This window comes from Heterocephalus glaber, unplaced genomic scaffold (genome assembly GCF_053883595.1).
Source record: "Heterocephalus glaber isolate CG9 unplaced genomic scaffold, H.glaber_assembly_v1.0 deba00001442, whole genome shotgun sequence".
In the NCBI taxonomy this organism is placed as follows: domain Eukaryota; kingdom Metazoa; phylum Chordata; class Mammalia; order Rodentia; family Bathyergidae; genus Heterocephalus; species Heterocephalus glaber.
In genome coordinates, this window is record NW_028258296.1 from 45554728 (window position 1) to 45613665 (window position 58938).

Genomic DNA, 58938 nt, shown 5'->3' on the forward strand with positions numbered 1-58938 from the left:
AATATGGGTCTAGATTCATTCTTCAGTTTGTGGATAACCAATTTTCCCAACATCTGTTAAAGAAGTTGTTTTCTCCAGCATATTTTTGGCTCCTTTGTCAAAAATCAGATAGCTGAAGGTGCATAAGTTTGGATCTACATCTTCAGTTGTATTCCATTGGTCTACATGCCTGTTTTTCTGTCTGTACCACTGTTTTTATTACTGTTGCTTTGTAGTATAATTTGAAATCCAGGATTTTAATGCCTCCCATTTTTCTCCTTTTGCTCAGATTTTCTTTACCTGTTCTTTGTTGCTTCTAGTTTCATATAAATTTTAAATTCATATAAATTTTAGGACTGTGTTTTCTACTGTGGTGAAGAGCAGGGATGGTATTTTCATATATCTATAATATTTATAGATATAAATGTATAACATATAAACATATTTATAAATATATGTAAATATTTATTTCATATTTATTTCATATATAGTGGAATTTCACTTTTTGGGTTAATATCTAAGTATTTAATTTTTTGAATCTAACATGAAGGGGACTTTTTTCTTGATTTCTCAGTATGTTCATTGTTGGTGTATATAAACACAATGGCTATCATCAAGCACTCAAAAAACACATGCTAGTGAAGTTGTGGTGTGGGAATGAAAACTTCTAGATTGTTGGTGGGAATGTACATTAGCATACCATTATGGATATTAGTATGGAGATCTCCCCCCCAAAATTAAATTTGATTTAATGAAGCTATTCCTCTTCGGAGTATATTCCCAAAAGATATAAAGACATCATATTACAATGATACATGCATACTGATGTTTATAATAGCATAATTCATAATAGCTAAATTATGGAAGTAGTCTATATGCCTACCATCAGATTAGTAGATTAAAAAGCATGTAGTATATAGACACAATGGAGTACTTCTCAGCCATAGTGAAAGATAAATTTGTCATTTGTATGAAAATAAATGGATTTTGAGACCATAATGCTAAATGAAGTAAATCAGACACAGAAGGCTAAATACTGTATGGTTATGGTTTCTCTTGTATGAAAAATCCAAAGTACATAAAGCAAAATAAAAGATGACAGGAAAGAGGGAGGTAACTTTAGTGGGGATGGAAAAGGGATCTGGAGAATGGTGGAGAGGAAGGTGTATGTGGAGGGGAGTAAAAACGATCAAGACGTGTTTGCTTATATACGAATTCCTCAAAGTGAATGTAACTATTATGTATTGCAAACATATACTACTAATAAATTCAGAATAAAAGTAAAATATCCTTTCTGACTCATTCACCAAAAACTGATTCCACAAAGTGTACATGTACTGAAACGTGACAGTGTATCTCCATAAGATATGCAAGCACTGTCAATCAAAAATAAAAATTTATGATTTTGACATCAGGAAAGTATGAATTTACTAAATTTTATTAATACAAGTGAAAGAGACATGTTTTCATTGAGACTAAGTAATAAATAAGTTTTAGAAAGTGTATCTAATAATGAACCTCTTACATTAGAGCCACAATTCTTTTGAGAAATATTTTGCAGCTATGGCAGTCATCAAAAACACATATCAAAATCAAATGACCAGAGGCATTCAATTTTGGCAGCATAAAGCATTAAATCAAAACTTTGTCTAAATGTTGAAGGATATTCTATGGCATCAAAATGTTAAAATATTAATATTAGTGAATGAATATGACTTTTTTAGTAAATATAATTTAGATGTATATTCATAACTCATTTATTTTTTTGTACAGCATCTATTTTTGGTAAATGACCTGTATTGCATAGTACCTAGTACTGTTTTACATATACACACAAACTCATATTTGTATATATTTAGCTGTGTTCATACTTATCTAAAAATATGGGTGATAAAATAATGGACCATAGCTGTTTTTTCTTCTATCATCTCTTTATTCATTATTTATATTTTTAGATATCTCACATAAGAGAATTTGATATTTAACTGCCTGATTGTGGTATTTCACTTAGCTTGATGATCTCAACGTCCATCCATTTTTCTGTAAATGACATGATTTTATTCTTCTTTATGGCTGAACAATATTCCAATGTGAATATATACATTTTATTTATCCATTCATCTGTTGAAAGCTATCTAGACTGTTTCCAGAGTTTAGAAATTGAAAATTGTACTACTATAAGCATAAGTATGTATGTGTCACTACAGTATGATGTCCTTAATTGGGAGGAATAATATATCCAGAAGTAGAGCTGTATCATATAGAATTTTTATTTTTAGTTTGTGAGGAATCTCCATACTGATTTTCATTGTGATTGTACTAGTTCATATTCCCAATAAAAATGTAGGGGTGTTTCTTTTCCCCTGCATCCTCACCAATATTTATTGATTTTTGTGTTCTTGATAGCCATTCTGACTGGAGTAAGATAGAATCTCAATGATGTTTAGATTTTCATTTTCCTAATAACTAAAGATGGTGAATACTTTTTCATGCAATTTTGGACCATTTGTACTTCTATTGAAATGTGGCTATTAGGTTCATTTGCCCTTTATAGACTGGGTCACTTGTTTGGGGAGGTTAATTTTTTTTTAATTCTTAATATATTTTAGATATTAGTCCTCTATGAGAAAAGTAGATAAAATTTTTTCCCATAGTATTTTTACTCTGATGATTGTTAACTTTGCTGTATAGAGGCTTTAATTTAATGTAATCCCATTAATTAATTCTTTACATTTTCCTTGGGCTATTGGAATTCCATTAGGAAGTCTTTGCCTGTGGCCATGGCCTCAAGTAATTCCCTTATATTACCTTGCAGCAGGTTTTAGTGTTTTGTTTTTGGTATGGGAGATCGAACTCTCGGGACCCTGTGCTTGCAAGGCAGGCAGCAGTACCACTGGGCTAAATCCCTGGCCCTCCTTCCAGCAGTTTTGAAGTTTCTGCTTTTTTATCTAGGAGGTGTAATCAAAATACATGATAAATGTTTAAATTAAAAATAAAGTAAAAGACAGACTGCCATTAATCCTCCTCAAAATATTCACTTAAAACACATTCATATCTGCTCATATCAGCATTCTTCTTACTTTAAGAAGCAGTTTGGGAAGTTCTCTTTCATGCATGTCTTTATGAGTTGTGTTAAAAATAATACAGTGAATTCTGGTGCCAAATGCCATCTAATGGAAAATCAGGGTAATAAAAATATTACTGTCTTAATCTACTTTATTCATGGAATCTGGCACTGTGTGGCTTCTGGCACTTCCACAAAGTCAAAATGACCATAAAGGCAAATGTGAGTTGATTCAGGACATTGAGACAGCTGCAACAGCACAACTAAAGACACTTTTAAAAGACTGCAGAATTGCAGAAAGTAGCATGAACACTGGGACAAGTGTGTTCAAAGTGAGGGTATTTTAAGGGTGAGTAGTGGCAATGTGTCTTTCACTATAATATTTAAAAAATTAAACATTCACTGTATTTTTCATTAACACTTTGTAGGTCTTTGTTATATTTTGATTTGGTTTTAGTACAGAGTTGAGTTGGGGATCTACTTTCTTTTTTAACTTTTTTTTGGTGGGGGTTACTGGGGATCAAACTCAGGACCTTGTGCTTTCGAGGCAGGCAGCGGAACCACTGAGCTAAATCCCTGGCCCCCGGAATCTACTTTCAATGTTAGCACTCTTTGTTAGAGATTATCTTTTCTCCAACATCTATTTTTGGTTCCTCATCAAAAATCAAAAGGCTGTATCCAGACGTGGTGACACATGCCTGTAATCCTAGCACTTGAGAGGCTGAGGCAGGAGGGTAACTTAGAAGAATGTTGTTGATATTTTAATAGGGATTGCATTAAATCTATAATCACTTTTGATAATATTTTTAACAATATTAATTCTACCAATCCAGGAACAATAGACATTTCTCTATTTTCTCATGTCTCCTTCTAATTCTTTCTTCAGAGTTCTGTAATTTTCATTATCACAATCTTCTCCTTGGTTAGGTCGATTCTTAGGCTTTTACACTTCTTGAAACTATTGTGAATGGAACTGTGTTCTAATTTATTTCTTTGTTCATTCATTATTGATGAATAGGAACACTATTTTGTGATTATTTTTATCCTGCCACTGTTGAATTTAACAGATATAAAATTCTTCTTGTGGAGACATTTTTTGGAAGACTCATCTATGTAAAGAATCATATCTGCAGATAGGGATAACTTGAATTCTTCCTCTCCTTGTCATATCCCCTTTCTTTCTCTTGCCTGACTGCTCTGGCTAAAGTTTTGAGAACTATATTGAAGAGAATATGAGTGGACACCCTTGTCTAATTTCTGACTACAGAGAAAAATTCTTTCAGTTTTTCACTATTCAGTATGATGTAGCTATTGGGCTTTTCTCATACAGCTTTTTGACAGTTTAGTATAGGATCGTTCTACATCTATTTTCCTAGGGCTTTTACTAGTATCATGAATGGATGTTGAATTTTTCCAAAGGCTTTTTCTGAGTGTATTGAGATGATCATGTGATTTTTAGCTTTCATTCTACATATGTGGTATATTAAATTTTTGATTTACATATGTTGAACCATTCTTGCATATCTGGGATGAAATCAACTTGATCATGGTGAATAATCTTTAATGATTTCATGAATTGTTTGAAAGTATTTTATTGAGGACTTTTACATCTGTGTTTATCAAGGACATGGGTCTGTAGCTTTCTTTCTTGTTGACTTATCTCATTTTGATATCATGGTATGCTGGCTTACAATAATAAATTTGGAAGCATGCTTCCCCTTTCCATTACATAGGAAACTCTGAAAAGTATTGTAAACTATTTCTTCTCTTCAGGTCTAGTAAAACTTAATAGTAAATCCATTGAGTCCTGGGCTTTTCTTAGTTGGTAGTTTTCATTATTTCCTTGGTTTCATTACTTGGTACTGGTCTGTTTAGGGGTATCTTATTGGTTCAATTTCAGCATGTTACATGTGTCTCATCAATTGGAGGAAGGTAAAAATTTATTCATTTCTGCTGCATTTTCAAATTTATTGAAGTATGTGTTTTCAAAATGGTGTCTAATAGGCCTATTTCAATTGTGTCTATTGTAATTTCACCTTATTTATAATTTTATTAGTGTGGACATTCTCTCTCTCTCTCTCTCTCTCTCTCTCCTTCCTTCTCTTTTTATGGTAAACTTGATAAAGGGTTTATCAACCTTGTTGGTCTTTTCAAGAAACCAACTCTGACTTGGATTCTTTCTTTTTTTTTTTTTTTGCTTAAATTCTTTCATTGGTACATTTCAGGTATATGATACATTTACATTTATCACTGGGTGCTTATACCTGTAGATGATGTATCTTGGTCCTTATTTTTTCCCCCTTACCTGTGGTAACTCACCCCTTCACCCTTCCCTATTTACATAGACTTTGTTTCCATTTTTTTACTTTTCTCATAATTTTTCCTTTCCATTCTTTCCTTTCCCCATCTCCTCCCACCACCCCTACCCCTTTGGACCATTTCCTATTTCAAAGTATCAATTAATAGTTATTAATCCTTTTGATCCTTATTTACACTGTATGTTTCTCACACTAGAGAAACTATTTGGTATTTACACATGTAATTACACATTATTTCACTTAAGAGTATGGCCTCAATATGCATCCATTTAGCTATAAATGACTCTAGTTTCTCATTCTTTATGGCTGAGTAGTACTCCATTATACAAAAAACCCACATCTTCTTTATCCAGTTTCCAGTTGATGGGCACTTGGGCTGTTTCCAAGATTTAGTTATTACAAACTGTGCCACTATAAACATGGGTGCACATATATCTCTGTGGTATGATTCTTTTAATTTTGGGGGAAAATACCCAGCAGAGCAATAGCTGGGTCAAATAGGACTTCCAGCACTAGTTCTCTGAGGTATCTCCACACTTATTTCCATAGTGGTTGCACCAGTCTGCACTCCCACCAACAATGGAGAAGGGTTCCTTTCTCTCCACACCCCCACCAACATTTGTTATTGGTTGATTTCTTGATAGCAGCCACTCTTTCTGGGATGAGGTGGAATCTCAGTGTTGTTTTCATCTGCATCTCTCGAATGACCAGTGATGTTGAACATTTTTTCATATGTTTATTTGCTGCTTTTACTTGTTTGTCAGAAATATCTGTTCACTTCAGATGCCCATTTTTGAATTGGGTCTTGGAATTTGGGGGGATTGATTTTCTTTCAGTTCTTTATATATTCTAGATAGTAGTCCTTTGTCTGAGTTACACAGCTAAAATTTCTTTCTCACATTGTAGGTTGTCTGTTAGCTCTGTTGGTGGTTTCTCTTGCAGTGCAGAAGCATTTTAATAGGGTGAAATCCCAGTTGATTCTTTCTGTTAGTTCCCAAAACCCTATTGAGGTTTTGCTCATAAAGTCTTTTCCTTTGCCAATATCTTCAAGAGATCAACCTAACTTATCTTCCAGAAAGTTTAGTGTTTCTGTTTTAATATTTAGATCTTTAGTCCACTTCAATCTTAGTTTAGTGCGTGGTGATAGTTATGGGTCTAGTTTTAATCTCTGGCAGGTTGAAATCCAGTTTTTCCAACACTATTTATTAAATAGACTATCTTTCCTCCCATGAAGATGGTTGGCTCCTTTGTCAAAGATGAGGTGGCTGAGTATGTCTGAAGTTGTTTCTGCATCTTCTAATCTATTCCACTGATCCTCGGGTCTGTTTATTTGCCAGTACCATGCTTTTCTTATCACAGTAGCTTTGTAGTATAGCTTCCAGTTGGGTATTGTGCTACCCCCAGCCATGTCTCTGTTGCCCAGAATTGCTTTTGCTATTCTAGGTCTCATCTGTTTCCAAATGGATTTGTGGATTGTTTTCTCTAGTTCTGTGAAATATATTGTTGGAATTTCAATTGGCATTGCATTAAATCTATATAGTAGTTTTGGAAGTATGGCCATTTGCACTATATTGGTTCTTCCTACCCAGAAACAAGGGATGTCTTTCCATTTTCTTATATCCTCCTTGATCTCCTTTTTCAGGGTGCTGTAGTTTTCAGCATAGAGGTCTTCTGCTTCCTTTGTTAGACTGACTCCTAGATATTTCATTTGTTTGGATGCTATTGTAACAGGAATTGTTTCCCTAATTGCTCTCAGTTGGTCTGCTATTTGTGTATAAGAAGGCTATTGTTTTTTGAGTGTTGACCTTATATCCAGCTACTCTACTGACTCTGTCAATTAAGTCTAGAAGTCTTTTGGTAGAGTTTTTTTGGGTCCTCTATGTAAAGTATCATATCATCATCAAATAATGACAGTTTAACTTTTTTCTTTAATATCTTTATTCATTTTATTTCTTCCTCTTTTTTAATTGCTGTGGCTAATGTTTCCAGAACTATATTGAACTGGAGTGGTGATAGTGGGCATCCCTGTCTTGTTCCTGATTTTAGCGTGCAAGTTTTCAGGTTTTGACCATTTAGTATGATGTTGGCTGTTGTTTTCTTCATAGATAGCCTTAATCATGTTGAGATAAAGACCTTCTATTCCAATTTGCTGTAGCGTTTTTATCATGAATGGGTGTTGGATTTTGTCAAATGCCTTTCCTGCATCTATTGAGATGATCATGTGGTTTTTGACCTTGACTCTGTTAATATAGTGTATTACATTTATTGATTTACAGATGTTGAACCATCCTTGCATCCCTGGGATAAATCCGACTTGGTCAGGGTGTATGTTCTTCTTGATGACACTCTGTATTCTGTTTGCCAGTATCTTGTTGAGGATTTTTGCACCTATGTTCATTAGGGAGATTGGCCTGTAGTTCTCTTTTTGGGTTGGGTCTTTCCCTGGTTTTGGAATCAAAGTAACACTTGCTTCCATGAATGAATTTGGAACCCTTGCTTCCCTTTCAATTTGCTTGATGAGTTTAAAGAGTAATGGCAATAGTTCTTCTTTAAATGTCTTGTAGAATTCAGCAGTGAACCCATCAGGACCTGGGCTTTTTTTGTTGGTAAATATTTTATTACATTTTCAACTTCACTCATTGTAATTGGGGTGTTTAGAATTTCTATATCTTCTTCATTTAACTTTGGCAATTCATATGTATCTAGAAATCTGTCCATTTTGTCTGTGTTTTCCATTTTATTAGAGTACAGGTTCTCAAAGTAGGCATTGATGATCCTCTGGATTTCAGCTGGGTCTGTTGCAACTTCCCCTTTTTCATTCTTAATTGCATGGATTTGAGTCTTTTCTTTCCTTTTTTTGATAAGGTTGGCTAAAGGTTTATCAATTTTATTTATTCTTTCAAAAAACCAACTCTTTGATTCATTGATTTTTTTGTATCATTCTCTTAGTCTCCATTGTATTGATTCCTGCTCTGATCTTTATAATTTCCTCTCTTGTGTGAGCTTTGGATTTGTTATTCTCTTCTTTTTCTAGGAGTTTGAGGTTCTGCATTAGGTTACTTATCGGAGTTTTCTCTGTTTTCCTAATATGGACATTCACTGCTATGAATTTCCCAAGTAGAACTGCTTTCATTGTGCCCCTTAGATCCCTGTATGTTGTACTGGCATTATCATTTACTTGTAGAAAATGTCTAATTTCTTCTTTAAGTTCCTCTGTGACCCATTGGTCATTCAGGAGGGTGTTATTCAATTTCCAGGTGTTTGTAGGAGTTTTGCAGTTTCTCATGTTAATGATCTCCAATTTTATTGCACTATGGTCTGACAATATACAGGGGGTAATTTCATTTCTTTTACATTGACTTAGACATGTCCTATGAGCTAACATGTGGTCTATTTTGGAGAATGACCCATGTGCAGCTGAAACGAATGTGTATTCTGATTTTGTGGGGTGGAATATTCTGTAAATATCTATTAAGTCCATTTGTTCAATAGCTTGGCTCAGTTCTTGAATTTTGTTGTTAATTTTTTGTCTAGATGATCTATTTGTGATAGTCGGGTATTGAGGTCCCCCACTACAATTAGTGCTTAATTGGTTTTTCATGTCCATTAATATTTGTTTTGTATAGTTGGGGGCATTCGTATTTGGTGCATATATATTTAGGATTGTCATCTCTTCCTCTTGGATTGTTCCCTTCACAAGGATGTAGTGACCCTCTTTGTCTCTTAATTCATTTTGATTTGAAATCTACTTTGCAAATAAGATTGCTACCCCTGCTTTTTTCTGTGCTCCTGTCATGTGAAGAATTGTTTTCCATCCTTTTACTTTCAGTCTATGAATTTCTTTTTGAGTTGTGTTTCTTGTATACAGCATATTGCTGGATTTTGCTTCTTAATCCATTCTGTCAGTCTACTTCTTTTGATTGGTGAATTGAGGCCATTATCATTGATAGTTATAATTGATAGATATTGACTCATTCTTGTCATGATCTTTTACTGTTGGCTCTCCACCCCCTTTCCCTTTCTTAACTTATCTGGTGGCTTCCCTCTGTTGAGCCTCATGGAGTTGTGATCTTTGTTGCCTTTTTCTAGGATATTGCTTAGAATTGTTTGGAGTACTGGTTTGGTGTTCATGAAATTTCTCAGATGTTCTTTGTCATGGAAGTATCTAATTTTCCCATCAATTTTGAAAGATAATTTTGCAGGATACAACAGTCTTAAGTTGGAAGTTATTTTCTTTTAGGGCTCGAAATACTTGACTCCAGGCTCTCCTTGAGTTGAGTGTTTGTGTTGAGAAGTCTGCTGTGATTATGATGGGCTTTCCTTTATAGGTGATTTATTTTTCTCTAACAGCCTGTAGGATTTTGTTCTTCTGTTGGGCTTCTGGAATCTTGACTGTTATGTCTAAGTGTAGAATTTTTTTTGATCATGGCTAGGTGGAGTTCTATATGCCTCACTTATCTGTATGTCCAATTCTACACCTCTGTCTGGGAAGTTTTCTACTATTACTCTGTGAAGATTTTTTATGTCCATTGTACTTTCTCCTGTTTTTTCATGGACTCCTGTCTTATATTATTCTTCTTTGCATCATCTAGATGCTGCTAAATTGTTTTCTCATGATCCCTTACTATTTTTAAGAAATCTGTTTTCATGGTCCTTTTCTGCAATCCTGTCTTCTATATCTGATATTCTATCTTTAGATTCTCTTAATCTGCTCTGCATGCTTTCAGTGGAGTTTTTAAATTCCTGAATGTCTGTTTGAATCTGTTTCATGGATTCCATTTCTTTCTTATGCTGGGCATTCATGGCTTCTAGCATGATTCTGAGCTCATCTTTTTTTTATCAGTTTCTGTTCTAGAGCCTCTAATCATATCTTTCACTCTGCTCACCATCTCTGCAGTTATGTGGGAGATTATTTCTGCTTTGATTTTTTTCTAGAGGCTCATTCATCTGTTTTGTTACTTCCTGTACTATCAGTTCAGGGTGTCCAGGTGGTTGATTATCAGACTTTTCTACCTCATTTCCCCCAGAAATTCCCTTTTGTGAGGTGGAAATCTGGTTTTGTGATTTGCTTAAATGTCTTCTCATTTTTGTTTTTGGTACTGTCCTTGGTTTAGTTCCTGGGTTCATATTTTGAAGTTGCTTATTGTAAGTATCTTTGTTGATGTATTTAGAACCCTTATGGAATGACTGCTTCTCAGCAGTGTCTTCCAGATATAGCTGGTCTTTAGGTTTTGAATCTCTAATGGCTCTGAGGCTATCTCATTTTCATTATACCAGGAAGGAAAACTGATTAGATCAATCACAACACCTTAGCCCAAGTGATACAATCAGCAACACCATAGCATCAAATACATCTTAGAGAATGATAATTTGTGGTAGTTATTAATCTATCACCTTTAAAAATGAAGGGCCTCATTCAAGGTATGTCTCTGCTGTCACAAAAGACCATGTGGGCAGCAGAGTGCAGGTTTAAGTCAATGAGTCTCAGTAAGCTAGTCCCAGACCCGTGAGATTCAGGCAGATTTCTGGCTGCAAGTCCCAAGTTGAGCTCCTTGTCCTCCTGCAGGCTTGCACTCTGCAAGGTTCTATTGCAGGTTTCAGCTGCCTTTCTCCTGAAGAAAGTCCAGGTTGCAATGGGAGCTGACGATCCCTCCAACTTACGAAGCACAGTGGTCTGGTATGCCTTTATTGCAGAGATTCTCTTCACTTTTCCAGTGGGCTTGTTTTCATAAAGGAACCTGAGAGAGGCCCTCTCTCTGTTGTGCTCTTCTGCAGCTCGGGACAATGGCTTTATGTCCCCCTGTGCCTCTGCAGTGTGGAACCAAGTAGCTGCAGAGCCAGAAGGCCAGAGGTTGGGGGGGCTGTTATTGGAGAAGCCCATGTGCCAAGCTATGGCTGGTGGGCATTCCCAGGGGGCTCCTCCTCACCCTGTCTTGGCCGCAAGCCTGTCTTGGTTGCAAGCTGGTGGAACAAGCCAGAGGAAGCAGATTCCAGTCAGGCTTCAACTGCTCAGCCCCACTTGGCCCCACTCAGGCCCGCTGGGCTAACCTGGGCCTGGTGGGCATGCCTGGGGGAGTCCTCCTCACCCTGTCTTGGTCACAAGCCTGTCTTGGTCACAAGCTGGTGGAACATGCTGGAGGAAGCAGGCTCCAGTAAGGCTGCAATCGGTCGGCCCCACTTGGCTCCGCTGGGCTAAACTGGGGCTGGTGGGCATGCCTGGGGGGTCCTCCTCACCCTGTCTTGGTCACAAGCCTGTCTTGGTCGCCTGATTTCTTTTTTCTTAATATCATTAGCTTCTGCTCTGATCTTATTTTCTTTTTTTTCTACTTGGTTCAACATTGTTCTTCTTTTTCTAAGACTTTGAGATGCATATAAATTATTACTTTTTCTAATATAGGCACTCATATCAAACTTTGTGCTTCTAAATGCTTTCATTGTATACTACAGATTCTGATATGTTTGTTGCCATTTGAATCTAGGAATTTAAAAATTTCTCCCAGTATCTCCTTTGACCCACCAATCTTCCACAAGTATTACACAATCTTGATATGTGTAACTGCTTTTGCTGTTGATATCTAGCTTCATTCCATTACAATCTGATGAGATGCATTATATTATTTCTTTTGCATTTAGTGAGACTTGCCTTATGACCTAAAATATGTTCTATTTTGGAAAAAGTTTCATGGGCTGCTGAAAAGAATTTGTACTCTACTGTTAAGATAAAATATTACATATATATGTTAAATCCATTTGCTATATGGTATAGATTAACTCCCATGTATCTTTGTTGATTTTTTTCCCAGTTGACCTATTTGGGAGAGTTGGGTTATAGCCACTTACTATGACTGTATTTGTTATCTATCCTTTTTTATGTCAAGTAGTATTTATTCTATGAAACTAGGTGTGCTGACATTTACTGTATATATACATATAACGGTCAGCTCTTCTTTGTGGATTGTTCCCTTTATCAATTTGTAGTAATCTTTGTCTCTTCTGAACAGTTTTGAAGTCAACTTTGTCAGACGTTAAGTATAGCTACTCCTGTATGCTTTAAGGCTCCATCATTTCACTTTCAGTTTCATTCCAATTTCAGTCATATATGTCTTCTCAGACGAGGTGTCTCTTGCTGAGAACATAAACATAGGTCTTGTGTTTTGTCCATTCTGCCAGTCTGTGACTTTTGTTTGGAGAGTTAACACCATTTACAGTATTATTATTGAAAGTTGCACACTGTCACTTGTCATGCTTCTTACCACCGGTTGATTCATTTGCTTCTCATCTAACTACTCTTGCACTGAGGTTTATTCTTTCCTTTACCCTCCCAGATATAGTTGTCTACATTGTCTCTAATGTTCCCTTACACATTTTCCTCATTGCTGGCTTAGTGTTCATAAATTTCTTTAGTTTACCATTATCATGTAAGGTCTTATTTGTCCTTCAAATTTGGAAGACAGCTTTACATAAAATAGTAGTTTGGGTTAACAATTCTTTGAGGGCTTGAAAAATTTCACTCCAAATCTTGACCTTTCAGGTTTCTATTGAGAATTATGATGTTATTCTGATAGCTTTTCCTTTTTAAGTGATGTGGTGCTTCTTTTAACAGTTTTTATTATTCTTTGTTCTGAGCTCCTGTTATCTTATGATTTGTCATGAAGATTTATTTTCTGGTCGTGTCTATTTTAGGTTCTAAGAGCCTCCTTTACTTGTATATTAAATGTACACAGTGTTGGGGGAATTTTCTGCAGTAATTTCAGTGAATATTTTACCAGCCTCTATTCAGTGCCCTCACCAAATCCAGATGTCCTTATTTTCTTTTTTAAGAGTCTTCTAGGGTCTCCTGAATAAATCTTTTGACTGCTCTCAATTTTGCATTATGATTGACTGAATGTCCTAGTTCATCTATCTTTTCAAGTCATGATATACTTTCTTCTGAATGATCTTGTCTACTGCCAAGACTATTGTTTATAGCAGTGCAATTCACAACAGCTAAGCTCTGGAAACAACCTAGAAGTCCATCAACAGATGAATGGATAAAGAAAATGCAGTAGATATACATAATGAAATATTACTCGACCATAAAAAAGAACACTCATGTCATTTTCAGGAAAACAGAATTTGAGACCATAATGTTAAGTGAAGTCAGACACAGAAAGTTAAATGTTGCATAGTTTCTCTTATATGAGAATTCCCAAATATAAATAAATAAAGAGAAGGTAGAAAATAAGGAGGCAGAATTTTGGAGATGAAGAAAGGCCTAAGGGGGAGGAGGAGGTAAGAAAGAGAGGTGTAAAGGGATCAAAAATGATCAAGATATGTTGTACACATGTTACTAATTCCCCCACATCAATGTCACCATTCTGTATTACAAACATACACCAATAAAAGAGGTGGGGAGGGTGGAGTGAGGGAGGGAGATATGGAAGGAGACAGACTTTCAGTTGAGTTTTTTGACTTGCTGGTTTTCTTTCTTGAGATTTAGTCATAACTTCTATCTCTTTGCTGAAGTGGCCTTTCATACCCTACATTGTCTTGCTTAATTTATTCAGCTGCTTATTTGTATCTTCTTTAAGATCACTGGTCATTTTAGTAATTGACTCATTCAACACTAACTAGTCTCTTCTTTGATTTCCTTGATCATTTAAATTCTCAGCTTTCAAAATTCTTGTCTGGGATTTTACTTACTTCAGGATTTGTGGAATCATCTTGTGGGGAGATATTTTTGGAAGGATGTATTTGCTTTGTTTTTTCATGATTCTTGTGTTTTTGTTTTGGAGTCTATAAATCAGTTGAGATAGAAAGCTCTGTCACTATTTTGGAGATCTGTTTAGCAAGTGACTTCTTGTGATATGCCCTCAGCTTTGTGATTCAATGGGAAGGCTCCAACTCAACATATTCAAAATACTAGATATAATTCCTGTATGTCATTGTAAGGAGAGAACAACTACTAGTGATATCATGATTCAAAGAACCAATCATATATTAACATACAATTTAAAGCTTGCTTGAAAAATTTCACTATTTTTTGAATAACCAAAGAAAACAAAAGAATAGTAATAAAGGTTAAGGTAGTAAACAGGGGAAAACAAAAGAAAAATTACATAGAAAGGAAAGATTAAAAAGATAAAAATATGATTTGATAATATTTTTATACCAAGAAGACTTGAGAGGTGATGTGAGGAACAGAAAGAAGAAAATATAAATGGAAAGTGAGTGAAGATATAAGGAGATTGGATTCAATTAATAATCTAGCAGAAACAAAGTTAGAAGATTCGAGACACAACTCTTGATGGGGAACCTGACAAAGTAAGACAGTATAGAAGCAAAATCAAAAATTAACATTTAAAGTTGCTTATGCACACAAGCCTCATATATACACTCTAAAAGAGAAAGGGGAAGGTTATGATATCTATTTACAAAGAGGGGAGGGAGGAGATATTTCTTTTTCTTTCTTTTTTTTTTTTTTTGTGCCAGGGATCGAACTCAGGACCTTGCACTTGCGAGGCTGGCACCAGAACCAGGGAGGAGATATTTCAGTAGGTGTGTGAGGGAAAGAAAAGAAGATAGGGAAAATATAAATGTAAAGCAAGAAGAGACACACGGAGATTGAATTTAATTAAAGAAGTAACAAAGTCTAACTTAGAAAATCCTATGAAATAGCCCTTCTTGTGAGAGAACATGTGTCTTGGTATTATAGAAGCAGAAGCAGTAACTAGCACTCATAAATTATAAATATACAAACATCCCTCCAGTGTTTACAAAAAGGAACACCTTAAAAACTGAAAAAGAAAAAAAATTGGTCCAATAATCCTTCTTGTGTTGGTATTAACAATGGCATCTAAGTCCAGAATTCTCTTCCTTCTCAGTCCAAATTAAAGAGGTTTTACAGGGCTTACATGGGGCTAATCTTCACCTCCCTAGGGTTGTGGATGGAAAGTCTAGTAGGTTGGGAAGTGGCTGAATTACATTCCACTTACTGACTTTTTTAAATACTTCTCTACCTAGGAGTGAGGGCATTAGAACAATCCAGACTTTCTTCCAATTCTGTCACTTGTGTAATCCATAGGCAGGTCTGGACCATTGGCTAGTGTTGCATTAAATTTCCAAGATGTACTTCTGGAGGTATTGCTGGCCAGTGTCTGTACAATTCTGTCTTCAGTCTGAATGAATCCAAACAGACCAGATAGGGGATGTATGCACAAGGACTGTTTCCAGGACCCATTGGTATTCTGCCTTTCACTAGTTCCTGCAGTATTGCACTCAAATCAACTCTCCCACTACAAAATGTCATTTGGTTGAATTCACTGCTGGCCACTACATTCAAACCACTTGTTTCACAATGTGTACCACCAGAATTCTAGAGCTGGCCTACTTGTCTCCCACAAACTGGTGGGTGGTGTCTCTCTTCTGATCTCATGATTTTAGTTTTACCATGTCAGTTACCTTTTGCCTGGGCCTATTCTAATTATTAGGGAAGGTAGTCATTTTTCTCCCTGTAACACAGTCATACTTTCATCTTGGAGTTCTGAAAAATGTCACAACTTTCTGCACCTATTCAGAGTTGTTCAAGATGGCTTCCTGCCCCGTGTCAAACTAAGACCATTTCCTATTTGTTGTACTGAGGCAAGGGGTAGGGAACTACTAAGATGACTTTCCAATCCAACCTTGTCTAAATGTTGAGAGAAAAGATGGAAAGTTTTATACCCATCTCTATTCAATTGGCTGTAGTCATGCCTCCTGTCTGCTTGGATTGTAACAAAGCTAGTTCTCATAACATAATGTTGTTATTCCTTTTACCACTACATGGAAGGGAAACATCCCCCCTCCCCCCAACTCTGAGCTGCCACTTGTTAAGTGTCAGAATGTGTTACTTCAGAGACTTACCTAATTACTAGTATTTTAGGATTTCCTCCAATTGCTAGCTCTCTTACAATGTAGTTCTACAATTTCCTGTGTACCCCTAGCTTCTCACAGAGCCACATACCTATTGCTTTGGATTAATATTCTGGAGCAACTTGTGAGTACATGCTTCCTACAGCTCACAATTTTACACCTATGATCCAATTTTTAAAGTCCAGACAGAGGTGGATATTTTGATCCTTAAGAATCAAATGAAATCATCACCTTAGAGATGTAAAACAATAAGATCAAGCCAATAGGTAAATCCATTAAGAGACTATGGAGAAGGGGAGAAATTAGCCAGAGATTTAGAAAAAGTAGTAAATGAGGTATTAGGGAAATAATGAGTAATAATGTATCCCAGAAGAAGAGTAAAAAATACATTTCAATAATGACAGATGGAACAAAAGTATCAAATGCTACTAAGAGGTAAAGATGAAGGCTTAGCTGTTAGATTTAGCAATATAATGGACACAGGAGAACTTGACTAGATGGAGAACTTGACTAGACCAACTTTAGTCTTTTCCTCGTTTTGCTTCCTGGTCATGAGGTGAGCAGTTTGCTCTGCCATGTGCTCCCTACTGTAATGGGCTACCTCCCCTCAGGTCCAAGAACAACAGAACCAATCAACCTTGGGCCAACACCTCTAAAACTGTGAGCCAAAATAAACCTTTGCTAAGTCAATTATCTCAGGTACACATTATAGCAAGGACAGCTCACATATGCGGTATCTTAATCTTTTAGGGTGATTAGATAAGCTTGAGTGTACATGAACTACTAATTTAGTTTACATCTTCAACATTAAATTATGCTTTATTTCAGATCTTTGTAAATCCAGTGTTTTGGAAATTGCTGTGATAAAATGTACTGTATTTCAATTAGTGTGGAACAGTAATTGAGGTGGCAGTGTGTAATTTAATTTCAAAGCTTGAGTTGAGCAGGATCCCAATTGTCACACCATTTTAAAGGCTTAAAAAAAAAAAGATGAAATAGAAACGTTTTTCTTCAATTTCTAGATCATGAAGAAGGTAGAATTCAAATAACCTTCACCCATGACCTTTACTTTTTCTTTGACTGGGGAAAAGACCTGGAATAGAATATATTACTGTGCTTGTACTAAATTATATGGCAAAACACAGCTCATTTGGGCAGGCCTAATCCAATCACATGAACACTTTAAAAGCAGAATTTTCTACAGCTGGAGGCAAAAGTCAAAGAATTTCATGTACCAGTGCTGACTTTGAAGGTATAGTAACCCACAAGGGATAGAACTAAGTATTCCACTGACATTACCTGGAAGAAAAGAGCATCATCAGTCCTACAACCATCAGGAACTAGATTCTGTCAACAACCTGAATGACCTTAAAAGATTCTTCCCCAGTGCTTCCAGACAGAGAGTCAGCCAGGGTAAGACCTTCATTTCAGCTATGTAAGAGCCTAGAAAAAAAACAAATAAGCCTATTTGGATCTAGAGAACCACAAAATAACAGGCATTGTTTTAAACTGGTAAGTTGTTAATGTGTTATGCAGCAAATAGAAAAATGAGTTGTCTAAACCTAACTAGTTAGTAAAGAGAACTGTTAGGTATTCCTTTTGTCTAGGGGTCCAAAGAATAAACATGTAAAATACTAAAAGTGCCCGGAACCAAGAAAATCTGGGAGCCTCTGATTTAGACAAATCAGGACTTATCCTTGGAGCAGAGTAGGGTCAAAAGCCACAAGTGTACATCTGAAAAAAATCATAAAAGGAGACAATACACATTAGCAGAAACTAAATGAAAAAAAGTAAAAATAGAATGGTGCTCTAAAAATAGTGAAGTGAAACAATTTCAACAGTAAGAAATAAAAATGAGATGAGGCTCATTTGTCTCCCTGAATGAGAGTCCATAACATATGGGTCTACCTAACAGAAAGAAACTTCTGAGCTGAAAGAAGCCCTGTGTAGGCAGGTGAAAGAACTTATGGTGTTAAGGAAGGGATCCAAGTGAGTGCTGAACTCTATGAAGATAAATATTCTATAAATATCAGAAGCAGAAAAATTAGAACCTAACATGTTTTAATTAAAGTATAAGGACAAAGCACTATTCGTGTCCACATAGTAAAATCACATTATGCTCCAAAAAAATAAAGACCAACTTGCCTCAACAATCTCTACAGCAATTAAACCTATCCTTCTAGCCTGTATTACCATACTCACTCAGCAGTTAAACAGGACTTTATATATATATATATATATCCTGCCTTAGAACCTTTAGATTTATCTCCTCTGTTGGGAAAGTTCTTTCACTTATCTCATTTAATTACTGCTTTTCCTTCAGATCTTAACTTTTTGAGGTAAGAATGTTGACCTCCCTAGCTATATAAAAACAATAGCTTAAACAACTGTAATAGTACATAAAGGAAGTTAAAAGAGCTGCACCTAATTCAAATTGGTCACTTTGGATCTCTGGCCCTCCTGCTGTAAGATAACTAGAGGTTGTAGGGGCACAACAGTGGAAGAAAGGAGACCATTTATGAGGCTACTAATAATCTATTCCAGTGATAATCATTGCATTGAGGATAGAAATTGGTCACATTTGGAGTATTGTGAAAGCAGAACCAACCCAACAAGTATGACAATTTTTTTGACCAGAGTAACTGGTGCAATGAAGTTGTCATTAGCTAAAATGGGGATAATGATAGGTAAAGGGGGCTTGGAAAAAGAGCATTATTTCAGTCTGGGTATTTATTTATTGAGATATTTATTGAGACACTTAATAGAGATTTAAATAGGCAGTTTGCTAAACAAATTTGGAATATAAGAGAAATCTGAAAATAAAAAGCTGTAACTTGTCAACATGTAGCATTTAAAGCCATGAAACTGGATGAAGTCACCAAAAAAGTGAATAGAAGCAGAAAGGCAAATTAAAAAACTGAGAATGAGCTGTATAATGAAGTATATATAAGTATACTCTTCTGGAGGCAAAAGTACATCAAAGAAGAGAATAACTGGCTGGTCTTTGTAAAAACAAACAAAAAAATCAATGCATTTTATAAAATGTATTAAATTGAAAAAACTATAGAGTGTAACAACCAGTTAAAATGGATAGGCCTAAATCTGACAGTGTTGTGGAGACAGCTATACATCGTATTCTGGAATCAAGCTGGTGAATTTGGCATCAATCTTAGAAAAGATGAAACCTTAATCAGAGGAAGAGCTGAAGACTGTTGACTTTAAAAGTGGGACACAAAACAGTATAAGAACCTTATTCTGGTAGTGCACACACACACAAACACACACACACACATATGCACACAAATATATATAGATGGAGGGAGCACATTTAAAGATCAGAAAATACATTAAAGTCTTGTGATAAATTTTCAATGATGGAAGTGATATTTTAATTTGAGTATTTTAATTTTTAATATTTTAGCTTGCTATATTTTCTAGTTTTCTATAATATACATACTTTACTTCTGCGATACTTTATACATTTATGAAAGGAAGTAATGATTTGTGAAATCATGTTCTACTGATGAACTATGAAGCTTGATAACTAACCTAGGGACAGAGTAACATGGAAATTACTGGTGACTTTGACAAGATGTGTTTTAGTGAAGTTGTGGGAGCAAAACCTGACTAGAATAATTTAGCAGTGCCTCAAAATGTTAAACATAAGATTTACTGTGTGATTCAACAATTAAATGCCTAAGTATATACCCAAGAGAACTGAAAACATGTTCACACTAAAACTTGTAGATTAACATTCATAGAAATATTTTAAGTAGCCCAAAGCAGAAACAACCCAAATGCCTATAAGAGATGAACAATTAAGTGTGGTACAAACAGCTCACTTTATCTGTAACACAAACAACACTGCATCAAAAATTTCAGAAAAAAATTACATCAGCACGGAATATATCCACTCTTTCCTTGTCATTATTCTCTATACAAGACAGTGTAATTATATGTATAGAATTTACATTGTATTAGGTATTATAAGTAATCTATGTATTATTTAAATTATACAGGAGAATGTAACATATGCAAATATTATGCCATTTTATATAAGGGACTTGAACATCCATAGATTTTGATATCCTGGAGTTTCTTTCTGTAACCAATCCTCCACAGATACTGAGGAATCACTGTATCAGTGCAATGGAATATTATTTGGCAATAAATAGTGAAGTACCTATACATGCTACAATGTGAAAAAATCTTGAAAATATTAAGTTAAAAAAAGTTACAAAAGTAAATATATAATTTCATGTATACAAAATGTCCACAATAAGTAATTCTTCTGAAACAGTGTGTTGCTTAGATGGGGGAATGGGGAATGAAGTGATTGTTAATGGGCATGATTTTGAGGATGCTAAAAGTGTTCTAAAGTATTAATAGCTGCACATCTTTGAATAAAACCACTTTACAAGGGTGAATTTTATAGTATGTGAATTATATCTCAATAAAGCTGCTACTAAAAGGAATCCAGTTGATTGATGTGTTTCACTCCTGTTCAGTGTTTTCTACTATTTCTTTTATCACCATTGTACAGTTTTTCTTAAATGTCTTATTTCTGACTTGTTAATCATTTTTAAAATTCTCCCCTTCTTGATCTCTATGCCCACACTACTCTCACAACCTCTCCCAAATCAAAGATTAGCCAGACAGAAAACTGTATGGCTCTATTAAGAAAAGTATACAGGTTAAAAATTATTAAACATGTTCAGATCTACTTTGCATGCTATTTAACATATCCACATATATAAAAAAAGGAAATGGAGAAAGATAATGAATTGCTGCCTAATAATACATCACTTCAAGCCAACAATAAACACCCAAATAGCCTGAATTCTAAATACTGTTTTAGATTTACAAAATAACTTTGTAGAGTTATAAAATAAGTATCCTTCACACTTGAGAAATATCTCGACATTTAAATAATGCTGCTGTAATATATTTCATGAAATTAAAACAACAATGGTGAATATAAAGTATCATCATTTTATGGGTAAGATGATCAAGAGTACATATACAAACTCAATGATAAAGTTATGTTTACAACTCACTTCCTCTCTTGAATTGCAGAATTTCAACAGTATATGTGTGTATATATATATGTATATATAGATATGTGTGTGTATATATATATATGTATATATATATGTGCATATATATACATATATATATATATAAAACAACTGTTAGTGTAACACATGAGAAATTTAGCTAAAGATACAATAACAAAAACCCTGTGCAAGTACCCAAACTTCAGTTAGGACAATAGAAAAATAAAGCATTTTTCCTTCCAAAAAAGGTATCTAAAGACAATGGTTCACGTACCCCATGTATATTAGTCATATGTCATGTGAATCAAGCTTTTCTGTGTTCCTTAAATAAAATTTTATAATCAATTGATGAAAAATCAAGTTTTATATTCAAAAACACTTTCAGAATGCATCTATAAGTAACTTACAGTAGTCCTTCTTTAGTTTTTATTTCAGTGGTGTCCAAAATACTAAATGGAAAACTCTAGGAAGAAATAATTCCTAGGTTTAAGTTGAATGTCATTCTGAGTAGTGCAATGAAATCTTATACTGTTCTGCTCAAAACATAAATCACACCTTTGTCCATGGTATCCACATTGGTATTTAAGTAGCTGTCTCAGTTATTGGAGTGGCTGTCAAGGAACTGCAGGGTTCAGTACTATCTTCGGTTTCAGATATCCACTGTGGGTCATGGACTATATCCCTGGTAGATATGGGGCAACTACTTTATTAATTTTAAAAAGGCCTATTTTAAAAAGTTATTTCATTGAAGTCTTTAAGTATAGGACATTTTGTTATTTTTGTTGCATCTTCTTACGCATTTCTTCAAGAGCTGCTTCTTTCTCTCTCAACACCTGTTTAAGTCTTCTTATTTTTTCATCTCGGATGGTTTCTTCCAGTTCTGGTGGTGTCACTGGGAAAATATCTTCAGTATAACTTTTATTAAAGGAATGACTTTGGTCAAAAATTACATTTGAGTTCAGTGCACCTTTCTGCTGCTTCTCTTGGGAACAGTGTTTTATATCAGTTCTCTTTTCTTCTCTGGTTTTGCTGTGGCTTGGGAGAATGTTATGTTGTGGTATATCTGAAGTTGGCAAAATACTAAGGGGTTCAGAAGTGGTGACATTTGTTTCCCCATTAGTGACTCTGTTGAAAGCACTCTCAGTTTTTCTCTTCTTTGTATGATCCATCTTCTTAATGGTTTTTGCTTTTCTTTTCTTACCAAAATTCTATTGCAATGTGGAATAAGATTTAAAAAAGTTATTGCCATATGCTTATATATAATATACTGTACTCTCAAATTTAACAAAGTTTGTAGATACACATATTTAGCTATTAAACTGAACTCAATGAAATTTCCTGGGGATAACTACAGCACAAAAGAAATGGGTCTCACTGTGTGGTATCTAATCACAGTCTCTGCTTAATTCAACTGCTCAAGTCATATATTAAAAGCCATACTGATCTACCACTAAAATATAATAGCACGTGAAGTACTTGAGAAATAAAACTGATTTTTTTCTTTTTCTTTGCAGAGTAGGCACATGTGGAAATTTTCATTTGAAAAGGTTGAAGTTTGGAATACTAAATCATGATACATTCATTTTATAGTAATAAAAGGCAAACTTATAGAGATATTTCTTTCCATTATTAATGGCTACATAGGTTGCTTAAAATGTATTCGATTAATACTTCAATTTGCCAGGTTACATTTATATAAAGTCTCCAAAGTAGGATAATTAGTTAAAATACTATAGCCATTTTTGTTACAATGGAAAGAAAAAACAGTAGTTGAACAATAACTTAAAATCTTAAAAGGGGATGCATTTTTGTCTGTGCATATATTGCTCTTTTAAACACTGTTTTGGTATATGTATTTGTAAACTTGCTAACAATCATCATTCATACTAACTGCACAAGACTCAAAAGCAAATCAAAAAACTAATACATCCGTTTATCTTTGTAGTACCTACAAAAGACACTTTAAAATCTGTTATTACCTGTTTGTTTTCCTCTTCCTTCACCACAAACACTGTCTCTTTACATGTACCACTCTTCACCAAACTGCTAAAGTAATCAAATCCTTTTCCAGAGCGCAAATGGTCAGGAATCCGAGTAAGGCAAATTCTCAACTCTTTAGTGAGACCAAATATCTTTTTAAATTCAGCATCACTCTTCAAATGTGATGCCTTATTAATGCTTTCTTGAGAGTCTTTCTCCTCCTTGCTTCCTTGAGTACAGTTTTCTAATGTTGATGCCATCTCATTCTGAATCTGGAATTAAGAAAAGAAAACACAAAGAATGCTGGTAATTACTCAAGTTATTTTATCAGACTGGCAACTAAGTGACTATTCAATCTCCCATGAGAATACATCATGCTTTAAAGGTTTGCATTACTTTTATCTTACCACCTACATTCAAAAATTGAATTTAAATGAATGCAAATTAAAACATTCCTCTACAATTTCCCATTTAATTTGCTGTACTAAAGAGTAACAGGTGGTCCATTTTCAATCAACTGAAATGAGAACAGACACTAATGGCAAGTTAATAATAATCTACGTAGCAATATTTATAAACTAGTTTCCTGGAAAACTCAGATGTCTTTAATCAATCCTGTACTTATCAGAATTTACTTCTTTACATCTCTGGAGCTCAATAAATTCTGTACTGAAGGGGAAAATACTGACATTACGAAGTAGCATTACCTAATACTGACATTACCTCTACATAAGCAATGAAAAGGTGAGTACAAATATTTAGTAAGCATACACACACACTAACTTCAGAACAGAAAGGTACTGTGTATGTTGCTTGTGAGTATGTTGAGTAGATGGATGAATTAGATTTTAAAAAGGAAAAAATTGCCTACAAAAAAAGCATAACAAAAGCAACAAAATCCTACCAAAGATGCCAATAGAATCTATTTCTACAAATGACGAAAAGGTTACTAGCCCTCTTCCACTTTTCATCATGCCTAAAAAAGCTGTCGAATGTCTCCCCACCAATATCACACAAAAACAGAAAACAAAATCCCAGCCCTCTTATATGCATACTTATCTCCTCCCATACTAAAAGTAGGCCACTATATATATATATATATATATGTATGTGTACATATATGTGCATGTATGTATATATACACAATTTTACTAATTTTTTGAAGTCATATTATCCTTCTCTAATTCTCCTAACCTTGTTCTGTGATTTTTGTTCGATTTTGTATGAAAGATTTGCAGGCCAAATGATTTAAGAAAAAGATACTGCTTGGACTCTCAATTGTACTCAAGTTTTTACTCAGATGAAAGCTTTGACTTAATTATGTGTGTGATGATGTAGGGTAGGGGGGAGACAGGTATCATAGGCAAGTGCGAGAATTAAGAAAGGAAAATTTTCTATATAGATATATAAGAATATCCTGACATGGAAAAATTACCTTTGGTTCTTGGTCTCTGAAAACACACTGTTGTGAAGTAACAGCTGTTGCATCAACAGAGGAACTTATTTTCTCTATGCTCTGGATGATATTTCCTTTTCTTAGGGCACTCTGTCCTGTACTAAATCCATCTGGAAAGAGTGGTTTTGTGAATAAGGTCTTACTCTGTTTTGGGTAGTTACTGGATTGGTTCATAGTATTTGAGTTTGTGGTAGAAAGAGATGGTTTCTCCACTTTTTTAGTCTTCTCTGAACTTAGATTGACCGTGGAAGAAAGCTGAGTATTTGAAAGTGATTTTATCTCCATCTGGAATGATTTACTTTTAGCTAAAACAATATTTACAACCTCTTTGGATATTTCTGTGACTGAACTTGAACTCACTACCTGTGATGTGTCTTTTCTTAATGAAGCATCAACAGAAACAGAATTCTGTTGGTCAATTTGTGAAGGCAGAGCATCTGTCCCCTTTTTAGCCAATAGATAGACTTTCCCATTAAACATAACCAATGCATTATCTTTTTTAGGCACACTTATAGATTGTGTCCCACTAGGGACGATGGTACTCAATGGTGGCATACTTATAGAATTATCTCCCAAACTTCTCCTATCTACAAAACTTTTTAAAATTTTTGATGCCACATTATTTGAAGATTTAACAGGAACAAGAGATGGAGTACACGGCTGTAGATTTTCTTGAAAAATCCATTTCACTGGAGTAGCTTGAGAATGCTGACCACCTTTTAATTGTGTCTCTGTAGCAACTTTCGCTGGAATTTGTGTGGTATTTAGTATCATTGGTTTTCCTATTTCTTTAACAGGTTTTGGGTAAATATTTTGAAAGTTCTTGGTAACTACATTTTTCACTGTATTTACAGGAGATACATAAATAACTGTTGGTATTTGGGAGGCCTCAACTGTTCCTGAGGTACTTGTGGTTGCAGTTGCAAGTATCTTTTGCTGAACTGAAGGAGGCAATGATGATGCAGGTACAGATTTCACTTCAGCATGGGCTGGAATCTGTAAATGATGCCCAGAAGGCAAAACTGAAGATTTCACAGTCATTGGAAGACTTGGGGAATTGACTACAATGTAAGATGAATCACTTTGTGTTGAGGGAGGAACAGCAAATGTTTGCATGGTGAGTCCATCAATTTTCACACCATGACTATTAACTTTAGAAAATGATGAAACAAAATTTTCAGTTCCCACAGAAGTAACTCTACCTTTTTCTGCTGTATCTACTGTTCTTGTAAGAAAATAGTTTGAAGAATTGGCTGGCTGTAAAATGGGCAATTGAACTGATGCACTTGTGGAGGAGCTGGAAATCTCAGTCTGAAAAGTAACTTGCACTGGTTTTCCTGTATTCCCTCTCAAAGCATCAGACATGACTGGAGATTGAACTAGTGGAATAAGATTTCCAGAAGAATTAGGAATTGGAAGTAACTGCAGAAGATTTTTTCCATCCGAGCCAATCGTCTGAACTACTTGGTACATGCAGCCTGAAATACTTAAAAGAACATTTTGAGTAAATAAATACAACATACTATATGGTATATACATTTTATTTTAAAATTAGTATTTGCAAATATTATCTTAAATATTAAAATGAAAGTATATAATTTCCTATTTTCACTTTCAAAGTGAAATACTGTAAAACAAAGATTTTGAAGAAGAGATAAAGATATAGTCAGCTTTGGTTTAGACCTCCTCACACAATTAGGCAATGAGTATGAGATATTAACATTTATTATTTTACTCTATATAATATAATGCTACTAGAATAGACTCCTAAACTATTAGCATCCTTCTCCTTTTCTTTAAATTTTTTTCTCTTGTTCTCCTCTTTTACTATTACTGCACAGGATTCTTATTTTGCGTCTACTTATGTTTATTCTATTTCTCTCCCTCTTTTTTCTCCTACCTCTGTTCTATCTTCTTCCCACTGACAAAGACAAGTCCTATTGTTACCCTTTTTCTTTTCCTTAAAATATCTCATGGTGACAGCTTAGTTTGCCACATTTTTATACTGTGGACTTAACAGTTACTTATGTAAGACTACTTTCTGACTATTGCTTATTGTTTCAGCACATTTAAGGTTTGGTGCTAAATATTTCTTGATATAGTAATTATTTACATTAGTTTATTATCAATTGTCTATCGATTCATACACACAATACCATGGCAATTTTAGCTGAATAGTTTTCAATAAAGATGAAAAGAATGGAAACCAACATTTTGGGGGGGGTGGTACTGGGGATCGAACTCGGGTCCTTGCACTTGCGAGGCAGGCGCCAGAACCACTGAGCTAAATCCCTGCCCCCAAACCAACATTTTTTAACACAGCTAATTTTGATGCCCATGCTTATAAGCTATTAATACAAACTGTCTGACTTCAAGAAAAACCAACACATACTAATCTGCTTATATAATCAATTACTAAGGGTTCCCTGAATATAGACATCTCAAAGTACTTATATCTAAAACAGTCTTTCAGTTTCTGGAAAATATGGAGATCTCATGAAATTTCAGGATTTATCACTCCACCTAGATACTCCTCCCCCACCCAGTTCTTCATAGACCTCAAATCTCAACATAAATAATACTTCCCAAGAGATAATTCTCTCTGGTCAACTTAACTATCTTTGGCCTTCCTTCATAATTAACCTGCAATGTTATACTAGTTAATTTGCTTCATGATTTATATCACAAGTTGTCAATATCAAAGTCATCTGAATATACTGCCTCTCCCGTTAAATTCCTGGAACACAAATGCATAGTTCACAGTCCACAGACACATTATGATCTTAGATGACTAAAACCAAATGAAAAAAAAATATAAAGACAAAGGATAATTAAAATTCTCAAAAGTGTAACAGCATGTTTTTCTACTTATTAGGTGTATTTTTAAAACTCAGGTATTAATAACAAAATGTTACAATGACTATTAATAAATTAAATCTCTAAATGCAAAGAAAAATCTGAATTCTTGCTTTCAGGGCCTGAAGAAGAAAGTCCACTCTTTTCGTGACCTGACTCCTGGCCAAAAAATAAAAACAAAAAAAACAGATAACAATTTATTCAAGATGAATTCATTAAATGAAAATACACTGAGTGTTATAGTTCAGGCACCAGGCTGAGTTAGAGGAAATAAGTATTAAAACTATCACCTGTGGGCCAAATCTTGGTCTACTCTGTTATTGTGCAACCCACAAGCTAAGAATGGGCTTTATATTTTAAATCAATGAAAAACAAGTCAAAAGGACATTTTGTGAAATGAAAATTATATGAGATTCAAATTTCAGTATCTATAAACTTTATTACACAGTCATACTCATTTTTTTAATATTTTATATATGGCTGCTTTCAGTCTACAACAGTAGGGCTGAGAAGTCACAGGAGATATCACATGATTTTCAAAGCCTAAAACATTTACTCTTTATAGAAAAATATTTGCTACATATTCAACTACATCAACCCATAATCCCTAAAATTACTGAGTACATGGACGTGTATAAGCAATTATCATTAACTGAGATAAACGATGCATTTGATGTAGCACAAAAACATCTGCTTCTTTTCTTGTTTTTTCCAAGGCTGTCCATTTTCCTTGTTAATTCATCCTACTTGAAGAACAGAACCCTTCCTTTTCTGTACTCTTTCCTAGATAATTTTTCTATAAATGAATTAAATGATCACTTATGTAATATCAACATTCCTAATATTTGTATGTGTAGATTCTTTGAGATTCAGATGTATGTACCTAACTGTTCCCCTTAACACTTCCTATAAGAATCTTAAAGGGTCCTGAAACTCCACATGGCCAGAATATATCTGCTCACCCAAATCTCCGAAATTCTTGGGCATCTCATCTATCATAGGCGCCTAAGTAACAGCATGCAAATCCTTCCTTAACTTCTATAGCCAATCTATCAAAAACTCTTTGTTGATATTACTGCTTAGATTTTCCTTGTATTTGCCTCAAGTCTAGACAAATATCTTTTCTGGCTTATACTATTCTGGCTTCATAATTGACCTTTATACTTTCAGTCATATATATCTCCTTTCCCTGTTGTTTATTTAGCACACCAAAATGGTCCTTCCTTGCTTAAAACATTTCAGTGGCTTCCCTTTATATTTAGAATGACAGAAGGAGAATCACTGTTCATGATCCAACAGAAGCCAATGCAAGATGGGGTTTTAAGAAAACTGGACAATTATAGTAAAAGTCTGTGAGAGGCCAAGTAGGATGATCAAAAATGTACACTGGAAATAATGGTATGGGACTTATCGATAGCTTTAATAAGAGTAGATTAGAGAAAGAAGTTGCTGAGGAACAGATATAAACATAGCAAGTGGTTAACTTTTAAGAACTTGCACTGTAAAGAGGGAAAGATGGGCAAGTACAGGACCTACAGGAGATTATAGGATCAAAGAAGGAATCTTTCTTTTTTTATATATTTATTTTTCAGTTTTTTGAGATAGGATCTCACCATGTAGTTCAGGTAGGTCTTGAACTACAACTACATAGTTGTAGCCCAGGCTGGTCCCAAACTCAAGTAATCCTCCTACCTAAACTTTTCAAATGCTAGGATTACAGGCATGCACCAACATGCCCAATGGTCCTTTTTAAGATCATGAACAAAGAAATAAGTAAATGCTCATGTAAGCCAGTTAAGAGAAAGAAATTGATAATTAAAGAGCAAGCAGAATGATCACCAAGAATGAGAAGGAGGCAGAAAATGGGAACCAGAAGACAGATGGAGGGACTGAATCTTAAGTAAAGCTGAAAAAGTATCTCCTTTCACTGCAACTAAAGGATAGGTTAGATACATTTGCAGGTAAGCTTATAGCTCTAGTGTCAGAAAGTTGTAATTCTGATCTAATGGCCTTCATTTTTTGTACGAAAAGGATATGACACTATCTACCAAGAATAAGAGCAAACATAGGGAGAGATTTGATAAGAACTGAAAATTTTAAATCCTCTTTGTGAAAGAATAAGATGCCCCCAGAAAATACTGAGTTACCAGGTAGTAGTGATGGCCAGAGAGATAGGTGGTGATTATGAATTTATAGTCTCACCAATCTGTGCTCTTATAAGACTTTCCTTCTCTCACTAGGCATAAGGAAAGAAATCATATTGCAGAGTTCATACTGAATTTGGGTGGCTTCAGGAGGGTGCAACAAAAATCAAAGAGGAGCAACAGAAGTTAAGGTATCAGTAAGAGTTATTAAAATTATGAAACACAGATCTAAACTGGATAGGAAGAAAATGAGAATGCAATGCTAACATGTAAAGATTAAAGGGATTATTGAACAAGTTAAAATACAGTACACAGTGAGGGCTGAGGGTGTAGCTCAGTAGTAGTAGACCATGTGCTTATTATGTGAAAGGCCTTGGGTTCAAGTCCTAGGACCAAAAGAAAAAAACAGTAAGAATATTTAAATAGGAAAGCTAGAAATCTAGGAACTAGCATTTAAAAATGAGGCTGCCTGAATCAATAATTTTGTAGGTTCACCAATTTCATCTGATAATAAGCACTGCAGAAGTGGATGACTACAACAGAATGAAAAATAAGATCACTGGTGAAAGAGACCTTTTACTGAAAGACCAAATAACAGAAATTATCCATATAGATGTCTAAGTCATGTAAGGTTAGAAAAATGATTGCAAGTTACATGCCAAGTTCAGGGATGGAAAGTTAGCAGACACTGTTAACAAACCACAATTAAAAACTAACATTCCAGAAAGCAGTCTTGAAGTCCAGTCTTTTACAGTCTATTTTCTTTCCTATAATTTTCTATTTCAGATTAACGTGTACATCCTCAGTCAAATCTCTCTTTATCCGCATTCCAACACGGTCTCAATTGTGACTGACACTACTAATTGTCCCTTCCATTTGGAATTTCTTCCCTTTCATGGTTTCCATTGTGAATAATTTCTTCTCCTCACACTCATAATGCTCCCTTTCTTATTCATTTTCTGCATTTTAATTATTCATATGAATACTGTCTAAAGTAGTTTTTGATCCCACTTTTCTCCTGCAAGACATTTTTCCTTAAAGATGGCATTAATTTTCATGATTTCAATTATTTCCTTTTAGTATCTACTTTGCAATAGTGACTACTATAGTAATATCCTTTTATTCCTGTCCTCAATACTGACCAATATTGTGATGCCTTACCAAACATTTTCATTTAATACACTGCTTTAAATTCAATTAGTTGAAATTATTTTATATTAAAAACTAATGCTATACCCTACCATCCATCCATGTGGTGCACTATTTTCCAAATGATACAGGTTTTAAATCACCTAGTCATCTCTGACTGATATTTACCATCCTTCTTATTCACTTTTGATTTGTCCATAACACCCTGTACATATGCTTACAAAATGTATTCAGTTGAGAAATGTACACCAAAGGAATCAACAATTCTACTCTTTTTAACAAATCTCACTCATCTTTTCTTCACCATTGTGACATCCACCACCTAGTCCAGCCCTCATCACTTTGGATCTAGCACTTTTCCTCTCAGCCTTATATTTTGTTCTGATGTTTAGTTCCTCAGATTGCAACTACTACTGACTACTACATATCTCTGGTACATTAATATTCTTTTCATCCTCTTGTGTTCTTGCTCAATGTTTCAATATTCATGAGTGGTCAATTCATTTTGACATAAAAACCATCTACAATGTAGGTAACCCCAATCAATCTTTAAAACAATATCATCTACAACTTCTCTACATGAAATCTCTGCTCTTACCAGAAAGACTCTTGCTATTCTGGAGTATGCTAACAACATAAAATGAGGTTAAATTTCATCTTCTAAATGAAATATCTGATAGTCACTCAAACTCAATTTCTTTCAACTTTGTAATTCCTAAAAAATTCCCATAGGTGCTACTAATGCTGGGAATTATGTAATGGCATCTTTATTGCTTTTTGTCTGCTAGATGCTTTAAAAAAAAAATGAATTAAACATTGTTTTCCCCAGTAACACAAACTCCTGAAGAAGAGAGACTACATCACTAATACCAAGCCTAATAAACCATTGAAATTATGAAAAAATGATGCAGGGCCGGGAATGTAGCTCAGCAGCACAGTGCCTGCCTGCAAGCTCAAGGCCCTGAGTTCGATTTCCAGTACAAAAAAAGGGAGGAGGATAAAGTTCTTTTCAATCACCATGTCAAATAAACTATTATAAACCCATTTTGTTGTATTATCCTCCTTCAGTATCAATTATGGGTTTCATTTATCAGTAAAATTTGCCTAATAAATTAGAAGTTTCAAAATAGTACCATTCGTTTTGTTATTTAAACCCATTATTTTATCTAAGGGCATTTCTTTTTTGACTTGGCATTTAAACAAATTATGCAGACTTCTGATACTTCACAAACTATGTCAGATATTCTCTGTATTTCTATTACACACATGAAATTTTTATGACCACTGCACATATTTTCATATCACTAGAATTCTCCCCTTTTCCCCCATTTTCCCTCCAAAAAGAGAAATCCAGTTTCTTCCAAATCAGTGGAGATTCATGTAATTTACCATGGTCCATTAATTCCATAAAGATAGGCTATTCTATTCATATCTATATCCTTTGTACCTAATACAGCAAATAAATATTACAGACAATGTTAGCTGAATTGAAACTTACAAGCTATAATAAAAAAATTCCATAGCTTCCTGGAAACAAAAGAGAGTAAGTTCTAAGAATTAAAACAAATGCAGAATGCTACAGAGAAAAATGATAAATCAGGGTGAAACTTATATTCTTGCAATCAATATATGTATTTTTTTCAGATATATAGAAAACTGCCATTTAAGAGATGAACTAAAATCTTACAAAGATTCCATTTTCTTAAAGATCATACTCTGCTGGCTAATGTCAGAACTAAAACCAGAATCAGATTCTGCATCCTATGCTCTAGTTTGATCATTTAAAAAGAATCATCAATATGTAACTATTTCAAACCAGCTGTTACTTGGACTGAGAAACTGTACTGGAAAAACACACACTTTAGGAGGTACTTCTTTTTTTATTTTTAATTAAGTTTGTGGTGTAGGAACATACAGTTTAAATAGAATGTCAACTATTAGAGATGAAGAAGGGGATGGGGCGAGAGGAGAAGAAAGGGAGAGGGGATAATAGGGAGTGAAAATAATCAAATTATATCATATGCCAAATGGAAACCAATATGGCAAAATGAAACCCATTATTCTGTGTAACTAATATACACTATCAAAAGCTTTAAGTAATATAAAGACTTTAGAAGAAAGAATAGGGATGTATCAGAAAGATTACAACCTCTAATACTCTTCAACTTATTAAATTGACTGACTTTGGAAAATTTACTTAACCTCTTCAAATCTTTTTCTTCATTTGTAAATGGCAAAAGTAAGACTTGGTATGTTAAGAAAACGAATTAACTGCCTGGGAGCAGGACAGTTACCATGTTAATTAAAATATGTAATTGGTCCAAAAATAAAGAAATGAATCAAGATAGGCTTTTTGAAAATAAGATGAAAATTTTAACAAAAAAGCCTCAAGCCAACTGCGGCAGTGTGCATCTGTGGTCCCAACTACTAGAGAGGGTGAGATGGGAGGACTGCTTGAGTATAGGAGTTCAAAACAACCCTGGGAAATATAGCAAAAATCAATCTCAAAAATATTTCTATAAAAAAGAACTTTTAAACCTACTGATATTACATAACTTTACACCATTTTTTATTAATACTGATATGAAGCATTCACATATTAAAAAATGAATGATAAAAACTTTGAAGGTTAATGAACATTTTATAGGTATTTTTGCAAAATTCATTTTTTCAACTGTTAGGAGGCCCTTTCATGTCTTAACTATAACATATACATATATATCATAATATATGTAGGTACCTAGTTTTATAATGTACACAATAATATATTCCATATATTATGTACATAATAGATACAATTATAATAGTTATCATTAACTAATCCTCATTGCCCACAAAGAACTTATTGTCATTAATATTTTATAGTTGAGAAAATGGGGTGCATTCCAAATATTAAATAACCTATACAGAATTACATGTTTTTAAGCAATCCTATCCAATTTCTGTATTTAGTATAACCAGATAGGATTCAAAAATTCACATACACAAATTGACAGCTTAATGACAGATTTCACTTAGCCTATATAATGGGTTTATCTGTTTCTCTCTCCTGCCTATTATACAAACCACAAAAGTAAAGATAGTAAAATGTGCACAGCTGAGTATACTGAACTGATGATGACACATTATCTTTCTAACCAAACCAAGCTCCCTGCTGAGGACAGTACTTTCAGCTGGACATTTGAAAACAAAAGATTAAGGGCAGATAGATGCCAACTGTGACATCCCAATTCCTATTGTTGTTAAATATAATCATAGGCTTTGGTTATGCTTCTAAGCTAATAATTCGTAAATCTCTATTTTCAGGGCTGATCCTGTATGAGCTTCAGATTCAAATGTCTGATTGTTTCCTTAATGTATAGTATTTCTCATCTCAGTTAATTTATTAATTTCCACGCTGAAAAAAAGCACTGTAATTGATCCATCTTTCTTCATGACAACTTGCTAACAAGGTCTATTTTCCATTCTACTTCTTTGAATCCAATCCTTATTCTACATCGGCCCGTCATGGCCCCCCAGATCTCTAAGAAGGCACCTCAAATAGAATCCTTACTCATGAAACTCCACCCCCAAATCTACTCTACCATTAGTTAACTAAAATATACACCCAACCATGTCAATTCTCAAAATCCTTTGAACAACCTGCAATAGATGAAGTCTAATATTTTTAGCAAGGTAAACCAAACCCTTAAGTATCCTGCTCATAGTACAAAAATCAAGCAAATCCCAGTTGTTAATAATAAACCATACTGGGTCAGGGATTTAGCTCAGTGGTTTCACTGCCCATTGCACAAGCGCAAGGACCCGAGTTTGATCCCCAGTACCAAAAAATTAAAAATTAAAAAAAAAAAAAACCCCGTACTGCTGGCTTCATTTACCAATTCCTCCTGATTGCGTATGTACTGCATTTACCTTCAACTGTATAAACTGCAAGGCTTTCTAAGTAAGCCACTCCTAAAACTTTTTTTATAACTCCCTTCCTATCTTCCTTTGCATAAAGATATAAAACTTATTACACCAGCTCTCCTGAGACCCCACAGCATTACAAATTTTCTCACACATTCTATTCTTCACTTCCCTTTTAGCATAGTCTATCATATATATAAATAGGTATTCAATGCAAACCTAAATAAACTAAACAAGTGCTATAACAAACATCTTCCGCATTTTTCCTTTCCACTTACAAGGTTAAATGTGGGTTTTACATTTTATGCCTGGATGAATCAGATACTTCAAGCATTAAACATTCTATTATAAGGAAAACATTTTAAAAAGGAAAGGAATGGTTACTCAATAAAAATCCAAACATCTATAGAAAATAAAGCCATAAGTCATTTATAAAGAAAAATGACTCAGAACCACCAAAAAATAGCAGAAAATTAAATTCTCACTAAAAAGATTACATACTTATATTTGAATGTCATGCATGTTATTAAAATAAAACAGAATATAATTAATTATTCAACCAATAAAGTGTCAACTTCAGAAAGATACCTGGTAAATGTCTAAAACATTATGTAAGCACTCAGTGATGCAAGAAATAAATGCATGTAAATATAAAGAAAACAACAATGTATAAACAAGTATGTTTAATGAAGTTGAAGGACTTATGAATGATACCAAAACAATTCAATTTGTAGTGTTTTTTCAAAAATCAAAAAAACAGCAAAGAGCCGAAGATAGCTGAGTGGCACCGCGCCTGCCTTGCAAGCACAAAGTCTTGAGTTCAAACCCCAGGACAAAAAAAAAAAGCAGCAAAAAGGATTAGAAATTGGGTAAAACAGTTCAGTACACAATAGTATCTTTTAAAAAAAATCTGAATCTTTTCTAGTACTGAAAAAGAATGCAATCCTAAAATGATCTGTCTATAAATTATGGCAAATCAGATGTCATTAAATAGCCAGATATTAGAACAGGGTAGGAGAAATTAAACATTAAAAAGCAAATTCTACTTTACATCTTTATACAGGACACCATCTCTGCCTCATCTTCCAACTTTCTACAAAATTTTTTTTTTAAAAGAACATATATACAGAAAAACTGGCTCTTTTTATAAAAGAGTTGCAAGACAAATGGTTCTTTCTGGGCAGTTCTCCAATACTGCTCACCATCATTAGTAACATTTCTTTTTGTAACACTGTTCACACTTTTAAAGAATCATCACTACACCAGGCACAGTAGCAAGCACCTACAGTCGCAGCTATTAGGGAGACTGAGGCAGGAGGATCACTTGAGTATAGGACTTTGAGGCCAGACTGGGCAACATTATGAGACCATGTCTTAAAAAAAAAATAACTCCATCATTGTTTTTGTATCTACTTGTAATTAAAAGAAACGAGCCCTGGGCTGGCGATTTAGCTCAGTGGTGCTGCAGCCTGCCTCGAAAGTGCGAGGTCCTGAGTTTGATCCCTGGTTAAAAAAAAAAAAAGAAAAAGAAAAGAAAGAAAGAAACATGTGTCCTGAGCTACAATTTGTAGAGAATTAAACATGTGCCCTGATCTATAATTTGTACACAATTAAAATTGCATTCTTCCTTGCAAGCACAAGGTCCCGAGTTGAATCCCCAGTACCAAAAAAAAAAAAAAAAAAAAAAAAAGAATTGCATTCTTATACATACTAGCTATAGCGCTGTACTTTTTTCTGCATATGTAATTTACATATTCGCAATCTTCTATTTCTGAAAATATTATTTACAGATTGGACACTGTGGCATTTGGTCTCACAAACACTAATGGGCACAAAGATGTGATTAACACCAGGCAGCCTGATTTTTTCAAATACGAATCTCCTTTCATAACTTTTGTTACATTTTAATTTCCATGCTCTGTTTTTTATTTTCTGCACACCTATTGGCTCATCTTTTTCTCACCACATATAATATACCCACTAACTATGGCAAATACTAAGTTAAAACTTTCTGCTTAAATAGCTGTTCCCGTTTCGAAGCTTTGAAAAATAGTTATTGGTTATCTATTTTTGTAAATTTACAAGAATGTCATTGTAAAAAATACTAGAATCTTATGTCAAACATTGTTCCTCAATACAGACGATATTCTCATCACACCAGCTTCAAATACACTGTCCGAAACATTTGATTTTACATGCGAATTTCTCCATCTTTTTTTCTTCATATAAAGCTACTATCTGAAATCTTAAAACATTGAATTTTCTTGTTTTAGAACAAGCTCTGTTCACGTTTACATCCAATGTCTAACTACTAAAATGTGACTATTTTCAATGGAGGTCCAGCGCCCCCAGGGCAGCACTTACTACTAATACCGACTGTTTCGTGTTCTGCCTGTGTCTAAGAATCTTCGAGAACGTTGAGGCCACACAAGCGTGTCCGCCATGTTAGTTTTCCTCTCCAGTGGAGCTCTACTCTCTGCCTTTGAAACTTGAGCCACTGTAGTCCTGCGGAGCCAGGGTAATGGCAAACTGCCTTGGGTTTACTTTCCGAGTAGAAAGCGCTCTCAAAGCGCTCTCAAAGCGCTGGCTCGGCAGTGACAAGCGCTTCCCGCTTGAGTGGCGCACCCTGCAGGGACTGACGCCTTTCAGTTGCAGAGCTCAGGGAACACAGGGACTGGAGTCCTGCTGAGAGAGGGGCGAGGGGCAGGCGCGTGGATATTCAAAACCAGTACTTACCAATGCGAGGCGTTGCCTGACTTTTCCTCAGCGGGTTTCAAGAAGACCCTCTGTAGGTTATTGGACATTTTAGAGGGGTGGGGGGCAGTAGATCTAGGACCGTGGGTAGTATATTGCCAGGGTTCTCATACGGGAGAGAACCAAAGCGAGAGAATGTTGGACTGCAAGTGCCAGCAACTATGGAGGCCGCCGGGAGAGCGCCGGAGAGAGCAGGCTGGCTTTCGTGAATTGCGTATCCCCAGCCTTTGAAAACAGGCGGTGCAGTTCTGAGAAACCGGAAGACCTGCGGCAAGACCCCGCCCTCCCAGCTCTGGGGGCCGAAAGAATCCGCCTAAGTCTCCGCCCCACAGAGCTACAGCGCAGCTTCGTAGCCAGCCCCGGCAGGCGGGGGAGGCGTGGCTTAGTGGGACCGCCCTGAGAAGGGCCGGGTCAGCAGTGAAGACAGCCTCGGTCTGGCTCGGCTGCTCCGCCCACCGACGCCGCCAGCAGAGAGCAAAACTCTGCCTGGTCGCTTCCTGGATCCTCACAACCGGTTACAAAGTGACTGGTTCCCTAAGGCTCCGCCCTTATGATGCATTCCAATCACAAATGAAGTTTGTTGTTTCTTCTTCCGGATCAAGGAACTAATCGTGAAATAAGAATCTCTTGCCGCCTACGCAAAGAAAATACTTCCGGGGTCAATGGTAAATTTTCTGCCGTGTTTGCACGCCGCCCAGGTTTTCTTCTCCTCCCAGTGTTACAAAAGACGTCACTGGGCTTTTTGAGATCCTCCTGTACTCGTGGCATGAGAGATTTTAGACGCTGCCTGTGGCTAGCAGTGTATTTTTGATAGTTAAAAACAAGTATCTTTTTTTTTTTTTACTTAAACTTTGCTTCGAGACCTACTACACGTTCCACCTCCTCTATGTTCATGCCTTAGTCAAAATTATCGTTGTCATATAGATGATTCATTCATCCTCTAAGAGTTTCGTTTCACATATAAAATTATTTTTGCCAACTGTGTGTGAATCTTAAAAGAACAGCTTTTCAGAAACCTCTAGAACCCTGCAGCGAAGTCACTAAGTAAGAATCAGTTTCAGTCTCTGGTTATAGGGTAGAAATTGTGTTGAGTTGGAGCTGGAAAGCTGTGTGGGTAGTTTCAAATAGTGTCCAGTTTTATCTGATATAGGCAATGCCTATTTAAGCAGACTCATGCTGTTCAAAGTTTGGTTGATGTAAGGTAGCCAACTGAAGGTTATTTTGGTCTTTTAAAAATGTTATTACTTGGGCTGGAGATTTAGCTCAGTGGTTCTGGTGCCTGCCTTGCAAGGTCCTGAGTTCGATGCTCCTGGAACCCCCTCCAAAAAATGTTGTTACTCATTCCCCTAACTCTTTAATGAGGTAGTATTGATTGAAGAATTCTGTCCTACTGTGTTAACAGGGAGTGATTCTTTCTAACTTATGTTCACTCTATGAAAGGTTATTTCAATTACAAAGCATTTTGTGTCTATAATTTTGTGTCTAGCTTCTATCTCCCATACCAACAAGGGGACAGAGTGGTGAGTCTCTAATGTTTAGTTCTGCTAATCCTGCAATCTCCAAAAGTGAACTAACTTGAAAGAATTGTCCATTCTTGCTTGTTATATTTTATTGCTTACTGTTCATTTCTTATTCTTCTTATTTTTTGCAGTCTGGCTTCTTACATCCATCACCACTCCTAATAAATAAGACTCAGTATCACAACTTGAGTTACTGGGAAGCAGAATCTTAAGATAGACTTTGGTATACAGTAAGCTTGTTAAAGACAAGTTTTCTGTGAATGGAAGGAAAGAAAGAAAAATTTGGCAAAGCGAGAAATAGGATGTGATGTTATTTTCTATTTTTAAAATTTTTTTCCTGTGTTCATGCTTGTAAATAGCTTATGGTAGGTAGCTTTAGCACTAGTATCAAGGCCTCCTTCACAGATGGCTGTTCCTCAGAGATGTCTTGTAGGTGTAGCTGGCTCTTGATCTTTGAATTTGTCCCAAAAGCCTACCTTCCCAAATTACTAGGGATGAGAAGTTGATATTTGGCCCAGCACCAAACTCTTTGGTACTGGCCTGTGGTAATGTTTATGACACCACACAATCATGGTGTTGGCAGACAAGGAAGAACAACTGGTCACTATAGGTATGACATCATGGCTAAAGTAGTACAATTAGCAATAACAATAACAGCAAGCACAGCCTAGAAACTGTCAAACAGTGGTAACTATAAACTTGGTAACTTTAACTATAACAACAAGATTTGTTCTTATAAACAAAATCCAGTACCAACTTACATACAGTGGATTTTAACTTAGTAGAGTGGGGAGTGGGGTTAAGAGGGATAAGGGGAAAAATAAAGAAATAAATGAAGTAAAAAATATTAGAAGCAGGGCTGAAGAGCAGAGGAAGATCACCCAAGCTTTGGGAAGTTGGAAAAGAAGACAGGAGAGACAGAATGAAGGGGAAAGCAAAAGAAGATCAAAGCAAACCAGAAAAACCAAAGACAATGTTCACTCACATGAAAAAAATTCAAAAATAAAGAAGACAATGGAGAAAGAAAAAAACACAACCAAATCAAAGCAAAACAAACAACAAAAATAACCAGTCAAAAAAAAGAAGAAGAAATTTCTTTGACCTGAAGCCTATGGTTATCCTCTGGTGTCCACAGTCCTGTAGTAGTATCTAATTCAAAGCCCCAATCTGTTCTGGGCAACATCAACAAGTCTGTAGTAGGATTAATGCTGAGTGCAGATCAGTGGTGTTAGAGGGGGACACTAACTCTGTTCTTTCAGATCAACAGACTTGCAAGCTGATCTTGGCCTCCACCTGTGGGAGCTGGTGCTTGAGTCTTCAGCTGGCAACACTCTGGATGTCCCTCAGCAACCTGTCCAAGTCTCCTTACCCTGTATGCCTCCATAATGGTTGCTCACCCAGTTGCTGTGGGATTTCAACCCCGGGGGCCCTGAGACAAAGACAGCCCATGGCTGCTATGAGTCTTCTGTTCAGTTGACCCTTCCTAGCCCATGTGCAAACTTTTCTGTTCCACTCCATGGATGTGTCTTTCCTTTCTCATTCCACTGGAGTAGGAGGGGGGAATGTTTTCACTTTGACCCCTCCCCATACTTTCTCTGCAGGTTCCAATTAACTACTTCAGTGTGCAGCATTTACCACTCTAGTCCTCTGATGTGTTTCTCCCTGGAGGGCTCTGGCCTTGCTCACTCTCCATGTGTCCCTGTAGGTTCAATGCTTCTCTCTCATGCCATGAGCTGGGCACAAGAGCCTAATATTGATAACTCCCAACTCAGATGTTGTTTGTTATCACCTCATAGCCTGAGAATAAACCGGGGAACCAACAGAGAGGGAGCAGCTACCTGGTCACTCTCCCCTGGTGTATGCCAGTGAAATATGCTGTCAGGATGCAACATCCTCTGTTGGGAGGATGGCAAAAGAGGAAAGGGGCCATATAACCAAAGTCTATCCTGGGTAGCTTGACTCTGCCATGCTGTTAGGGTTCCATCAGCTCTTTGGAAACTTCCCTGAATGGCGGTTCCTGTGCTGCGTGCAACTGGAGGTCTCACTAGCAGCCCTGTTGGACTGCTTCACCATTTTATAAACTTCTATGCCTGTGTTTTGTTTGATCCTCAAGTCTTGTTTCAGATTGAGTTTGGCATTGGATGTATGTCCCTCCCTTTCTTCCAATTACCTGTACTTTTAGCTTATTTTCTCTATCTGAAATGTGACTCCTCCTCTATTCAGCCATGTTGAATCCATGTTTGCATTGCTTAATTTCCACATATTTGTAAGTTTTCCCATTATTGATTTCAAATTGTGTTACATTATGGTTGAAGAACATACTACCTGTTATTTCTATTCCTACAAATATACTGTTTGCTATATTACCAGTACATATTATATCTTAAAGGATGTTGACTGTGGACTAGAAATGTATCCTATAATTTTTTGTTATTGGCTGGGGTGTTTTATAAGCATACATATCCCCCCTCCATCTCTTTGTGGTCTTCCTATTTGCAAAAGGCCCACTTCCTAATTTCCCACTATCTATATTTTATTTTGCTTTTTTTAATATTTTAGGTTTCTCATATAAGAGAAATCATGTGATGTATAAGCTTGTGTGCCTGACATTTTTCACTTAATGTTATGCTCTCAAGGTGCATCCATTGTTCTACAAATGACACAAGTTTATCACAAGTTTATGGCAGAGTAGTACTCCACTGTGTATAAGTATCACATTTTGTTTCCATTCACTTGTTGATAAGTATTATGGCTTGTGTTTAGATGTTCCCCCAAAGCCTGATGCTTTTTCAGAGGTGGCTGAATCTAGACTATATGTTTTATTCATGGTGAGGCTAGGCCAAAGGGCACTAGGATTAAGGGCATGAGTGCTACCTGCCCTAGGTAGTCCGAATAAGATAAAAGGGTCAGAAAGACACTGTTAATTTAAGATCCTGTGTTGCTTTTGGTACTTTGTATACACCGTGTTGTTTTTCTTCTGTGATGCCTGTTTGCCATCCCTGCCTTGGAGCTTGCTGATTATGGACTGAAACCACTACAAACCATAAGCTAAATAAAACTTCCCTCCTTTAACCTGGGGTGTCAGGTGTTTTGTCTCATCAATAAGAGAAAAGTAACTAAGAAATGTGGTACCAGAGAAGTGGGGTTGTTACTGTGACATTAGTTGTCATGTGGCTCAAAATCTTTGGAACTCGCTTGTAGAAAGAGGAAGAGGTAAGAAAGATTCAGAGATGCTGGCTGAAGAAGTAGAGACAGAATGCCTTAGGCTGTTCTGTATGGGAAGTTCTGGTCAGAGCTCAGAAGACCAGAAAGCCAGTAAAGACAGCTCAGGAGGTTTGTGCTTGGAAGTACTGCATTGGCTGTTGGACTCCAGATGATGTGTGTCATGGCTTGGCAGAAATTTGTCTACATTTTGCTCATGTCCAGAGACTGCCCGAGACTGAGTTTAAGGGCAGTGGACTCATTAATTTCACAGAAGGAATTTCAAGGCAGTCTAATGTTAAGGCCATGGCATGACTGCTGTTGGGGTTTGTTTTAGTTAAATCTATGTTGAGAATCAAGAGCAAAGAACCCAGCAGAATGATTTAAAATGTTGTGAGTTTGGCCAGAAAGGAAGCTCCAGTAAAGCTTTAGACTGTAAAGATAGAGCAGAAGAGATCTTGATTGCTGAGAAGCAACAGGATAATAGAAAAGATGGCCTGAGGGCATCACAAGAAGCAGCAAGACTCTACCCTTTGCAGCTTCAAAGTTGCAAAAGTGAAAAACTGCTTTGAGAAGAAAGCCCCAGAGCACTATGTTCCAGAATAGTGGCAGGCTAAAAAATTTGTTCCTTGAGATTGGATTCAGAATGTTCAGTGATTCTGGCACTCAATCCTGACAACCAGCAGAGAAGGAAGACTGGCTACTGCTCCAACTGGCAGCAGACCTTGGTATCATTTGTGTGGCACTGGTTTTAGGTGCATCCAGAATGGAAGAGTTGTGATATCAGGAAGGCTTCCACCCAGATTTCAGAAGAAAGCCTGGGAAACCAGGCAGTGTGCCCCTGAGAAGGCAGTATGTAAATCTGTGTGTGAAACCAAAGGTGCAGTGGAGACCCCAGAACTTTGGAGAAGCCAGGAGCATGGATTGTCTGAGGAAAGCTGCAAAGAGGGAGCAGAACTGGCACAAAAGAGAAGCTGAGGGAGCTTAACTATCTGCAGAACCATAAGGGTAGAGCCACCCAAGCCCTCTGAGGTTTACAGTGTGCCAAAGATTTCTGGGGATGCTGGAAGTAGAACTATGGAATTTAATGTTTGCTCTGCTGGATTTTGGATTTGCTTTGGTCCCATTTCTTTGCATCCTTCTATTTGTAACTTTTGGAATGGAAATATTTATCTTGTGCCATTAAATGCTGGAAGTATTTGAATTTCTTTTCATTTATACAGAGGCTTGCAGCTTAAAGTTTGCCTTAAATCTCAGAGGAGACTTTGGACTTGAATTTTTCAGCTGCCACCCTGCCTTGGAACCAACTGATTATGGCATGAAACCTCTACAAACTGTGAGCTAAATAAACCCTTCCCCTTTAACTCTGGGTGTCAAGTATTTGGTCTCAGCATCAAGAGAAAAGTAACTAACACAATAAGCATATCGGTCAGTTCTAGAATTTAGCATTTAGGAGTTGTGCTGTAAATATGGGTATGCATTTATCATTGTAATATGAAAAATTTAACTCTTTTATGAAGATTTCTAAAAATGGAATAGCTGGGTTGAATGGAACTTCTAGTTTTAGTTTTTGATAAAGCTCCATGTTGATTTCCATAGTGGTTGTATTAGTTTATATTCCTATCAATAATTGAGAAGAATTACTTTTTCCCTGCAGCCCCACCAGCATTTCTTATTATTTGGTTTCTTGATTTTAGCTGTTCTTTCTGGAGGAAGATGGAGTCTCAGTTCTGCTTTAATTTGCATTTCTTTAGTGGCCAGAGATGTTGAACTTTTTTCATGTATTTATTGGTCATTTGTACTTCTTCTGGGAAGTGTCTATTCATTTAAGTTCCTCAGTTTTTTTATTGGGTCTAATTTGTTTGAGTTTTTAATATATTCTAGATACTAGTCCTCTGTCTATGGTGTATATCCCAAGTAAATTTCTTTTGGTTTTGTAGGTCATCTCTTCACTCTGTGGTCATTTTCTCTACTGCACAAAAACAGTTTAACTTGATATGATCCAATTTGTTGATTCCTGATGTTATTTCTTATGCAATTGGGGTTAAGTTCAGAAAGTACTTGCCTGTGCCTATGTCAAGAATTTTACAGAATTTATCAGCATAGTGTTTTGTTGTTGTTGTTGCTACTGCTGTTTGAGACAGGGTCCTGCTATGTATATAGTTCAGGCTGGCCATGAACTTACTAAGTAGATCAGGCTGGCCTCAAACTTGTGGCAATCCTCCTGCCTCATCCTCCTAAGTGCTAGAATTATAGGCATGTGTCACTATGTCCAGTTCAGTGTTTCTGTTTTAATATTTACCTGTTTGATTCACTTTGATTTTAGTTTAATATATAGTGAGAGATATGAATCTAGATTCAGTCTTCTCCAAGTGGATTGCCAGTTTTCCCAGCAGAATTTGTTAAATAGCCTATCTCTCCTCTGGTGGATATTTTTGACCTCTTTATAAAAAATAAGATTGCTGAATATGCCTTTTTTTCCCTGTATCCTCTATTCATCTCCATTGGTCCATAAGTCTGTTTTTGTGTCTGTACCATGCTGTTTTTATCACTGTAGTATTATAATATAGCTTGAAGCTGGGATTGTGAAGCTTCCTGGTTGGCTCTTGTCATGGATTGCTTTTGCTATTCTGGATCACTTCTGGTTCTATATGAATTTTAGAATTATTTGCAGATAAGGAATGTTGTTGATATTTTCATTGAGAGTGAATAAAATCTGTATATCATTTTTGGAAGTGTGGCTATTTTGACAATATTTGTTCTGTCTATACAGGAACAGGGGATATCTTTCCATTTTCTGATGATCTCTTCAATCTCCTTTTCCAAAATATTGTAGTTCTTGTTCTGGAGGGTTTTTACTTCCTTGCTTAGGTTAATTCCCAATTATTTAATTTTCTAAAACTATTGTGCATGGTATTATATTCCTGATTTCTTTCTTGATGAGGTCACTATTGATATACAAAAATGTTACAATTTTGTGTGTTGATTTTGTGTCCTGCTACATTGCAGAATTTAGTTATTAATTCTAGGAGTTTTGGTTAAATTTTTTGGGTCTTCTATATAGAAAATTATGTCATCTGCATATACTGACAATTTTACTTTCTTTCCTATACCTATGTCTTTATTTCTTTCTCTTACTTGATAGCTCTGGCTAATGTTTTGAGAGCTATATTGAATAGGAGTGGTGATACTGGATATTTTCTGATTTTAGAGGAAGGTTTTTAATTTTTCCTCATTTAATATAATATTGATGGCAGGTTTGTCATAAATGGATTTTATCAGATTGAGATAAGGTGCATTTCTGCCTATTTCTTCAGGGTTTTAAATCATGTATTGATGTTGAAATTTGTCAAAAAGCTTTTTCTGTCTCATTGATACAATTATGTCTTTTGTTTCTGTTTAAGTGATGTATTACATGTGTTGATTTGCATATGTTGATTCATCCTTGCATCACTGGGATGAAGCCTACTTGCTCAGGATGTGTGATCTTTTTGATTATTTGTTGCATTCTATTTGCCAGTATCTTGTTGGGGATTTTTGCATCTATGTTGATTAAATGCATGTGCTGCAATTCTCTTTTTTGGCTCCTTGTCTGATTTTTAAATCAGTGCAATGGTAGCTTCCAGAAATGCTTTAGGGAATAGTCTTTCCCTTTCAATTTCTTTAAAGAGATGGAAGGTTCTTGGCAGTAAAGTAGATCTTTCCTGAAGTTTTTATAGAATTCAGTGGTGACAATATCATGTTGTTTTGTTTTTGTAGTTGGTAGGAGTTTTATTACTTCTTCAATTTCATTTTCTGTTATAGATTATTCAGAGTTTGTATATCTTCTTTTCAGTTTTCATAGTTTATATTTATCTCAATCTATCCATTTCTTCTGGCTTTTCAAATTTATCAGAGTACAGATTTTCAATGTAGTTACTTATCTTTTGGATTTTAGCAATGTCTGTTGTGATTTCACATTTTTTTATTCCTAATTGCATTGATTTGGGTCTTTCTTTTTTAGGTAAGATTGACTAGGGTTTGTCTATTTGTTTTATTCTATCAAAGAATAACCTCTTTAATTCATTGATTTTTTATAAATTTCAAAGTCTTGGCTCCATTAATTTCTGCTCTGATGTTTATAATTTTCTTCTGTGTACTAGCTTTGGATTTTGATTATTCTTGTTTTTCTATGACCTTTAGGTTTATCATTAGGTTATTTATTTTGACTCACTGTTTTTCTGATGTGGGTGTTCACAACTATAAACTTTCCTATTAGGACTGTTTTCATTGTGTCCCATAGGTTCTGTTTTGTTGTAGCCACATGGTTATTTGATTCTAGGAACTGTATAATTCCTCCCTTGGTTTCTTCTGTGACTCATTGATTATTCAAATGTGTATTGTTCAATTTACATGTATTTGCATATTTCCTGTGGTTTATTTTGCCATTGATTCCAAGTTTTATTGTGCTGTGATCTGATAATATACATGGGATAATGCATATAATTTCAATTCTTTTGCATTTACTTAAGCATGCTTTATGCGCTAGTATGTGATCTGTTTTAGAGAAAGTACCACACGAAGCTAAGAAAAATGTATATTTTGTTGTTATTGGGTGGAACACTTTTTATTTATAAAGTCCGTTTGTTCAAAAGCTTTGTTTAACTGTGATGTTTCTTGTTGATATTTTGTCTACTTGACCTATTTCTGACAATGGGGTATTGACGTCCTGCATTATAATTATATTGATGTTTATATGATATTTTGCATTCAGTAGTGTTTGTGTTATGAAGTTCAGTGCACCAGAATTTGGTGCGTATGTATTATAATTTTTATCTCTTCCTATGGAATCATTCCCTTAACCAATATGTAATGAACTTATTTGCTCTTTTGATCAGTTTTGGCTTGAAGTGTATTTTGAAAATAGGATAGCTAATCATACGTACTTGTGAGCTCCCATTGCATGGAATATTGTTTTCCATCCTTTTATTTTTAGTCTCTGAATGTCTTTTTGGATTAAATATGTTTATTGTATATACCATAAAGCTAGTTTTTGATTTTCAATTCATTCTGCCAATCTGTGTCTTTTGATTGGAGAATTGAGACCATTCACACTGATAGTTATTACTGAAATGTATTGATTAATTCCTGGCATTAGATCATTTTCTAGTTGCTTATTCCCCTTTTTCTCTTTCTCGTTACCTACTCAATCTGTATAGTATATTTATTCTATTAGAATTTTTGTCATTATTGGTTTACTTGTCTATAAGATAACCTTTAAAATGTTTTGAAATGTTAGTTTGGTGATCATAAATTTTTGAGGTGCTTTTTGTTATGGAAATACCTTATGTGATCATCAGTTTTAAAAGACACCTTGTCAGGATATATAAATCTTGACTGGGGGTTGTTTTATTCTAGGGATTTAGAAACAAACACTTCACTCCAAACTCTCATGGCCTTAAGTATTGTGTTGAGAAGTCTGCTGTAATTTCAATGGTTTTACCTTTAAAATAATTCACTGCTTTTCCCTAACAACCTTTAAGATTCTGACAGTTGGATTGAATTCTAGGATTTTGACTGTTATGTGTCATGGATTTTTTTTCTCATCATGCCTATTTGGGCTTCTATATGCTTCAATTATCTATATGTTAAATTCTTTCTCTATGCATGGAAAGTTTCCTAGTATTCTTTCTGTAAACAGGTTTTGTAAAAATCCCATTTATGCTATCTTTAGATGTTTTACTAACTCCAATTAATCTTAGATTAGTCTTTTAGTCTTTTGGGGGTTATATAGCAGCTGTTGGATCCATTTTTCATGTTTTCTTGTAGTTTGTAAGATATCTCTGAATATATGGTCACTGGCACCAACCCTATCTTCCAGTTCTGACATTGTGTCCTTATAGCAACCACTTCTGTTGCCATAGTTTTAATAAAAATTTTAATTTCCAGGATTTCTGTTTAGTATATTTTTGTGGTCTCCAGTTCTTTGAAAAAGTGATCATTCGTGTTTTGTATCATTTTGTCTAATTCATCTAGTTTTCTGTTAATGTCTTCTTTAAACTGATTGACTATTTTGTTTATTATCTGTTTAATTATAGCTTCTGTGAGCTCACTGAGCACTTTATTGATGTTTTTTTATTGACCTGTTTGTCATTTTGAATAATTTATCTGTGTGGCCTTCACTTCTTCCTCATCAATGCCTTATAGTTCTGATATTCTCCTCATCAGTGCTCCATGGATCTGCTTTGGTGGAGTTAGACTATGGAGGCATTTTCTTGCCTTTTCTTCACATGTTTCTACTGTTTTGTGTGTGTTTGTGTGTGTGTTGAGGTTTGGGAGTTGAATACATTGGAAAAATTTTGTTGTTATGGAGATCTCTTTAGTTAGTCTGCTTTTCAGTGATGCACTGTGGTCATGGCTAAATAGAGGCCTTTGCCTGTGTCCCAAAATCTAACTCTCTCTGTTGATCTTGGAGGGGAGGATGCAATATAATTGACCCAGCACTCCATTCTCTGGCAGCATACCACAGTATTGTTAGTGACACAGACAATCCAAGTATTGGCCAGAAGAGAGAACCAATTGATAGGAGCAACTATGCTAGCCTAGAAATAGCAACAATAATCAGCCACAATAATAGAGTCAAAGACAAACTGTATATTGACATGATATGATTCAGTAATGTACCAGTCTTAGTCACAGAAAACAGATTGATATTTTTTATGGCTTGTATCTATATGACCTACCAAATATTCATGAGCTCATAGATAGGGCTTTTGGTAGCTGGCTGGATCATGGTTATGGCATATAGATAGCAAGTCACTGCTCATACCTGTTTTGTTTTTACACTTGTGTTTTTGTGTGTGAATGCTAGATTCAGCCTTTTCCCCCCCTAGGCAGTCATGATGTCTTCCTTAAGGCTGTAGTCACTCTAGTAATTCCCATTTTTCCATCTTCCCTTTGTGTACCCCATGTCATGGTATTTCTGCTTAGCTCTGCAGCCTGTGCATTTCTGAGGTGTCCCCCTGCTCTGCTCCAGAGGCCCCTCTGACCATACACAATAGGCTGTGGCAACTGTCCAAGCCAAGGCGTATCCTTGTTCACATTGGTAGGTGAGGAAAGCAAACAGACCCATGATCTCTGTTCCTGATGAAGGCAGTGAACTGGAAATCTAACAGGATACTTGACTTAATGCCATCACTTTCAGACCCAGCTTCCTCTGAAAGCCACACTCTGGGCCTGTCTTCATACAATAGAGGGTGTGGTCATCATGTCCCTCCTGGTCAAACTTAAATTTCTCAGGGAGTTTATGTCCAGCTTGTTCCCACTCCATAGCACTTTCCCATGGCTATCTCCCACCTAGATCTGTGGCAGGATGACACCTGAAACTCTGGAGTATAGCTGCTGTGCAGTTACTCTGTGGTTCTGTTCAAACAACTCCTTCCCAAGATGACACCTCATTACATCCTCTCAGATATGGTGGGCACTGCCCTGGGCTTCCTTGCCAACTTGGCCTCCCTTGCCAAAGAATCACTTTAGAGAAAAATGCCATGCTGTTTTTGCACTGTATAATAGCATGGGTTTCACTTAGAGTCATTGCTGTGAGCCCAATCTGCTATCTGTCCTTGGAGCCACCAACCCTCTGGGCTTACCCTGAATCAGTGGAGGCAAGTTCTCTTCCTCAGGACCTGAGGTGAGCCTTTTAATGACTACAGTCCTGTCTTGGTTCTGTGCTTCACCTCTCCAGCTCATCTGTAGTTTCTAGTCTTCCTATCAGCACCTCCCTAATTCCCAGAGATTCACCTCATTTTTTTTTAACCAAATTGTTCTTTCAGCTGTCTTGACTCCAGGTCCCAGAGAGGTCACACTTCACTGCTGGTCTCAACTCTTTAATGAGTTTTTAACTACTTGAAGAATATTTTAGTGGTTGATCCAGGATATATCATAATCACCTCAACTTATTATGATCAACTTCAGCTTTATACTAGTTTAATTTCAGTCCTACATTATATATAATTTATCTATTATATACTAACTACAATGCTACATTGTTTATAATGCAACACATACAAATATAAATATATATCTTATGTAGCATTATTTTATTTTTTGTGGACATATATATATATATACATGTTAAATATTCCATTAATTTCACATATTTTACATACCCCAGTATACATTATTATAATTACTTGATATTAGCCCAAGTCAGCTTCACTTACACCACCTACTCAGGATTATTATTGGCAATTATATGTATATTGCTTTTCTATATGTTGTAAAGCAAACAATAAAAATTAAGAAAAAATTGTAATACAGCATAGGCCTTATATTGTCTTTTATATTTACAATATTACCTTTACCTGTAGTATCTGCTTTTTGAGATTGAAGAACTTCCTGTAGTTTCATTTGAGGTCTGCTAGCAACCAATGCTCTTTTTATTTATCTGGGAAAGTATTTTGCTTTCATTTCTTTACTATAGTTCTGCAAGATATGGAATATTTAGTATTTTTCTTCTTTGACTACATAGAATATGTGGTCTCAGTGTTTTTTGAACCCATTGTTTCTGGTAAGAAGTCAGTTTTTTTATGGTAATTACCTTGTAAGTAATGGCTTTTTAAAATATTTTCAAGATTTTCTCCTTGTCTTTGACTTTAAGCATTTTCATATTTGTTAGTAAATCTCTTTTTATTTATTCCATTTAAATATTGTATTTTTAAATTTATTGAGATTCTTGGGTATGTAGACATTGTTTTCAATAACTTTTGAAGGCTTTCAGCCAATGGAATATTTTCTCCAACCACTAGAGAATGTTTGAAACTGCACATAGTGCCAAGCACTCTATGTAATACACATTTTCCTATACATATATACCCATGATTAACTAAAAATTTAAAACAGTAAGAGATTAATAAAAAAAAACTAATAAGTTATAACAATATACCATAATAAAAGTTATGTGAACATGATCTCTTTGCTTCCCTTTCTGTTACTCTCTCACATACACATAGACATATATGCATGGCATAAAATTTTTCTTTCATTTTTAAATTTAAAGTAAGTGCTTTATATCTTCTTTAGTATGTTCAAATTGCCAGCATCATTGTTCATGAACTTTGAGATTATTATTACATAAAATAAAAAATTACTTGAACACAAACACTGCAATACCACAACAATCCATCTGATAACAAAGAAGGCTATGATGTTACTAATGTATGAGTAGTAAATACAGGGCAGACACACTGGACAAAAGGATGATCTGTGTTCCAGGTAGGACTGAGATGGACAGTGTAAAACTTCATGACACTGAATGGGGAAAAATTGAAAACATTTCCTCTAAAATCCAGAAGAAGACAAGTATGTCTACTCTCATGACAGTTATATAGCCTAATCCTTGAAATTATAGCCATAGTATTGGGAAGAGAAAAAAATTAAGTGGTATAAATAGTAAACTAAGAACTCAAATTATCGAGCTGGGGATTTAGCTCAGTGGCACCATGCCTGCCTCACAAGTGCAAGCTCCTGAGTTCAACCCCTGGTACCACACACAAAAAAAAGAACTCAAATTATCCCTGTTGCAGATGCTATGACTCTATACTTATAAAACCCTAAAGACACCTTGAGATAACTCTCAGAACTATTAAACAAATTCAGCAAAGTAGAGAATACAAAATCATTATTCAAAAATCAGTAATTTTTCCATAAATCAGTAATAAGTTTGGTGAGAAAAAAATCAGGAAAATAATCCCATTCCCAATAGTCTCATAAAAATAAAATACTTAGGAGTAAATATATCTAGGGAGGTAAAAGACATCTACAATGGAAATTATAAGACACTGAAGAATGAATTTTAAGAATAAGAAAATTAATAATATTTCAAAATTTGATTGAGAGAATTAATAGCTAAAGTGTCCATTCCACAAAAGTGATCTACAGATTCAAGGCAATTCCTATTAGTGTCTATTTATGGATTCTCTCTCATGTTCCAGTGATCTATGTCTATCATTAAGTCAACATTGTTGCACAATATCATTGTCATTATGACATTATGATATCTTAAAGTCATGAAACATGTCTGCCAACCATGCTTTCTTTTCCTATTTTGTTTTCACTATTATATGTGTTTTACTTTTCCATATACAATTTAGAATGAATCTCTTTTCCACTACAAAAATAAAAACTTCTGTTGTGCTTTTAATAAGTATGATGTGGAGTTTCAAGTTTAGTTTTTAAATAATATTGAATCCTTTAATCTATGAACATAGTATATATTTTATTTTACTGAGACATTTTCAATTTTTTTTCTTCAGTGTTTTATAGTTTTCAGTTTATAGTTCCTGTGTATGTTTTGTGTATTTCTAAGTATTTTATAATATTTAATATTATTTTGAATATTCACAAATTTTATTCTCACTACTATTTATGATGATTAATTTTATGTGTCAACTTCACTAGACTATGGAGTGCCAAGACAGCTGTTTAAAAATTATTCCATATATTTCCATGAAAATTTTTTTAGTAAGACCAACAGTATGGCAGATTGCCCTCCAAAATAGCCATAGGTCTTATCCAATCAGCAGAAGGCCTGACTAAATTGAAAACTTGACAGTCCTCATGGCCTTCAAACTGGACCACTTGTTCTTTCTGCCTGATAGACAGTGAACTAGACACTAAGATCTTCCTGGTTCTACAGCTACATGCAAATTTTTGAGGTCAAACTAAGACACAGGCTCTTCATAGCTGTACAGCAGTTTTGGTCCTTCAGACTCAAACTCTGAAAGTCTCTCAAAGTCTGAAGCTCTGCAGATTTTAAGCATACTAACCTCAGTAATCATGTGAGCCAATTCCTCATAATAAATATCTATATCTATATCTAATCCCTCTCTATGTAATTTCCTATTTATTTTGTTTCCCTGGAGATGTCTGGCTAATACAGATTTGGTACTTGGAGTGAGGTGCTGTTATAACAAATACCTAAAAATGAGGAAGTAATTTGGAAATTGGGTAATGATTACAGGCTGGAAGAGTTTTTGAGGTATATGTTAGAAAAAGGCTACACTGACTTGGGATGTGGGGCAAAAATATGGACATTAGATGTGGTTCTAGTGAAGACTCAGAATGATCATAACATTACACTGGTGTCACAAGGTCCCACACTTTCAGAGATACAAAATGGAGTCACCTGATCTTCCTAGACCTTTTGACTGGAACAAAAGCAAACTGGTGTGTCAATATACAGCAGTGCTAATTACAGCCCAAGTACACTATAAAAAAGTTTTATATTTCTTAAGTAAAAATATTGGACAAAATGACTTTGCTAGTGCCAGAATCAAATACTTTTACTAGTGATCCCTTACACCATAATTTTATTTTTTAAAAATTGATTTTATTGGTACAATTTAAAAATACATAATGATCACATTATCAAAGGAAATTTGTGCCTGTACATGGTATATCTTCATGCCTCTTTTTCTTCCAATACCCTCCTCTCCCTTTCACCTCCCTCCTCTCCTTATTTATAAAAGTGTTGTTGCCATTTTTTCCATTTTTTCTTTTCCTTTCCTTTTCCCTTCCCCTTTTACAGTTTCCCTTTCCTTTTGAGTAATTTTTTCCTATTTCACAGTATCTATTATACATTTTGGTCCTTATTTACCTTTCAGTTTCTCACACCACAGTGTGATATTTACATGTGTTTCCAATTTATTTCACTTAAGAGTATAGTCTCAAGGTGCATCCATTTAGCTATAAATGTCTTGTTTGTCTTTATTTATGGCTGAGTAGTAGTCCATTGTGTAAAAAACTATATACTTTTTATCCATTCATTGATTGATGGGCATATGGATTATTTCCAAGATTTAACTATTACAAATTGTATCGCTATAAACATGGGTGTGTCATACATCATTCTAGTCTGATGCTTTTAATTCTTTTGGGATATGCAGCAGGGGAATATCTGGGTCAAACTGAACCTGTAATCCTAATTTTTTTGTTTGTTTTTTGAGACAGGTTCTCTCTTTATAGTTCAGGCTGGCCCTGAACTCACTATGTACTGCAGGCTGGCCTCGAACTCATGGTGATCCTCCTGTGTCAGCCTCCTGAGTGCTGGGATTACAGGCATGTGCCACCATGCCTGGCTCTAATCCTAATTTTTTGAGGTATCTCCACACTGATTTCCACACTGGTTGTACCAGTTTGCACTCCACCCAACAGTGGAGAAAGGTTCCTTTTTCCTCACATCCCACCAGCATTTGCTGTTGGTTGATTTCTCGATATTAGCTGATTTCTTGATTAGTTGATTCTTTCTGGGGTGAAATGGAATCTCAGTATTGTTTTAATTTGCATCTCTTGGGTGACCAGTGATGTTGAACAATTTTTCATATATTTATTTTCTTCATCTAAGAATTGTCTGTTCATTTCAGATGCCCACCTTTGGATTGGGTCTTTAAATTTGGGGGGGGTCTCATTTTTTCAATTCCTTCTATGTTCTAGATATTAGTCTTTTATCTGAGGGACTACTGGTTAAAATTGTTTCTCACTCTGTGGGTTATCTCTTCACTCTGTTGGTGATTTTTTTTGTGGTGCAAAAGCTTTTTAATAGGGTGAGATCCCAGTTATTGATTCTTTATTTTATTTCCCATGCAGTCTGGGTTTTGTTCATAAAGTCTTTGCCTACCCCTATGTCCTCAAGAGTTCTACCTATTCTCTCTTCCAGCAGATTCAGTTTCTGTTTTGATATTTATATTTTTGATCCATTTTTATTTTAGTTTAAGTGCATGGTGAGAGACATAGGTCTAGTTTTAGTTTTCAGCATGTAGAAAACCAGTTTTTCTAGCACCACTTATTAAAGAGGCTATTTTTCCTCCAGGGAATGTGTTTGGCCCCTTTGTCAAAGATAAGGTGGCTGAGTGTGTTTGAGAGTGTTTCCTTATCTTCCAGTCTGTTCCATAATCCACATGTCTTTTTTTTTTGCCAGTACCATTCAGTTTTTAATCACAGTAGCTCTGGTAAGTTTCAGATCAGGCCTTTAGAAAGACAGCTACGGTGCAAGGGGCTGAGGTGAATGTAGATGGTGAGCTGAAACAAACAAAAAGTCGTGATAATCGTTAGCTCCCAGGTGTTCTGACATGTTGATACAAGCTGCTCTAAGGGTTGTTAGGGGGTCCCTGCACCAAACCTGGGCAGAATGGGGTCAGAGCAAACTTCAACTGGGTCAACTTGCTCCTTTCACAGTGCTTCACAAGGACAAGGCACTTTCTGATATAAGAAGTGAGCTAAAAAGATGCCTTAAAGTGAAGAAGAAAGTGGCAGAGAAGGAGGCCAAGCAAAAGAGCTCAGTGAGAAACAACTAAGCCAGGTTACTGCAGCTGCCACTAATCACACTACTGACAATGGTGTGGGTACTGAACAAGAAAGCCTGGACCCAAATCAATACTACAAGATCCAAAGTCAAGCAGTCCACCAGCTGAAGGTCAGTAGGGAGGATCTGTACCTATTCAAGTCCCATGTAGACATCTCACTCACTCACTTCATCCAAGAATTCAGTCACCTGCAGCCTGGGGACCACCGGACTGACATCACCTTAAATATGGCAGGTAGAATCCATGCCAAAAGAGCTTCTGGGGGGAAGCTCATCTTCTATGACCTTAGAGGAGAGGGAGTCAAGTTACAAGTCGTGGCTAATTCCAGGAATTATAAATCAGAGGAAGAATTTATTTGTATCAACAACAAACTGCATTGGGGAGACATAATTGGCAGTCTGGGGAATCCTGGGAAAACCAAGAAGGGTGAGCTAAGCATCATTCCCTATGAGATCACACTGTTGTCTCCCTGCCTGGATATGTTACCTCATCTGCTTTTTTTTTTGAGGCACTTTGGCCTCAAAGACAAGGAAACACGGTATCGACAGAGATACTTGGACCTGATACTCAATGACTTTGTGAGGCAGAAATTTATCATCTGCTCTAAGATCATCACATATATAAGAAGTTTCTTGGATGAGCTGGGATTCCTCAAAATTGAAACTCCCATGATGAACATCATCCCAGGGGGAGCTGTGGCCAAGTCTTTCATCATGTACCACAATGAGCTGGATATGAACTTATACATGAGAATTGCCCCAAAACTCTACCATAAGATGCTTGTGGTCAATGGCACTGACCAGGTTTATGAAATTGGATGCCAGTTCTGGAATGAAGGAATTGATTTGATTCACAATCCTGAGTTCACCACCTGAGTTCTACATGGCCTATGCAGACTATCATGATCTTATGGAAATCACAGAGAAGTTGGTTTCAGGAATGGTGAAAAACATTACAGGCAGTTACAAGGTCACCTACCACCCAGATGGTCCAGAGGGCCAAGCTTATGAGATTGACTTCACCCCACCCTTACAGTGAATCAGCATGGTGGAAGAGCTGGAGAAAGCCCTAGGGGTGAAGCTGCCTGAAACCAACCTCTTTGAAACTGAAGAAACTCAAAAAATTCTTGATGATATCTGTGTAGCAAAAGCTGTTGAATGCCCTCCATTTCGGACCACTCCCAGTCTCCTTGATAAGGTTGTTGGAGAGTTCTTGGAAGTGGTATGCATCAATCCTACATTCATCTGTGATCACCCACAGATAGTCCATTAGCTAAATGGCACTGCTCCAAAGAGGGTCTGACTGAGTGCTTTGAGCTCTTTGTCATAAAGAAGGAAGTATGCAATGCCTACACTGAGCTGAATGATCCCATGCGGCAGCAGCTGTTTGAAGAACAGGCCAAGGCCAAGGGTGTTGATGATGATGAGGCCATGTTCATAGACGAAAACTTCTGCACTGCCCTGGAGTATGGGCTGCCTCCCATGGCCGGCTGGAGCATGGGCATTGACCACATCACCATGTTTTTCATAGACTCCAATAACATCAAAGAAGTACTCCCGTTTCCTGCCATGAAGGCAGAAAACAAGGAAGAAGACTTTAGCAAGCACTGACACAATGGAAACCACAGTGGTTGGCATTTCAGTCTAGAAAGTAATTCCAACTGGTATACCTCAGGCATCTGCATTTCTGCAAAAAGGTCAAGTCTTGGAAGAATTCTTGTGTGCAGTCATCCATTTGACCACCACAGATCAGTTTAGCCACCAGAATTGAGAAGAGGAATTAAGAATTTCTTTTTACATCTTGCTAACAAATAAACCATTTGTCTCTTTAAAAAAAAAATTACAGTAGCCCTGTAGTATAATTTCAAGTCAGGAATTGTGATGTATTAGCCAGAGGAATTAGATAAGAGAAATAAAAGGAGTTGGGCCACAGATGTATCTCAGCAGTGCCATGCGTGCCTGGCAAGCACAAGCTTCGGAGTTTGATCCCCTGTACCAAAAAATATATTTAAAAAAATAAAATAAAAAGAATAATGATACAAAAGGAAGAATTTAAATTATCATTATTTGCAGATGACATGATTCTCTACACAGAAGACTCCAAAACTCCACCAAAAAATTTCTAGGTTTAATAACCAAATTCAGTAGCATAGCTGGATACAAAGTCAGCACTCAAAAATCAATAGCAGGGCCTGGGATTTAGCTCAGTGGTTCCACTGACTGCCTCACAATTGCAAGGTCCTGAGTTTGATCCCTGGTACAAAAAAAAAAAAAACAGCTCTGCTGCAGGAATGCAGCCCATACCCTGGTGCCTGGGTGTTTGGAAGATGTTTATACAACCCACTCAGAGCATTAACTTCCTTTTCAGATTTTTTTAAAAAAGAATTTTTTACAGAATGGACCAGACTTTCAGGATTTTGTATCAGATGATCTTGCAGACAAGAGCAACTGCGATGAATATAAAGGAAACTTAAAACACCAGAAAGGAGAAAAGTTGAAACTGCCTCCATGGCTAAAGACAGAGATTCCAATGGGGAAAAATTACAATAAACTGAAAAATACATTGCAGAATTTAAATCTCCACACAGTGTGTGAAGAAGCTTGATATATCAAGATTGGAGAGTGTTTAGGAGGCAGTGAATATGCCACTGCCACAGCAACAATCATGTTGATGAGTGAGACATGCACAAGAGGTTGCAGATTTTGTTCGGTTAAGATTAAAAGAAACCCACCTCACTTCTGTTTTTTCAGAGGAGCTCCAGTCGGCTAGGACATTGTCTCCTAGATTATAATGCAGACTCTTCAGCCTGCAGCAAAGACTCTTCAGCCTTGTCATGCAGACCCCTCAGCCTTCCATCACAGACATTTTGCCCTCCTGATATGGACTCACATGGGACATGACAATGAACTCCAGGACTTTGACTGGACCCTATGGATCTCCAGTGCACAGACAGCCACTTTTCACTTTTCCATACCTGACTCTAGACGGCCATAATCTAAAAGGTTTAAGATTTTGTATGTTTCTGGAGTAGAGCCACAACCAGCACTGAGGAGAGGCCTTCCGGACTGCCATATCACCGCTCCAGTGACAAGGACAAGAGCCACCCCCAGCACCGAGGAGGTGAGCCTTCTTGACCTCTGTAACACCACCCCCAGAGTTAAGGAGGAGAGCCACCACCAGTGCCAAGGAGGTGAGCCGCACCAGCAGCACACACCCCTGGCCCCTCCAGGCTGTTAAAATGAGAAGACATGTAAACAAGTCTCAAAACCAGACTTCCAGATCACCTAAAGCGACCCCAAAGGAAAACAAGATGGAACAATCTGA

The 58938-nt window shown here is 35.9% G+C and overlaps 1 protein-coding gene and 1 pseudogene across 5 annotated transcripts; one reads left to right on the forward strand and one right to left on the reverse strand.

Annotated features, from left to right (window-relative positions):
* Positions 1-14796: 14796 nt before the first annotated feature.
* Lrif1 (ligand dependent nuclear receptor interacting factor 1) lies at positions 14797-38009 on the reverse strand. Of its 5 annotated transcripts, none has more exons than XM_021265640.2 (4): positions 37536-38009; positions 24724-26230; positions 23288-23560; positions 14797-17694 (listed from the first exon to the last, which is right to left on the reverse strand). In XM_021265640.2, the coding sequence occupies exons 1-4, from the start codon at positions 37601-37603 to the stop codon at positions 17683-17685; spliced, it is 1860 nt and encodes a 619-aa protein (XP_021121299.2). In that variant the 5' UTR covers positions 37604-38009; the 3' UTR covers positions 14797-17682. The 5 variants fall into 5 exon arrangements, with proteins under 5 accessions (XP_021121299.2, XP_021121298.2, XP_004853753.2 ...); XM_021265639.2 differs by lacking the exon at positions 14797-17694 and adding an exon at positions 21230-22516 and having other exon boundaries at positions 24724-26222; positions 37536-37977; XM_004853696.3 differs by lacking the exon at positions 14797-17694 and adding an exon at positions 21230-22516 and having other exon boundaries at positions 37536-37976.
* Positions 38010-55324: 17315 nt separating this feature from the next.
* Positions 55325-57261, forward strand: LOC101720320 (lysine--tRNA ligase pseudogene; annotated as a pseudogene).
* The last annotated feature ends 1677 nt before the right edge of the window (positions 57262-58938 follow it).

Coding starts and splice junctions, on each gene's coding strand:
- Lrif1 (XM_004853696.3), bottom strand. CDS start 37,603: ATGTCCAATAACCTACAGAGGGTCTTCTTGAAACCCGCTGAGGAAAAG. Junction 23,561..24,723: donor TCAGAGACCAAGAACCAAAG/GTAATTTTTCCA, acceptor TCTTAATTCCAG/ATTCAGAATGAGATGGCATC. Junction 22,517..23,287: donor AGGAAGAGGAAAACAAACAG/GTAATAACAGAT, acceptor ACATTGCAATAG/AATTTTGGTAAGAAAAGAAA.